The 69,809-nt window shown below is 46.4% G+C and overlaps 4 protein-coding genes across 6 annotated transcripts in view; 2 read left to right on the top strand and 2 right to left on the bottom strand.

Annotated features, from left to right (window-relative positions):
- GTF2E1 (general transcription factor IIE subunit 1) overlaps positions 1–111 on the bottom strand; it is a 57,831-nt gene extending 57,720 nt beyond the window's left edge. For all 3 annotated transcript variants that reach the window (XR_012626745.1, XM_074853430.1, XM_074853417.1), the window contains exon 1: positions 1–111. This exon is cut by the window's left edge and continues 108 nt beyond it. The gene's annotated coding sequence lies outside the window, so the exon portion shown is untranslated.
- Positions 112–230: 119 nt separating this feature from the next.
- Positions 231–11,990, top strand: RABL3 (RAB, member of RAS oncogene family like 3). The gene is made up of 8 exons (XM_074853446.1): positions 231–346; positions 709–800; positions 1,927–2,056; positions 4,977–5,091; positions 6,619–6,769; positions 7,370–7,441; positions 8,509–8,547; positions 11,179–11,990. Exons 1-8 carry the CDS (start codon positions 301–303, stop codon positions 11,242–11,244), a joined length of 711 nt encoding a protein of 236 aa, XP_074709547.1. The 5' UTR covers positions 231–300; the 3' UTR covers positions 11,245–11,990.
- Positions 11,991–23,473: 11,483 nt separating this feature from the next.
- Positions 23,474–50,225, top strand: HGD (homogentisate 1,2-dioxygenase). Its single transcript, XM_074853392.1, has 14 exons — positions 23,474–23,588; positions 29,109–29,180; positions 31,681–31,769; positions 33,501–33,606; positions 38,114–38,173; positions 38,640–38,731; positions 39,878–39,912; positions 41,091–41,170; positions 41,286–41,385; positions 43,666–43,790; positions 44,382–44,486; positions 45,652–45,778; positions 49,063–49,244; positions 49,857–50,225. The coding sequence occupies exons 1-14, from the start codon at positions 23,574–23,576 to the stop codon at positions 49,986–49,988; spliced, it is 1,320 nt and encodes a 439-aa protein (XP_074709493.1). The 5' UTR covers positions 23,474–23,573; the 3' UTR covers positions 49,989–50,225.
- Positions 50,226–53,494: 3,269 nt separating this feature from the next.
- Positions 53,495–55,961, bottom strand: NDUFB4 (NADH:ubiquinone oxidoreductase subunit B4). The gene is made up of 3 exons (XM_074853406.1): positions 55,709–55,961; positions 55,283–55,429; positions 53,495–53,609 (listed from the first exon to the last, which is right to left on the bottom strand). Exons 1-3 carry the CDS (start codon positions 55,907–55,909, stop codon positions 53,550–53,552), a joined length of 408 nt encoding a protein of 135 aa, XP_074709507.1. The 5' UTR covers positions 55,910–55,961; the 3' UTR covers positions 53,495–53,549.
- Between the last annotated feature and the right edge of the window lie 13,848 nt (positions 55,962–69,809).

Genomic DNA, 69,809 nt, shown 5'->3' with positions numbered 1-69,809 from the left:
TTGCCCAATGGCGCTCCTGCTTGATGCGCATGCGCAGCACCACGCCGCTCCGCGCCCGGCACGCGTCCAGCTTGGGGGCTGAGCGGTGAGCGACGGGAAAACAAGCCAATCCTGTCCTCACAGAGCCCCTCCCCTGAGCGTTCCCGCCCTCCCATGAGTTAAACCAGTCAAGAGCGAAAGCGGCGCTGGGAGCGCGAGCAGCCAGCCAATGGGCTGAGCGGAACGGGAGGAGCGTGCGCCGCGATTGGCAGCGCCGGGAGAGGGCGGGTGGTCGCCGGCGTTGTTGCTAGGTAGAGTAAGATGGCGGCTTTGGACAGGGTCAAGGTGCTGGTGTTGGGCGACTCCGGTGAGTGTCCCTCCCCGCTCCCCGGCCCAATACACGCGCGCACAGCGCGGGCGGGCGGGGGGCGTCCCCTTCCTCTCCCTCCCCGCCGTGGAGGCGGGCGGCGGCTCCCCCCGAGGTGGCGGGCAGCGCATGCGCAGTGCGGCGTTCCGGGCCCCTCAGCCCACCCTGCCCGCCTGGAAACCTCCCGGCGGGAGCCCGACCCTGGGGCTCTGCCCCTTGCCTCCCTCCCGCCTTTGCCCCGGCCGTTGGGCGCTGGCCGGTGCCCGTTCCCCGCTGGGGCCGGGACTGCCCGCCCGCTCGTGACCTTTTTACCCGCCCTCCCGTGATCTCCCAGGAGCTGTGTCTTCTGTGTACACTTGCAGGTGTCGGGAAGTCTTCGCTTGTTCACCTCTTGTGCCAAAACCAGGTGCTGGGAAACCCGTCCTGGACAGTGGGCTGCTCAGTGGATGTTCGAGTAGGTGACGCGCCCGACCTCTTGGTAGCCCTAGCTTAAAGTAAAGAGAAGGGCCTTGACCTTTTGTTTTTTCCTTTTCATTACTTACAACCCCAGAAAGAGGTGTGTTTCAGTGTTTTGTTCTGCTGAGGGCTTAATCTTTTGAGGCAAATAGTATTAAATGTGAGCCAAGCACTTGTGTGAGCAAGCTCTGACCTTCCAAGGTTGTGGAAATCACGAGATATTTGTCGTTCCTAGCGCCTCTCCTTACTGCAGTGGCCGCTGGTGCGTTACCAGTCATGGAGCGGCCGGTTGAAGTCAGAAGGCACAGAGCTTAAACCGTGCTTCCCTGAGAAACAGTTAATGCACAGCTAAACTGTTAGCCAAACATACCACGGAAAAACAATTTGCTTGTTTAATTTAAGCGTACTGACCACGACCATAGGGTTGCTTATGTCTGCTCATTGCAGGACCCACAATCAGAGCAGTGAGGATATTAATCTAGCAGTTTTTTGGCCCAACCTACAATAGTTGTGGGATAGTGATAAACGCTTTTTTTCCTCCATCACTCTTTGCCACGTTAGCCTTGAAATGCATTGCCTTGGGAATATATTTCCAAAATTTGGGGAAAGAAACATGGCAGTCCTGTTTGGAGCAAAACTACCTGGCAGATCCAGGGGCAAAAACTGTTGATTGATTGATTAATTCAGTTGAGATGTTAATGAGAATTTGGAAAGGAAAAAGATGTGTTCTGTTAGAATCCGATGTGGTCACCTATGTGAATATTCTTGCAGTGCTACCATGTGGGTTTTAACAACTGTAAGAAGTTCATGATCTTACTTCTGCTTTAGCAACATGTTATTTCTAAGCACATCATGAGGCGTTAGGTTCGTTAATACTGAGGTGGAAAGTATACTCCCTGATGACTCACCAAGTTCCATCTTGTAGAAGAGCTGTGGTATCCAGTGGCCACTGCTTGACTCATTCCATCTCTCTTCTGCTTGAGAGATTTGAAATGGTGTCAGCATGAGAATTTACAAATTTCTACCCAAGTACAATGATCCTTTCAGCTGAATGTGCAAGTGTTGTGTGGATTAACTCCTGTGAGCTGGGGCTGTGGTTATGTATGATGTGAATTTTTCATCAGATCCATGACTACAAAGAAGGGACTCCAGAAGAGAAGACCTACTACATTGAGCTGTGGGATGTTGGAGGTTCAGTGGGTAGTGCCACTAGTGTGAAAAGCACACGAGCAGTATTTTATAACTTGCTGAATGGTAAGTTTGTTTAGTGTAAATCTGGTTTTATCGCTGTTTCTGTTACGAGCTGTCTCTTGGGTTTTGGGGCAGGATTCCTTTAAGTCTGGCTGAGGGCTATATTCTTCTCTTTTCTGATTCCAGTACATTTATACAGGAAAAAACCTGATACAATCCGTAGGGAGAATTTTATGGATTCAGTTTTGAACTGGAAAGCTATTTTTGACAAACCTGTGCAGATAAGCTTCATCAGCCTTTCACTTCAGTCTTGTGCAGCTGGCACAGCAGGGAGTCTTTGAAGTTGCAGTGGTGTCCCTTCCGGCTACACTTGCAGATATAAAGGTTGCCTTCACCTTTCCAGGCCTGATAGACGTGCAGAAATATGATTTATATTTTCTTGTCTGTTCAGTTCCAAAACCTACAGTAGGGAAATAATTATTTGAATTAATATGAACTTCCATAGTTATATCCTACCCTGGCAAATTTGAACTGTTCTCCCATAGAACTGCAATATGCTGATAACCATCTTGCCTCTGCTCAATTTGGCAAATTATTTTTAATAATTGAATCTTGCAACTTGCTGTATATAGAAAGTAGTATTTTATGCCTTCTGTTGAGATACTGACTTAAAGGCCTAGTAGTTCATCTGCACCACTAATAAGAGCAAATAAGAGATTATAAACTTAACACTGCAGGGTTTCAGTTGTTACTTTTTGGCATCCAAGGATAGTTCACTAAAAATAGGTGTATACCAGATTAACAACTGCTCTGAAAAACTGTCTCAGATGTTCTGTTTGACTCTCTTTTCTTGTTCCCAGTCATTTGAGGGCCATTCAGTAATGTGTTAAGGCATACAATAAATATTTCTGCTCTGTGATTACTTAACTAGTTATTTCTTCCTTCTTTCCTAGTAAGAAGACTGTGTATAGGTACCTCTTGCTTATATTGTTAATCAGACTTCTGTAAATAAGGTTTGAGTTGAGTTGTGCCCTCAAAGCAAACTGCTTTGGTGTATGAAAAAAATGGATTTCTTTTTGACACCAAGTCCACAGTATGCAAGTGAGTGTGGGTCAGACTTGGAAGTATCCTAGAACAGCCCATTAGGAGATGACGTCTTGAACTTATGTGTCTAAATTATAATTGGTGATGTTATTAAAATAGAGTTATTTATCTCCACTGCCCAAAAGATATTATTAGGCAGCTCTCATATGAAAACTGTTGACTTGTAGGTAGCCTTGGCTCTGGTTTCTTTCATTAGATTAATTTCTTCATTAGAGCTTGTCTCACAAATTGCCTCTGTTTGACTTGACTCAAGAATAGAAGATGAATGTGTTCCTTCTGCCTGGCTGCTTGTGCTTTCTGGGCTTGCAGTGGTCTGAAAACCTGAGATCAAAAGACAGTTAACGTTTGGTTGTGTCAGCATCTGTGCAGGCTGTCAGGGAGACCTGGTTGTTGACGAGGTTAGGTACAGTTTGCTCTTGGTTTGACCGCAGATCTTCTGCTTTGGTGACCCTGCATCTGGTGTGTGGACTGTGATAGTCTGGGACAGTGACTAGGCAGTAAGGCTGTGGCTTACAGACCTTAATGGGGGAGGAACATTTCCTTGAGTAGTCATTGGCCCTGCCTGCTCTTTTTTGATGTTAACACAGTCTTTTTGTGCTGTTGCAACTAACTGTGTAGGTTTGGGGTGAAACAGATAAAGGAACTGACCAATCAAAAACATAACTGAGGAAGAGTGTCTGGAGGTGGAGTGTGTTTCTCGCAGATTATGCAGCAGTGCCTCTGAATCTGTTGCCGTAGGCCAAGTTATGTTGTATCAGGCTTTTTTTCCCTACACTGGGGGTGGACATGCAGTTGAGTTGCCTTTTTATGCTGTCACTGAGATAAATGCTTTGAAATAAGGCCATGATTGTGATATGCTGGGAACTCTCATAGAAGAGTCTGCACAGTTGTGTGGGGTAGTGGGAAATGTGGAAACGTGGTTTGTTTGTAGTGTGTACAGTGGGTGGCACCTTTCGGAGTTAAAGTGAAAGATTAAATTAATAAGTTTTCTCCACCTGTAGACTGTGAAGTGTGTTGAGAACGAATCCTGATGAAGGTAAGGAGTATAATTCCATTTTGTCCTTGAATTAATGATGGTTTGAAGTCTGGAGGAAGTGGGAACATTCCACAGGTTGCAGAAGGTGTGAATAAATAGAAGAAGTTTTCTAGCAGGGGCTGGTTATTGAGTTAGGAACTGTGGTTATCAGCAGTGGGTGTCTGTTAATAGCACAGCCAGGAAGTTTGGCTGTCTGTTTTTCTATCTCAGAATTTACATTTTAAAGGACCATGGTAATGAAAAATGTGAGCAACTTAATCTTAAATACATGAAATCTTATTAATTGATGTTTCTACCAGCCATTTGGTGGACCGTGAAAGTTTATCAGTCTGTTTCCCCATTGGATACCTCCCCAAGTATGTAGCATTAGTTCTTGAAAATGCAGGAAAACAGTAGTGCTCTCTAAACTCTTTGAAACAAAGAAACAGCCTTTAGACTTCTTAGGTGGTGTGACAAAAAGATAGTTATGTTTGCCAGTTAGATAAAACAGAGAAAGGTTAAATTCTCTGCTGCAGTAATACAGAGTTTCAGTATCATTAGAACTAGACAGAGCAGAAGCAGGGAATGCCTGCAAGCCTCTTGCGGATTAAACCCCGAGGTGGCTGTTTGTTTCCTCCTTTCATGAGATTTTTCTCTTAGCTCTTATCCGATTCGTGATAAGCAGCTTTAAAAAAACTGTTGCAGCCTGATACTTTCAGCTTTATTCACTCACTGTAACTGAACCGGTTATATATCCCTTTCTTCATTCTCAGGTATCTGGGAACCTGCAGATGTCATTTTGGTAAGATAAGAAAAAAAATATATATCATTAAATAGTATCTTGCTGTCTTCTCTTTCATTTAGGGATAATTTTAGTGCATGACTTAACCAACAAGAAATCATCCCAGAATTTGTATCGCTGGTCTTTGGAAGCACTCAACAGAGATGTCGCTCCAACGGGAGTTCTCGTGACAAATGGGTGAGTGAAAACATACGTGCAGGGTTAAGACACAGTAATTCCAAGATGTTATTGAAGTCTTTGTTCATCCCTAAGGCTACTTGAGGTCCACTTGAATTAGATGTGGCTAGACTTTTAAGGAAAAAAGAAAAAAAAGGGGGATATCAAAGAAAATCACTGTTCTTTTTGTTTTACACTTCCAGTCGGGTCATTCTGCCAGTAGATTCCCAAAACATGTGGCAGAGACCTTGCTTTAAGGGCAAAGATGTTTACCACGGCCATCATTTGTCTGAGGCCTCTGTGAGAGTGGCTCCAGTCTGTTCTGAGACCTGCAAAGCCCTCATACAAAAAGTGTCGTGGGATGGCATGTCTCTGTTCCAAAAGGCTTTCCCTCCATGCACCAAGACTGAGGAAGTTCATTTCATTATTTTTTGTTTGGGGTGATGGGAGAATTATTTCAGGAGTGTGGCTAAAAAAGAGCTTAGAAAACTCTGCCTAAACAGCCTGTTCATAATTGGCTTTCCAACATCTTGTCAAGTATGTCCTCCTTTACCTCCGTGTTCCTGTTATACATGTAGTCAAGGAGGTTTTAAGATCATTGATAAACCTCACACATGAGCAGGGAAGCAATAATAAGGGGCAGCTTTTTGTGGGAAGAATATCAGTTGTTCATCTGCCTGTGTTGGTACACAGGTGTTTTTGTAGAAACACGGGAGAAGGGAAAGAGAATTTGCATTGTATAAACTGCAAATATCTCCAGTTTTTCCACATACGGGTTCTTCACAATTGTTTTAATTTTCAAAAGCTTAACTCCTGTCAGAGACAGATACTGAGCCACTAGCAATTGCTTCGTCAAGTTGTTGCTGTTGGTTGTAGAATTACTTTCTAGAAAGCTTGGTTTAGGTAAAAATACAAGTGGTTATCCTAGCTGAGGAGAATGATTGGAGCTTGGATTTGTGATGACAATTTAATTGCAATCTTATTTATTTTATAAAGGCTGTCTTTGATCATTATTCATATCTGAATGAAAGCTTGTTGGAATTCACCTTATGGTGGCTACCTTTACTTGAACATAGACTTAGTAACTTGACACCCCACAGTTGGTACTACAACCCTCTTTGATCTAACGTGGAAAGGGGAAGTGTTTTGCAGTTACAACTGATTTCATTTAAAAGTGTATGTATGTAGGAAGTGTAGATGTTCAGAGACGCCAGCTCCCTGATCTGTCTCTGGTGGCTGCATATGCTTGGTACAATACTAAAATTCCTGTTTCTTTCCTGCTTCTGTGAGCATTTCTTCTGTGGTTCATCTACACTGAGAAGAAATCCAGCTTGTGGTTTCTTTTCTTTCCTTTCAATCCCTGTGCAGTGACTTAGATGCAGAAGCCCTTCCTTAATTTACAGATACAGCACATTCTCACTCAGACAAATAATGACCCTTAATAAATAAATGACCGTTATTTGAAAGGCACAGGGGAGCTGATGGCGCCTCTGTGCCCACTTACGTGACCATCGCTTCATTTAAATTTTTATTTGTTTGCCTCATCAGTGACTATGACCGTGAACAGTTTGCCGATAACCAGATTCCACTGCTGGTGATAGGAACTAAGTTGGATCAGATCCCAGAAACTAAGCGGAATGAAGTTTTGACCAGAACAGCTTTCTTGGCTGAGGATTTCAATGCTGAAGAGATAAATTTGGTTAGTATGCATGTCACCAGTGTTGTTTTTCTTTTAGATGGCAGTGAGTCCGATTTTTTAGTAAGTAAAGATGTTGTGGCAAAAATTGGGCTTTTGGAGATTTTCTCAATAATGCTGGAGTTATGCACGTTTTGATTGGCCATCCCACTTGCTTGATGAAACTATCGTCTTTGTTTCACTAAAGGGAGGTACAGTGGGTATTAGATAAGGTCACTGAAGTTTAGAATTGATGGTTGGGAGTTAAGTTTTCTCTTCCCTCTTCTCAGTTCTGACACAGACTATCTTTGAATGAAACATCAAGATAACTTTACACACATGCACAACCTCATGAGTAGCCTGTACAGATTATTAGCTGACTGTATAGCTGGTGGTAGAGGAAGACGTGGAGCGCATAGAAGGGTGCTTAGAATTCTCTGGTTGATTCACAGAACAGAAGTTGGCCTTTTCTCTCCAATGACTGTGGAGCAGAAATCAGGAGATACACTCTTTTCCCTAGCTGATTGCACATGGGTGTGTCAGGGGAAAGGGTACATTGATTTCCATGTGTATGGCTTCCTTGCGTTGATTTCCTTGCATTGGTTTGTCTTGTGGGTGTTCTAGGATTGCACCAATCCTCGTTACCTGGCTGCAGGTTCATCCAATGCTGTCAAACTAAGCAGGTTTTTTGATAAGGTAAGTCAAATCAATTAAATTATGTTTTGTTGTTTGGTGTATTGAATGCTGTCTGTGATTTGAATGTGGAAAAACAGTTAGCCGCTCCTTTCACGTTCTGCTTTTTGAGTTGGTTCAAGACAGATGTGGGGAGGCCAAAGATTGGTCTGCTTTTGGAAACCTGCAGCTGATCTGCTTGAAGGTTTGATTATTGATCTGCGTAGAGCAATGAAAAAGAACTCGTAATGTACAAAGACACTCTGTGAACACTTTTGGAGTCCTTTGGCAGGCCAGAGGGTTTGCAGCGTGCTAAGGTAGTAATGTGGGGAGTTTCAAGACTATGGTTAGCTCTGCTGATCCTGGTTAAAGCTAACTTTAGGAATTAAGAAATTTGGCATGTTACTCTCCCTTCCTGCGAAAGAGAGCATCAGGACCTACTGTGAAAATGACAGGAGGAATGCTCTGGTTTAAGCATCCCCTGGACAAAGATATAATGGAGCAGATCACCTCCTGTATCAGATCATGCTTTAGAGGAAATTTGGCCTGAATTTTCTTTGGAGGAGGGTGTAGATTGTATGGAGTGATACAAATCACTTTTTGATTCTTAGATTGATGGTACTGCCTCCATAGGTATCCTTCAGCACAGACATCGTTATCAGAGTGCGAGTCAGGCTCAAGCATCACCTATGCCCAGGGGCTACTCAGAACCACTGGGATTGTTACACACCTGCAGAATGAGCTTTTTCTAGTGCTCAGAACCACTGCATTTGCAGGGAAAAATTGGAATAACTGACTCTGATGCAGTAAGGAGACACCCAAACCATCACCTCCATTACTAGAGGGCTATAACTAAATTAGGTGTATAGAAGTTGAGGATAACACAGCTTTACTAAGAATGGCTGGAGGTAGCAACTCCTTCTGTGTGTAATAGAGCGTTGCACTTAAAGCAATAAGCCTGGAGCAGGGGATGTGGGTTTAGACCTTATCGGAGTTAGCCATGAGTTTCAGTGCTCACATGTGAAGTGTTGATTGGAATCTGAAGTTATGCATATGCTGTGCCAGCTAAGATCATTCTCTGGTTTTCCCAGGTCATAGAGAAGAGATACTTCTTAAGAGATGGCAATCAGGTTTGTAATTTTACCTCCTTTTTTGTTTTGTTTCTCCCTGTGTAATGTGAACTGCTGACAAAGTCCTCTTTGAAACAGGGGCTTCGTGCAATTTAAATGATAATCTGTGCTGGTAATTGAGTTTTTTAATCTGTGGGCGCCAGCTGTTTTGGATAGAAAAATGGCTGGCTTTTGTCAGCTGAAGTTATTTGTCCATAATGTGATTGGCAGTGAAATAATTAAGTATGCTAACATAGTAGAAGTTGCAAGAGTGAGGTAAAATGGGCAAATATGATGTCTTTCAGATCTGTCAGTGTCAGGCTGCTTGGTTGCAGATTTAGGCCAGAAATGCTGTCCTGAAGGTCAATGAAAAGGCTCTTTTTGCACAGCTGGAAGTAGCATTTTAATGTCTTGCATGGGTAATTCTCGTAGAACCAGTGGAGCCACAAGGAAAATGACAGTATGATACCAGCTTGTAATTAATTCCTAAATGGCTGAATTAACTGCTTTCAGTACAGTTGGTGAAGAACTAGAAAAATTACTTCCGTGGTTTGAGCAGGCTATTTCAACTTTCTGTGCTCCCCACCTTCCCGTGCACAGCCTACCATGCAGGGAGTAACGAGGTTCCACTTCTCATATCTGTGATGTGCTTGCAAAGTACCATGAATGGCACCATGGAAATAAAATCGAATGTATCATTAGATGTAGCCGTGCTGAAAGCTCCTTAGGGCTAGTGGGGGAAAAAATAGTCACAAACTACAAAATGCTTACGTTCTTTGAGTGGTTTTTTATGCCTTTTAAAAATAAATTTGGTTTTTCCTGTTTCGGTTCTGCATGTTGCCTTTTTTCCTCCCCGCGTTCTAGTGAAAGGAAGTCTCCCTTTCATGGGGATAATAGCTTCATGCAGAAATCTGCTTGTGTGCTAGTTGTATTTGATGCATGATGTAAGATTTTTATTTTTCTTATTTGATCATTTTTAGTGGCTAGCCAGGGATTAACTCTATATTCCTTATGGCCATGTGCCGAAGATTAAAGCCTTCTGATGACTACTTTCATCTGCCTCACTGAAAACAGCTTAAAAGCTTAAACAAATCTTAAGTAGTCATATTTAAAGAGAGAAAGTCCAAATTGGAACTGGAGATTTCATTATAACCTCTTAATGTTGTTATTTGAAATGATCTACTTAATGTAAATCTTACAAATGTGTTTGTGGGTTTTCTACAATAGGTCTCTTCGATCACTCGTGTTTTGAGGTATTTCTATTATAGACTTCTTCAGGATGAAAAGAATGATAAGTTTCAAATTGTTTGTAGCTATGACTTTGATCAGATCTCTGATAAGTAAATAATTGTTACTCTTAATTAGTGACTTTGATATAAAAAATGCTAAAGCAGGTAAGTTTTCACCTGCGGCGTCCTGCTACTTTTTAGTTATTCTGATTGCATTTTTCCTTTTTGAATTCCCAAAGCAGATTTCATGAGATGAACCTCTGTGCAAAATCTGCCTGATTTTTCCCTTAGAGATGATTGCTTTTCAGAGATGAACAAAACAATTCCTGAATTGAATACCTTGCATATCTGTTTGAGTTTGGGGCTTGAAAACCCTAACTAAATTTAAATTGTGTCGGGTTTTAGTGAACTTTTATTTTGGGTAAGCTCTTTAGCTTTCTCAGTTTACCAGTGAAGTGTGTAACCTAAGCAATCTACTTTGTGTTGTAAATTACGTTTTTCATCCCAAAGCCCACGTTCCACTGGGGTGATTGTAGTGCTTGGTTGATGTCTTCCATTTTAATACACTGTATTTCCTCTGTGAGTGTGGAATTGTTTTGGGACAATGTGTTTACTGGGTCTGCTGCTTCTGCTTGCCTATAGTCAGATATCTAAAAGTTACTCTGGACTGTAATCAGATACTTTTATGATGCCAATAGGACAGACATCTTACACAGTAATAGAAAGCAGTGCATCTCTTTCCTGTGGGGGATTCACAGGTGCATTGGATTGCAAATCTGTTTGAAATACCGTTAAGCCGGAGAAGCTTCTGATGGTCTCAAGTAGATTTTCTTTGTAAGCACTCATTGTCACGGTGTAAGCAGTATCTACAGATTGGCTGCAAAAGCAGGAGTGCTAATCCTTTGCATTGTTGCAGCCATTTCTATTCTGATGGTTTTCTTAAAGCTTTCAGCAGTTGATAAAACTGTACTTTCAACTACCAGTGAAGTGCTGCTGTCTCAGGTTAGAAGGCTAGAGTCTCAGCAGCTCTTTAATAGGACTCAGTAATACTATTTTATAGTTTTAAAAATGAATGGAGGAGGAATTCTTGTATGCATTTGGATCTGGGGGGAAATACAGGCTTTGAAATCTGTAATTAACTGATTTAGAATTTGCCCAAGAAATTAAGGCTTTCATTGTAACTCTTGTCAAAAAGCCTTAAGGAGCTCTGTAGAACAAATGAGCCATACTCAAGTTTTGCCTCTTGTTTAATTAATGGTGATCCTCTAGCAGTAAGCTGAAGCATTTTAGCCCTGATTCTGGAGACGACGTGAAAGAGGAAGACGTTGTTGCAGTTGGCTTGGTAACAGGCGCTCCAGTGCGGGCTAGTGGGAGCTCATGCTGATTCTGATGTGACATGATGACTTCTTTTTCCTGTCTCTAGATTCCTGGCTTCTCTGAAAGGAAAAGGTTTGGAGGAGGAACGCTGAAGAGCCTTCATTATGATTGAACAGGAAGAAGTGGAAGATGACTTCTCCGAGTTCCTAACAACATTCCCATTCCGACTGGATGCTTAAAGACAATAATGCTTATGTAAAGCAGAGTAAAATGATAGGATGACCGGGTACACTGCTAAAGCTGCTTTTGCTGGAAAAGACTTGGGGAAGAATTTCCAAAACCTCTAGTCTGAAGCCTAGAGTGCTTCTTGGGACTGCAGGCCGTCTGGATATACGGGAACATTTGGGGAAAGTGTGCAATAAATTGAATGTGTCTCACACTGCTGTGGGAAACTTTATACAGAGCATGTATACGTGACATCTTTGTCTCCATTTTGGAAAACTTATGGACAGTCTTTGCAATGAATTACATTCATCTTACCTCTACAGGAAAGATGACACTGAGTGGGCTTCTCATTTACGGTAAAGCGAACAAAACAAGTGAGCAAGATGTAAGGATGGCTAAGGAATGGTCGGGTAAATAATAGAATGCCTTCATTAAATGAATGGTGGTGTCTCACCTGGAACGCACCCTTCAGCCCTGTTCAAAAGGGATAAAAGAAAGAGGCAAGAGATGAAAAAAAGATTTGAAGCCTTAAAAAGAAAATCATGAGTAGAAAACAAGTGGTATTAATTCTGCTGCTTAAATTAAAATTGTTTACTTTGGAGAGAACGAAGTGAAGCAGGTACTCCTGTTTGTCTTTTCATAATTGAGTGTGGTCTTGTTCTTCGTATTAAATTAAAAGGCAGTGCACTGGAAGCTGATGGAAAAAGTATGTGTTTATACAATGCTTATTTGGAACAAATGTGACATGGTCTTACTGAGCCTGAGGGCTTAGCGGATTCAGAAAATGTGAAATGTAAGAACATCCTCTGCATTAGAATGGATAGAAATTCAAAAGGGATATAAAGCCCTGTAAAAAGTAGGAACTGAACATGATTAGAGGGGAAGTTCTGTAATAGGGATGTTTCCTTTTCATATTTAATACTAAGGATAAAGGAGACTTGACCTGGTCTGATCTACTGTGCAAGCTGCTGTCTTCCTAAATAGCCCAAACTTTGCACAGTTTCTCACCTCCCCAGAATTATATGGAGTGGTAGAAGCCTGATTTATGGCAGTTTCTTCTTTCCCCTCCTTCCTCACAGTCATCTCTAATGGTTAAGCCTCTGGCAAAGGCTAACTAAGAGCTGGAGTTAGATATAAATACAGATTAATAATAAATGGGAATAGAAGAAAGTAAAATGCTGGTGTGAAATTGACAGCAGGCAGAGTTCTGCAGTCTCCAGATTACATCTGCCTGCAGCTCTTCTCTAGCAGCTGCTTGGAAATAAATGGGAAAATGCCTTATTGCCACTAATCAGGCACAAAAATGACAGCTAGGTGCACCAGTCAAACTTATTAAAAATATGGATGCTTTGCTTTTCCTTAGGCCATTTCCAGAAAGGTCTTGGAGCATTTGCAAACATGAGCACAGTAAGTTTTTAGATGCCTGTATGAAATAGGTTATTAGTTTACATTCAGTTTACAACCAGGGCAAATAAGGTCCCGAAATACTCACAGCTGAGAAGCCACGTCTGAGCTATGCAGCTCAGGAGAGCACCAGTGTCTCTCTCTGCTCCTTTAACAATGAAAGCTGGAATTATTTTCTCAAGTGCAGGTGCTGTCTTGGGGTAACCAGATCTGGGCTCCCTCAGGTTACTGAGGAACTGCAGAGCAGAACAAGCAAGTAAGCTAGGGCTATTTGTTCCTTCACCCTATGGTTTCTTTAGGAGAACTGGAAGTGTTGCAGGCTAAGGGGGGCTGTTTAGTTTAAGATGCTGCATGAAGCAATGGTTGCACAGGTCTTTGATTTGGAGGATGCAACTTTCCAAAGTAGCCCTCTTCAATTAATCAAAAAAGGAACATTGCTCAGCATGCTGCAGGGGGGCCTAAACCCTAGTTGCAGCTTACCTGTATTTGTGCATTTCACTCCTCAGGCTCTACAAAAAAGAAACAGAGTCTTTGTATGAGAGATCTTCGTGCTCCAGGAGGAGAGAATGTGTAAGTCCTGTGCATCGGTGGGACTGAAGGTTATGACAAGCAGGATTCAGGAGCAAATCAGAAAGAGGTACTGTTGTGGTAGGAGGGAGAGAAGATAAAGGGAATAGTACTGAGGAAAAGTAGAGCATGTAGGCAAGTGGTAGAAGGTTAGCAGATTGAGAGAGAAGTGTGGTTGAGGCTGTGGCTCCTGCTCTAGGCTCAGCTAAGTCTGCCTGGGCTCACTCATCCAGCTGTGAGCCATAAAACTCCTCCCGGGGTATCTCCATCCGCTCTTGAACTGACCCGTGTGGTCTGACAAGTGGCTTCATGGTCAGTCTCGCTGTCCTACCTGCAAAATGAAGGAGGCCTCCCTGGAGGCACGATTCTGATGTATCTGTTTATCAAACTGTAGTGTTTTCTGTACATTGGGAATTAAAAAGTTCACTCTTTTTTTATTTTAGTCTGGATGTTTAACTTGAAGAAAACAAGGACCAGAGTTGTTCCAAACTGTGTTGTCACAATATTTATTCTGATATCACCACCCTTAACTCTGTCCTGCCATAAACAAATCATTTCACTTCAGTAGTTAGTTTTAATGCACTGAAATCCTTTAGATGGTTGTCATTCTAAAGGGTAAAGGCTAAATTTCTGTGCTGTCTCCAACAATAGCCCTGAAAAATTATTGCAGACCCATCTCACCATGATTGCAGTGTTTTAGCATTTGTGGTCCCAGGTTAGAATAGATTGCTTTGTATAACACCTGTGTGGGTTTTTTGATGTATTTTTACCCACTTTTCTTCTCATATTTCATCAGGGCCGAGTTAAGGCTATTAGCATGTTCAAGTTATTTAAATATAATCCTGAAATTTCATGAGTTTCCCATGCTTGGTGTTTGGAGAATTGCACTGTCCCTGTTTGGCGTTTTTTACATTTACATGAGTGACACACACTGCAGCTCTCTTGAAATATCTCCCTGCAATTTTTGTTTGCAGTGGTAGCTTCTTTTTTCCTAAACATAATGCAGAGACAGAATGAACTGATAATTATAAATTAGGCAAGCCATGGGAATTGGCAGAAGTTGTTGCAGGCACCGTTAACCTGCTGACTAGGTGTAGTGTGGGATTAGGTGCATCTTTCTCTTTATGTTAACAGGGGCTGGTGGTTCCATACACAAGTGCCCCCAGTTTAGCACCATACCTTGGTTGTACCCACGTTGTTGTGTATAGAGCAAGAGTATTTCGCACCTGCTGTGGTGTGTATCAAATGTCAGGATCCAGTGGGCAATGTGGAATGACCATCACAGTTCTTTTTATTGACTTTACTCACAGCCCCATCCCTTCCGTGCTTCTGCTTTACTTCTATATTAAAAGGTCTAAAGATCAGTTTTAAATTGTCATTAAAAAAGAAACAGCTGTGTTAATCTTTCTCACAAATATTCATTGTCCAGCCAGACCCTTTTTGGTTTTTGGATCACAGGCTTGAGTGTAGTGGTTGTCTTATACCTGTGTGCACTACACTTTGTGTAGTGTCATGAATCCAGCATCCTAGCTATTTTAATACAAATAGGTCTCCTGTCCAGAATAAGTATCTTATTCGTTTAGATCTCAGCAGGTAACCACAATTAGGTATAATTTGATCATATATGTTGATGACACTGCATTTATTTTTAAAGGAAGTACTAGCTTCTTGTCAGAACCAGGACTACGTGAGCAGCTGGAGTTAGCTGCATTGCTATTTGCACCTCAGCTGTTTCAGCTGCCCGAAAAAGGTTCACCTCCAAGCTTGGAGCTGTGACACCAGACAACTTTGCTCCTCCTGCTGTGCGTTTCACTTTCTTTTCTCTGCGCACTTCCATGCCCTCTATGACCCTCTTCTGTCTGTCTTGCCTCTGTCCACCCATACCCCCATTCTCTGTTCCTCCAGCTGCCTTTCTCCCAATTTCTATCCCTCTCTCTCCCCATTTCCCATGTCCTACCTGTCCGTGCCCGGCCCCTGCTCCACCCTCTGGTTCCCTCTTTCTTCCCCAGTTTCTCTCTGTTTCTCTTTGTCTCTCTTGCTGTGCCACTGGATTTCTCTCTCTCTCTGTTCACTTCTCTCCACATGTCTCTGTCTCTCTGTTTTCCTACATCTCTTCTTCTCCTTCTGTCTGTCTGTCTGGTGTCTGCCACAGGCACACACATTTCACATTACCCAGCTCCTTTAAACTAGAGCTACTCAGTCTTTCCATGTTATTTCCCAGGCAGAAAAGTATGTCCAAATGCTGTGTGCCAGAGGTGTCAGTGAAGATGGCTCATGCAGGTACATTTGAGATGTGTTAGACTTCCCATACACACACAGGTGAAATGTGTAGCAAATAAGCAATGAGCCTCCCCTCTTCCCAAGGAGCTTAGCAGACCTTTCTTGTTGATTTATGACTGGTTCGATGACTGAAGGGATGGTCGGCAGTATGAATATATCCTAAATATGGAAAATCCTCCAAATCTGCCCTTCTTGATTTCCATGCAGAAAAGTAGGAAACATATGTGTACAGTAACCTTAAATTCTTGAGTACAAATTCTTGTTCTTGTAGCAATGGGATTGCCTGCTCCTTGCAGCAATCTTTAGCAAAACTGCCACTGGCTTTAAGCATGTGAAACCTATCCAGTAATGGGGTTTTGGGTGCAACCTTAATACAAATTTTCATTATTAATAATAATATTTGCAGAGGCAGCTGCAATATGCTCCATCTATCACAAATGAGATATGAACTGCTGTGTCGTAGCCTGCAGTCAATAGATTTTTTGGTGAGGCGTAGTGAAGACGGGGCTTGAATCCTTGTTTCTCAGTTGATAAGGAGGTGACAGACTTTACTGATCAAAAATGTGCTTCTGCTTTTCAGCAAAGGGAGCTTAATCCTTCTATTTCTTTTGTTAGTCAGCTCTTCCCGTTAGAAGTCATGTTCCTGTCTCACTTCCCTTACGAGGACACCGGTTACTTTGATTCCTTTATAGGGTTGAGCAAGTCTGTGTCTTAGTGCACTAGTTTTCTTTGACAAAAAGCCATTATCATTATTGATGAACCTGTTACTGGCTGGCAAGTTACCAGAAAGTGCTCAGAGAAAAAGCTTTCCTTAGGGTGTGCTTTGCTGCAGCACTGTGCGTCAGGTCCTCAGACACCGGTTTTGGAAAAAACATCACATAGATGTCAGGTGGAAGAGGGGAAGGAGAATAAAATCAGTCCCAATTCTCTTTAATTTCAAATGTCCAATCAACAGCAAAAAGCTCTCCTACCTAGTGAGAGTCTGACATGCAGCCAAAAGTATTGTTCTTAGTATTATCCCCTTGTGCTATTGTGGGTTTATTCAACATCTGATCAGTTAAACGGAGAAAATATGTTTCTTTATGGTACACGAGAAGTTAAAGAGTCTTCATCACTAACCATGGGTGCATGAGCAGCGTAAGGACTTCCCAGTTGTGCAGTCAAAGCTGCAATAAACTCTGATTCTCAGGACCCGAATCTAAATGTATCTTGAAATTAGATGTAGTTCTCTAATAGTGAGAGTGATGACGCCCGAAACAGTTAATGGAAGAAAAGCTGATTTGTGATTGTTTGGGGTTTTTCAGGGTAGAATTAGTAGCTTTCTGAAAGATGTGCTTTAGCACAGCTTTGAGGAAAAGTCCCCCAGTGTGTTTGTAAGGAAGTTGGTTTAGATGATCCGAGCTATCTGTGGCAGCAAAGAGACTGTGAAATGTAGCTTTGGCAGTTCAGCTGCTTAGCCAGCTCCTGCTGCAAATATTTTAAGTACAGAAATGTGTTTTCTTTTTCCTGCTTTGGCATTATATCACTGAGATACAACTTGTTGTGTCCCTTGGGCTTATCAATGCACAGAGGCTCTGGTTCCATACCTACTGAAATTGCACAGGGAAATTCCTTCTCAGCATACTGCCATGGACCTCTCTCAGAAAGATGTCAAATACAAGACAAGCTTATAAATAAACACACACTCTCTTTCTTGACTAGATCAACCAAATGAAAGTCTGGGCTGTGTGGGCAATCCAACTTGAAGTTCAGTCTTTTTTTTGACTAGGAGGAGCATGAAGTGAAATAGTGTGTGATTAACCCATGCGCATCTGCGTTCCCTTTGACCTGTAAGTTAACGTTTACAAAGTGGAAATGCACTACTGGCTTTGGGTTAAAGATTTATTAAAGGGCAAGGATGCCCGGTAGCTTTGAAGGCTGGGACTATGGTCAGAGTTTTTATCTTGCTATGATGCCATCCTTTCTTCCTGAGGCTTGTTCTGCTGTGGCTTACGTGGGCTTGATGGGCTGTCCTACCCTTGTTGAATAAAAATCACAGAATTCAGTGACTGTCCAAAATTAGCACCCTCTTTAGCTGTTGCACCAGAGTGGGGAAGGGCAGAACAGGGCAAGGTGACTAAATTTTCTCCTGACTCCTAGGAGTGGTTCTTCTAGCCTGAAGGCAGAAGCACCACTGCAAGGTGAGCAGGTGGCTTCTCCAGCCTCTATTCAGGCAGCATCTGTTTTTTGGCGACAAGGAGTGTGTGCTCTCTGCTGCAGACAACTTCTTTTATGATCTTTCCTGCACAAATAAATGATAATAATTAACCTGTCTGGCATCTGCTGCTGAATGGTCCCAGAAAAATGACAAGGACATATTTCATAAGAGCCACTCTACAAAAAAGTACATGTTATTAGAAGAGCCTTTTTTGCTACAAAGCTGTTGGCCATGATAAAAAAGTATAAATATTGTTGCTTTATTTTCTCATATTATGCTGAAAGGTTCAAAAAAGAGATTAAATCCCCTAGTACTAAGTAATACACTAGCAGATAAAGACTCTAGAGAGCTCCTGTCCCATTTGGCAGTGTGTAAAGGGTTAACAAACAGAGAAGAAATGCAAGCTGGGGAAGCTGACATCACAGAGACAAGGAGTGAATGAATATATTAAATACATACAACAATAAATGCGTTTTAGCTGGACAAAGATGGGCAGGAGAAGAGGTTGGGCCTTTTAGAAACAAGAAAAGCAGTGGGCCATCGCAACAGCCTCATCAGAAAGGATCTATCTCTGTCCGTTGCCTCTTACATATATGGCCGGAACAGAAGAGCTTTACTTTTGGGACTGGACAACCCCTCGCTAGAAGAAGTGATGGTGAGCAGTGATCCACTAGTTGTACACGTCAGAGCAGCCCTGGCAGGCTACAGTCCGTGCTGGCAAGCGCTGTGCTAAGCGTCAAGCAGAAATTTATGAAGGTGTTGGCCCTGTTCTGGGAAGTGTAGACCCTAAGAGACAAGCATTAAGGTAAAGCGATAGGGAAGAATATACAGCCTTGGCTCTGCCACATGGCATGACATACACATTGCCTAGGAAAATGTTAATGGAGAGCATAAGGAAGCAAAGGGGCTACTGTCCTATGTCTCTCCCTTTTCTTCCAGGGACCCAGGTTATTCACCCATGTAGTGCCCCACTACCTGAACTTGCAAGTGATTTGGCAGGAAACTAAAGGCCTTTTAATGCACATGCTATCAGTTTGAGTTATTTGAGTCCCCTTTGTCTATTGGATCAAATACAAGCTGCCTTATCTTCTGTTTCACAGAATCACAGAATCATCTAGATTGGAAAAGACCTTGAAGATCCTCCAGTCCAACCATTAACCTCACACTGACCGTTCTCAACTCCACCAGATCCCTCAGCGCTGGGTCAACCCGACTCTTCAACCCCTCCAGGGATGGGGACTCCACCCCTGCCCTGGGCAGCCCATTCCAACGCCCAACAACCCCTTCTGGAAAGAAATACTATCTAAGAGCCAGTCTGACCCTGCCCTGGTGCAGCTTGAGGCCATTCCCTCTTGTCCTGGCGCTTGTTCCTTGGTTCAAGAGACTCATCCCCCCTCTCTGCACCCTCCTTTCAGGGAGTTGTAGAGGGTGATGAGGTCTCCCCTCAGCCTCCTCTTCTCCAGACTAAACCCCCCCAGTTCCCTCAGCCGCTCCCCATCAGACCTGTGCTCCAGACCCTGCACCAGCTTCATTGCCCTTCTCTGGACACGCTCGAGTCATTCAATGGCCTTTTTGGAGTGAGGGGCCCAAAACTGAACCCAGTCATCGAGGTGCAGCCTCACCAGTGCCGAGTCCAGGGGTAAGATCCCTTCCCTGTCCCTGCTGCCCCGCTATTTCTGATATAAAAGCTCTTTTTCCATTTGAAAAGTTTTTTCCATTCTCCTCCTCATCTTTCATTCACCACTGAGATGCTGAACGCCAGCTGTTGTATTTTCAAGGAACCCCCTTGGTACTTCCTCTCATTCTGCCTCTGACTTACATGAGCTCCTTGCACATTTCTATCATGAAGTCTGTGAGAACAGCTCACATCTAATAGCTGCTGGTATGCAGGTACCATATAGTTGCATATACATCATGTAGTAGCAAATACATGTTTTTTTATGTATCTCTTGGGTCTTGTTGTGTATTTCAGCTGGGATCTCCTTGGAGTAAAGGCCACGTAAAGCCATGCACTGAACAGATGTCATAAACCCAGAAAGATAGCTGAGAAGACACTGAAATGCTCATTCTTCCATGCTTAATTCATTGTGTTTACAAATCATGTTTATGTGATAACAATTCATTGTGTTTCTGAATCATTTTTACATGATAACAAGGACAGTTGCTAAAATATTAATGAAGGACGTCTATACTTAATGTTTCATAAGATCTGTACTTAAGAGCTGCTGCAGCTAACTAAAGAGGTTGTTTAAGCTAAATCACAGACTCACTGAGGTTAGAAGTGACCTCGGGAGATATCTAGTCCAACCCCCCTGCTCAAGCAGGGTCAGCTGGAGCAGGTTGCCCAGGACCATGTCCAGTTGGGTTTTGAATATCTTCACAGCTGGAGAATACACAGCCTCTCTGCGCAGCCTATTCCAGTGTTAGACCACCACTTAATATTCACATTTAAGGGTAAAAAGGAAAGGCCACAAAACTACAAGCCAGTCAGCCGAGAAGGAATGCTCCATCCCTCCAAGATGCTCTGTCGCTTCAAGGCAACTAATCCTGGAAACCATTTCCAGGCCCATGAAGGACATGAAAATGATCAGGAATAATCAGCACAGATTTATAATTTTCTCCTTAAATGGGATGGGCTAAGTCAGAAACACCACACGAGTTAAGAAATCTTCTTTTCTGTATTTCATATAATTTGGAGGTTGATAAATCAGATGTCAGTTTGACAGTATCTCATTAAATAATGTTTTTGCCTGTGTGGAGTGAAAAATCAAGGTCAGGCAAGCTAATAAGCTTTATAACGTTTACATGGCTGTCAAGTGAGTAAAGTGATAATACCTTGTCCTTTCTTAGGAAACAAGAACAAGCAGGAAATAGGTCTACCCGTAATTAAAAAGCAACAGCTTTATTTCTACCTGTCCCACAAGAAAACAAGAGAACAGAGCCTGTAGAGAGGTGTGAGCAAGGTGAAATGTAGGTTCTCAAGGCGGAATGTAAGCTAAAATGTGATGTTATCTCTCCTGCTGCGTGGCTCAGGAGAAGGGGATCTTGGAAACCCTCGAAACTTTGCCACTTTGGTTTGCAAAACTGTAGTCGAACGTATAATTCTTCACTGTCAGAAAATAAGTGAGATGAACTCCTTACTCTTAAATATTGTCTGGTAGGAAAGGAGTCTCAAGGGTAGGTGGCAGGTGCCCGGTACTTTATTTCTTTGGCAATGATGAATCACTGCTCAGGGTGAACTAACATATTTGCAATCTCTGCTTTGAGCTGGAGAATTCCTCACTGCTGGTGTGGTTTTTTCTGGCAAAGCTGGAAGAGGCCAGGGTATGGAGAGAGCCTGCCTGGGCAAATGGGAAGATGGCAAGCAGTAATGGAGACCTAAAGACTTATAACTTGGAGATTACTCCGTCTATATTCTTCTAGAGCCTCCAGGTCTACAGTTCAAGACTTTCAGGTACTGCTGTAATAAAATGATGGAAGTTGTACTCATCCTTAGCCCACCCACACTGTAATGGGGCTAAATTTTGATCTGTTTTTGAGAAAATATTACTTAATATTGTATAACCAGGTTAGCCAAATCTGTTCCTGGTGACTAGGTGATAAAACCATTAGTGTCATGAAATCAAAAGAGCCCAGCTTAGCCCCGGAACTGTCCCTAAGCTGGGGGAGTTGGAGGCAGTTGGTCAAGGTGGCTCTCAAGCAGGCAGAAAGTCCCAGTAGAGTTTAGGAAAGGATGAGACACTTGCTTTCTTAGGTCATCCCTCTACAACATTCTTGCTTGTTGGTTGTGAGGCACCAGCTCCAGTCAGTCCCACCAGTTAATAAGTCTTGCTACGTTCCAGACAAGTCTTCAACTGCAGCTCTCTCTCTCCACTTTCAAGGAATTCCCCCCAACACGTCTCCAGGACTGTATCTGTGCTTGCTTTGTTGCTATTTTCTCAGCGTTTGTCATGGGCAAAACTATGCAAAAATAATGACAGAACCGGCTCAAAACGTCTCAGCCGTGTAGATAAGCAAATGAAGAAACAAAGAAGCAGGTGAGGTGTTTTGGCCTGCCAGGGTTGTGGTGCTTCTACTCTAGGGAGATGAGTGTTGTAGGGGAAGTGGAGATCCTGTGTCCCGTTTTGGGGCTCCCAACACAGGAAAAGACCAACAAACTGCAGCAAGTTCAGCAGTGGCCAACCACGCTGGTTGGGGGCTGGAGCCCACATCCTTCAAGGGACTGGGCTTGTTCAGCCTGAAGAAGAGATGGCTTTGGGAGAACCAGACAGCAGCTTCCAATACCTATGGAGAGGTTACCAAGACAGAGCCTGGCTCTTCACAGCAGTGCACAGTGAGAGGATGTGAGACAACTGTCGTCAGCTGACACAAGGGAAGTTCAAGCTGCATATAAGGAAAAGCTTTTTGACCGTGAGGGCAATCAATCAATGGAACAAGCTGCCCCGTGAGGCTGTGCAATCTCCATCCTTGGAAGTCTTAGGACAAACTGGATAAAGTCCTGAGCAGCCTGGATTGATCTCAGACCTGACCCTGCTTTGAGCTGAAGGTTGGACTAGTGACCTTCTGAAGTCCGTCCTGACCTAAATTATCTTATGATCCTAAGACCAGAGGGGACAGCCAACGAAAACTAGCTCTCCATCTCCCCCTCTGCCATCCATAACCACTGTCTCTTCATACAGCTCATCTTCTCCCATGTAGCAGCCAGACTATTTTGACAAACCTTAGAAGTGGCAGCTCTTGGTGCTCTAACGTCTTACTCAGGGTGGTGTGAGAAGGTGCCAGATTTTAGAGAAGACAAAACGGTTAAGACCTGTCCCTCTCACAGCCCAAGCTCTTGCTGGCTGCTATGGGGGCCACGCGAGCTGGTAACTGCTTTGGGGAGGGAAGGCTTCCAGGATGCTCTGGGAGAGGAGGAGACATTAACTCCAGGGTCACGTTCGAATTTCAGTGTGTGCCTCCTAGAGATTTCCTCCTGGCAGGACTTAGAGTAGAGCGGGTCATGGAAAGGGGAAAAAAAACTTACTTTTTTTTTTTTTTTTTTTTTGAGGAGGAGAGGTGAGAATTCAAAGTAAAAAAATCAAATAAAATCAATTGATTTTTTTTTTCTGCAACTTCTGGAAAGGCAGAGCTACTTTCATTAGTATTCTGTAGCTAAATGCTTGCTGCCACTCCTTCCTCAGCAACAGCTTTCTTGAAAAATATTAATATTTCACAATTTGTAAGTTCCCCTCACTAGCTCTAATCACAGGAATACAAAATCCTCCCCTACTTTTGGTCCCAAAATGCTGTGTAATGTTGCCACACAGTGTTTCACAAATATCGCTACCTGTGCCAGGACAGGCTGTGATCCTTTCTATCCCCAATACAACATGGCTCAGAAGCGTAATGAACAAACATTTGTTACACATTTAGAGGATTGTATATGAAAATTGCTAGGGGTATAATTTATGAAAGAAACTTATAAAACAGTTGCAAAAATGGCTTTTCTTTGTTCTTAAACACCTTGTTCTTTTTTTTCCCCTATGTGTGGGAACTAAGACCCTTTTTTAACATCTAAAGAGGAAAAAGAGCAGTGAGGGAACCCAGTCCCCCTCACCCCCTGTTCATTATCTTCAAATCAATCCCGGGGTTGGTTCTGTGGAGAAGGGCTGGCGTTTGGTTAAACACAGACCGGGCTGAGCAAACAGGTTGAAAACTCCCTTGGACTTTCTCACTTTCAGCACTGTCAGCCTGCCACTGGCCCGGCTCGGTCGACCAGCTAGAAGACTGCTTGGCAGGCTGCTTCGGCCAGATACCTGCTTGGGGTTTGTGTCTGCTCCAGGAGGAGGATGACAGGCTTGCAGGTAAGGGGTTGGGTGCCTGCGACCCACCAGTGCTGGCTGTGGACGCCCCTTCTCAGCTGACACTGATTTTTTTGCATCTGTTTCATTTTAATGTGCCCCTCTTTTATGTTTCAAGGTGTGGTTTTAAAACTCTCTCTTGGGACGAAGGATTTCACTGTGTTTCATCTATAAATAGGCTCTTCTATCCCTCTTCTGCCCCTTTGGAAATCATTCTTGATCAGGCTGTCCCAGTGCAGGATCTCGTCATCACGGGATTTGTCCCTCCCCTACCCTCCACACCCCCCCCTCCTCCCACCCTGGCTGCCAGGGGGGTGTTTCACCCTCAGCCTATGAAATCTGTCTGGCAACATCTGCCCAGATGTTGCAACCCTGGCCACCATCTTCCCTGGCAGCCGAGAGGAGCAGCAGCTCCATTCTGAGCCACCTTCTCAGTAGCCCTCGCAGGGCATGCTGGCAGAGGGGCTCCAGACGTGACCTCCTCCCTGAGCCCCAGTGAGGCATCCCGCTGGAGCTTTCCCTGCCACCATTTGCCAGAGCACAGGGGAGTTTTGGGAGAAGGGCAGGTTGTGGTGGGCTTTTATGGCTCATGCGTAGAGACACAAGACTCACAGCCCTGAATTCTTCAGCACCTCACCTTTGTTGTGGGGGGCCGGCTGCCCTGGGGCCATCGGGGTGTGTGGGTAATGCTGCAGCAGGCAGGAGTGGTGAGGGCTCACCCCACAATCACGGAGGGTCTCAAGAGCTTGTGTAGGACCATCATGTTTCTCCCCAGGCTTCAGGGCTGTCACTGTCACTAAGCCTTTTCCTATCTCTGGATATGCCTGAGATATGTATTTATATGTATGTATGTGCTCCTTTACCACCTTCTGCATGTTCATTATTTTACATAGTGGTGTTACAGGTCTTCTTATTCATCTCTGAAGAGTCCTGTCTCCTCATACAGTAAAATTTTGCCATGCCTCTTCCTGACCTGTCCCGGACACCTTCCAGCTCTCACCATCCTCTTTCAGCAGCAGGGAAGCCTTGCCCCTGTACTACTCTGGATAAGTGGCCAACTGGTTTCTGTCATGGCTGTGACAGCATCTTCCATGTCCATCTTTGACTCATTCCTAGCAGACCCTAACACCTTGTTGGCTGGTGTGACTGCAGGTTGAGCGCAGGTCTACCCAGAGCTGGCCACGGGAACAGGCTGCTCTGCCAGCAACTCCCCTCCAAGATGTCAATATCCATCTGTATCCCATCATCACCTCGCCCACCCCACTGTCTATTGGCATCTTTCCTCCAAAACCATTGCTTCACCCTTCCTCTCCGCTCTTCCTGGCATCTGTTCCTCTTTTCCCTCCTCCACCAAGTGCCCTGACCCACCCTGGAGCTGGGCAGGTCCTTTCAGGAAGGGTCTGACCCTGGATCATCCCCAGCACTTCTGGAGGAGAGGGTTGGCGAGACGTTGGGAAGATGGCAGCTCCTGACAGGGATATTGGCCATGCGGCACCGGGGCAGATCTCCCGTTTGGGTGCTTTGGTTTTACCCCACAAGGAGGCTGTGGAGCCCTGCACAGAGGGTGAAAGACCTGCTCTGCTCCTTGCCCCAAATGCTTGTGTCCCCGTTTCTGATGGTTTGTGTTAGACGCTCTGGAGTTGACTGGACTGAGCTGATACAAAGTGCCCTGCCTTTTGTCTTGAGATGAATGTTGTTTTCCTGTGTCCTGCAGCAGGAGCTGATAGAGAAATGTATTATGCAGCATTTGAAGAAGGGCCTTAATTATTTTGCAGTCTATGTGTTCAGACTTCAAATGCGTTTTTCCCATGCCTGCTGTCTAATCCAGTGAACAAAAGGTTACGGTTTATAGGTCAGAGCACAACACCCATTGCGAGCACTCTGCTTTGCATCCCGGTTATTCCAATCAATGAGCTTTGCTGAATTTTTTATGCTGTGCTGGGCTTTTATCTCTCCCATTTTATTGAAAAATGACAAAACAAAAACCAAAGCGGAGTCAGATGAATTCCTAAGATACCATTTGCATGAAAAGCTACAGGATCTTGAACAAAATAACAACAGTAATTAAAAGCAGAAGTGTAAACAAAGGACCACAGAGAACTTTTTGTTTTACAGAGGAACCACCAGCCCAATTACCAGAATAGTTCCCATCAACCTGCCCGACCTGGAATTACTCCCATCATGGCTAGGAACCGTGGAGGCCAGGCAGGGACCTAGAGTGAGATCGCTTTGGACTAAAAACCTGTTGCCATGCCATGGAAAAGAAGGGTTGGTTTCCATCTGTCTTAGATTTTTTCACCCAGGACGGGTGCCCCGGTGCGGGTGCTGAGCGGGCAGAAAGGTGTCATTTCTCCCGGCTTGGGGCTACCCTGCACAAGGCAAAGTGTGAGGGGGCTCAGAGGGTTGGCAGGGAGAAGGGCTGTGGTGTGCCGTGGAGGTGTTTAAGAGTTGGGTTGACCCAGTGCTGAGGGATCTGGTGGAGTTGAGAACGGTCAGTGTGAGGTTCATGGTTGGACTGGATGATCTTCAAGGTCTTTTCCAACCTACATGATTCTGTGAATCTGTGCCTGGTCTTTGTGCCTCTGGGCCTGACCAACCTGCATCGTCAGGGTCCCTGCGTGGTGCCCCGGAGCCCTGGAGCACGCTGTGTCATGGGGAGCTGGTAGGGCACAGCTAGTTTTGGCAGCCCAAGTAGTGTTTGACACTGACTCCGAAGGGCATGGAGAGGAGAGAAGCCTCTCTGAGCTCTGCCACAGGGAAAGACAAATTAAAACAAGCGAATGAGAAAAGCCACACTGAACTTCCAAGCAAAGCCTTGGAGCCACACTCAGGGTGATAAATCACCGGTAGGACGACGTCTCCCCTCCCGCGGCTGCAGTCCTGCCAATGTCTTTTTTTCAGCCCTTGATGCAGTTACCTGAGGATTAATTTTTTTTTTCTTGGCAAGGAAGAACCTATTTGACCAAACAATGATGCAGCAGCTTCTGCCCCCACTCTCAGGGCAGAGGGCCGATGCCACCCTCTCCCGAACACCGCCTCTTCCCTGAGTCAGCATTCCTGCCCCAGCCCACCCATCCCTCTGCGTGGCTGGGCAATGACCAGCGGCTCTGCAGCCCCCGGTGATGCACAGCCGAGGAAGGCAGGGGCTCTCCGTCGAGTCCAGTGGGAAGCTGCCGACATTGCTTCCCCCCCCAACCGCCCATGCGGGGCCGGGCAAGGTGCTGTGCAGCACCAGCATGGACACAGAGCAGCTGCTGGCACAGGATGCTTGCTGCTGAGTTGGTTTTCTATCCTGCCCCCGTCCTGGCAAGCAGAAGCAAAGGGGCTTTGAGGGATGTGGATGGGAAAGCCAGCTGTGCAGGTTTTTTCACCTGGAGGACAGGGGATGGATTTCTCACCTCTGTGCCTCCTTCCCGCTTTGCCCCAGTGGTGTGGCAGGGGGCTGCTGAGGAGCACACACTGGTTCCCAGATACACAAACCCACCAAGGAACCACAGACTGTCCCCTCCCAGCCCTCCACCAGCTTTAAGTCAAGCATTTTGCAGGTGATGCTCAGCAAAGCAGCCTGCACGTTGCCTTAACCCTCTCCTTGCTGTGCTAATGGCAGAGCCTGCGGGGCCTTGCTGGCTATGCTGCCAGAAAATGAGCATGTCCCCCTCCTCCTCCTCTTCCCCTTTTCCTCCCCTTTTTATCAAGACTGCCCCACAGGGAAATGCTCCCACCACCTTTGCACTGCTGGTAGAAGAGGATGCAGTGCGGAGGTCTCGGTTAATTCTGGAACTGCTGCAGTCCCATCAGATATTGCTGCATTTCCGTTTAAAAGAGGGAAGGAAAAAAAAAAAGAAAGGAAAAAAAAAAAAAGAAGAAAGAAATGCTTCAGTACAATACACTTGCCAAGGCTGCTTAGGTGACCTGCTGCTTTGCATATCAATATGTTTCTTGCAGAACCCAGTGGTGAGCAGGGTCCTAGTGATGTATGTTCATTTGTAAGGAGAGAAATGTCCCCCCGAACCAACTGAAACCAAGATATTTTCAGGTTCAGGCTAAGCAGGGCTTTGAGCCAGCCTGGCTCCCCCAGCAATGGGCTTTCTTACAGGTCACTGAAAGGTGCCTGAGGAAAGCACATGGTTTGTCAGGAGGTTTCAGGTTTGTTTTCTGAGTGTCTGCTACACTGGGGGGGCTGCAGATTGCACAAGGCTGAGAACCCCTGGGGGAAATAATTCAGGCACTATAATAATATAATAAACCAGGTGTTTGTGACTCCACCTTTGTGTCAGAGCTCTGCCTCCCACACCTGCCACTTCCCGGGGTTTCTCAGGGCTGGAACCCTGGGCAGATGGTGGGGCACAGCAGCATTGCAGTGCCGCAGCCACCCCGTTGCAGCAAGCATGTATGTGTCAGCCAAGCGTTTGGGCTCCTGGGCTTTGCCATCCCAGCACCGCTGTGTGAAGGCAGGCGAGTAGCCCGGCTACTCTTGCAGTCAGTAGAGGGGAGCATTAATATTTAACTCTCTCCCCAGGTCATGGAGCTGAACTATCAATTGCTGCCAAAACACGTCTGCGTTCATGCAGAGATCAACAGAGTTGCTTCATGCCTTTCTATAGCATCTGAAAGGACTGTATTTACATTTCTGTCAGTGCAAAGCTAAGGTCTCTGTTATACCTGCTTCCCTTGTGTATCTCAGGTTTACTGTGGGGATTTTCTCAGTGCCACAAATCTGGGAGCTGCATCCTCCGGCGTCCTGTGGCTTTTAGCCGTGCTCAGGGCAGGGCAGGCATGGGAGGGCATGCAGGTCTGTTCCATCCGTGGGTCTCTCTGGTAGACATCGCCCTAGAAAACCAGATTATCACCTGGCAATGGATTAATTCTTGCTTACTACCACGGTGGACAGTTCACACCCAACTGGGTGATACTTATTTAGGGCAAATCAGTAACATAGTTTAAGTCCCAGCTGAGTTTCTCTTCCTCCCTCATCCCAACTACATCCTGACCTTTTTCTTGATGATCATGGGGGTGTATCGCAGGAACCTGGCAACGAAACGGCTCCCAAATTCAATCCCTGAGCATCTGAGGAGTCAGTGCACAAATCTGCAAGGCAGTCTGCAGATTTTGGAACATCCATGATTCAAGCGAATTCCGATTTAACTTGGATGGTGCTAGCACGCCTCCATAATGTTGATGTGCAGTTCTTCCCATACATCACCCTGTTGTTCTGACTGTATATGTGATATTTGGCTTATTTCTCAAGTGCCTTCATGGCGCAGAATGTGGTCAAAATAGACATGCAGATTTAGCAGAAGAGCAAATCCTGTCTGGCTTCCCAGTCCACCACACGGTTAGCTAACGAAGAGAACCCAAGAGCTGTGAAAATGGTCTGTGGCAATACGCAAGCAGAGCACTTGAGAAAGTCTTAATGCGTATATACGGCCCAGAAAAATGCAAGAGGAAGCGATGGATGGGTTGTCTGGATAGATTTTGCTTGTGTTTTCAAAACGCTGATGAGCTGTGTGGTTTATTTTACAGTACATGTCGGGATTTGGAAATGAACATGTTTCGGAGGATCCACGCTGTCCAGGAGCTTTACCAGAGGGACAGGTACTGAGTTTTTTTAAGTGCTTTATTAAAATGACATTGAATGGAGTGGATATCTGTTCCCTGGGCTTCTTTTCATCTTAAAGTGTTTACTTTCTCTCTGCCACCACAAAAGTCTCCAGGAACCTTCTTTATGCAGGACTGGAATAATAAGATGCTGGCAAAACTCAGAATTAAATATTTCCATTCATACTTTCTATTTTTAAGTTACTCACAAGCTTCCAAGTCTCACTGTGAGGGTTAAGACTTGCCTAAATTACCTCTGCTCAACAGCAGATTTTTTTCCCAAAGGAGTCTGCAATGCAAGTGGCTTGGTCACACCGAGAAGGAAGCCATCAGCTCTGGAATAAACTGGAGCAGAAGTTTGAAGCTTGGCAGAGAGACATGCTCACACAGGAGAGGCGGCTTTCAGAATTTCTGTAGGAATTGAAGCCGATGAAGATGGCTTCTAAGCCATTGGCAGGAGAGCAGCTTCTTTGTAGGGAGGCAACATGAATGCCTGAAGTTATAAACTGACAGATTCATTCTTAAAAGTAACTTCTGAACGTGTTTGATGAAAATAAATTATGTCTTAAAGAAAGGAATCATGACTTATGTGATGCTAGCCACGCAGTTGGCAGAGGCAAGAATGAAACCCTGAAGAATTAAAGCTCTCTCCTCTCCTTTGCACTGGTCTCCTTTACACCAGCACACGTTTTGAGGCTGACTGTGCCCTCCCTCTGATCTCCTGTAATCCCTTGGACTCAGATGGTAGCATTTTATGTTCAGTGAATGGCATCCGTTGGTGCTCCTCTTCATCCTCTGTGCAAAGAGGCCAGCAGAATTAAGGTCAAGCAGGGAGCTTCACCCTTCGCTTTCCCTGAGTTTTCTGGATCTCCCCAGTTCTGATGTTTTACACGTTGTATGCCACTGTGGATAGTAACACACAACACAAGGACACGTCAAATGCATATGTATGTCCCCTAGGTCTGCACTGCAGCCTATGGTGTGTCCACAAGAAAGATAAACTGCTGTGCTGGATCAGACTGATGGCTCTGCTGGTGCAGTGTCTTGTTTCTGAGACTGGCTATAGCAGATGGGTGGAGAAAAAATGCAAGAAAGAGGCACCTTAAAACTGGGAGATTGATAGCGGTGGCTGCTGGTCTGAATAAGCAGTGGACTATGGTGGATGCTCCTTGTGATCACCCAGAGCAGCACCGCTTTCCAGAGGAGGACCCCTCCAGCTCCTGGCTGAGGTACTCTCATCTGGACAGAGTTTAGACTCAGTGTCAAAAGAGTTAATAGAAAAATCTGAAAACGAGTTAGACAAAAAAAAAAATCTCCAGTCCCAGGGGTGGATCCTTTCTCCTCTGCAGTATTTATAAGACTGGCATCTGCAGTAGTGCTGGCTAAGATAAAAATGACAAGGGCTATTGATCCCCCTGCTTCACTGCATACCCATGTTGACAAGATGGAGTTTGAAGGCTGGAAACTACGTGCGTTATGAGAGCTTTACCTCTTCCTTCTGCCCACCTGTCAGGGCAGTGCTTGATACCGTATGGATGGCTGATCTGCTCAGCCGCAGCGGGATGACAGGATGCTAAACTAGACCTTGCAGGAGGGAGATGGGATAGCAAATGGTGTATGACTGTCCCACCGGGGTATTTCCTGCAGTTCTTGGATGCCTTTGCTTCTTGCTGATCTCAAACAAATAGATACTGGCCTACTTAGATCAAAATGTTTAGTTTCTGTTCTCTGAAAAAGAGGAATCTGTCCTTCAGTTATGAACTCACAAAGGCTGCTAAACCTCTGCTAGTCGTACCCACAGCTCTGCAAAGGGGTAAGTGCCCACTTTGTACTCCAAGGGAGCACTGTCACTGTGCAGAAGCCCTGCGGAAAAGCAAAGGCTCCCACACAGGTCAGTCTCATTCTTGGCAGCAAACAGCAGCACAGCACTGAAACGCCTGCTCTGGGCACCCCTCCCCTGGGCAGAGGGCAGGAGGAGAAGGGGGCGTTTAGTGAGTAGGAGGGAAGAAGCAAAGGTGCAGGTGCTGTGAGTCTTTATCAGCAATCTGGAAAGCCAGATAGACATGATGCTCTGGGGTAACGCCTCTGTCTCCAAAAAATTTGTGCATATTAACAGTCCGCTTTGCAGTCTCTAAGCACTGGGAATAATCCCCTTTTCCCCGACGCTCCTGTTGCTGATCCCACCAAGCACTGCCCCTTGCAGCTTTCTCTAGCAACGGGCGTGTTGCCTCAATGGCTGTGCCAACTCCTTAGGGCACTTGTGTGGCCTCTTGCATGTGGGAATGGGGTTTGGGGTCTGGCTGGTACCCACGGGGCACCCAGCCTCACAGGAGCAAGAAGATATGACTACCGACCCTGATGCACAGACTCAGGAGCACAGTCCACCCTGTGGCATCCGGGTGCCGGGTGCCCATCACGGTGCTCTGCAGGGGGGGTCCCAAGTTAAATTCCGTGCCACTGCTTCTCACTCCTTATTTTTCCTTCTCCTCCCATTCAGAATAACCCACAAGTCTGCCCGTATGGCCTGTATGCTGAACAGCTCTCAGGCTCTGCCTTCACCTGTCCCCGGCCCACGAACAAGAGAAGGTACCGTGACCCCCGGCAGCGGGTGGGTGATGCAGGGTGCTTGGGGCGAGTGTTGGGGAGCAATGGAGAGGACGCCTCTGTGCCACCAGCGCTTTCTGTGAGCCCAGCCAGATGAAAAACCTCCACTGTGCACTGGGAGAGGGGCAAGGGCAGAAAACCACAGGAGAGGAAGAGGAAAGGCTTCACTGGGGCTAGTAGATTATGAAAATGCTGAGAAAGGTGATATTGGGATGGGAAAGAAAGTGGTTTTCTGAGAAAGGTGAGGAAGGGGAGGGGATGTTCATGGGGGCCAGATGGTCTCAAGTAGGTTGTGTGTGCTGTGTGAAACAGCCTTGGGGTCTCAGCCCTGATACCACTGCAAAAACATCCCTGCTGTGACTGGTGCTAGTAAGCACCTGACGGACAGTGTCAAAGCCAAGCCTCTGAGCAGGACTCTCCTCCTCCTAAGGAATGCTCCTGCATGCTGGCCAGGGCTGGTGAGGTGCTAGATCAGGCTGTACCCATTTTGGGGCTGGCCAGGGGCTCAAACAAGTGTCAGGCACCCAGCACGCTGCTTATCACCCCGTGTTTCCACCAGTGCTGGGAAAAGCTTGTTCCAGCCCTCAGCAAACATCCTGGAGCTCTGTCCCGGTCATCGTGCTCTGTCCATGACCAGATTGAAGAAGATGGGTTTCTCATTTTGCTTCTCCCACGGCAGCTTTTCTGTCCCTGCTGTTGTTCATTCAAATGAAAGGCAAATGCATCATCTGAGCTGCCTCACAGAGCTCTGCTCTCCAGGCTGGAGCCAGCTCGCGATGTGCGTGGGAAAGGGATGAATCATTGTTTGCTGCACGAAGACGTCCTTGATGGAAATTTTCCAGCTCTCAAGGGAGAGCCCCCTCCTCCCCTCTCCCACCCACCCAAACTGCAACCACCTCTGTTAACACATCAAAGGCATTGGCAGCCCTGCCTAGCTCAGGCTTTCCTGATTAACTCTGCTCTCCTGCTTGATTAAAGGCCCAGCTTTGGGCATGGCTGCATCTATGCATGGCGTGCGGATGCCAGTCAGGGCCACCAGAGTAGCAGGGGCTGCAGCCATGGACACAGCAGGCAGCAAGGAAGGAGAGTGATGGTCTCAGGCAGTGATGGAGGCATGAGGGACCTCCTACGGCAGTAGGAAGTGTCATCCCACATAAAACTCTGGTCTTCACTACATGGACTCACTGATGGTCCTATGGGCATGGCCTGTCAGGCATAGGTTGCTACTTTCAGTAATCCCTCCAAATTCAGATACTGGCTGTGACCTGTCTCCTGAAAGCTCCTCTGTACTTTCAGTTAGACACTGCACTCGTCCCTGTCTTGTCTGAGCTGCTTTGTAGCTGTGTTTAAATAGGCTTTTTTTCCACCTCAGAGACTGCTGTATTTCTGCCATAGATAAAGCTGTATCTTTAGGTTTTTAATATACATATATATATCTGTGTGCGTAAATGTAGACATATAATTATATGTAAACACACATATAGACATTTATCTACACGTAACAGCATATATTTGTATTTAGAGCCTATAATAAAAAGCAATCTCTCTGGAAGTCTCTGGCTGTGAGCTGATGTTTGATATTTAATACGCATTTTGGTCCAGTTGACACCAATGTAAATGTTATTCATGCCTTTAGGAGCTCAGTCAGCCAGCAGCCACTCAAAGGGTTTAACCTCTTCCCCAGGCTAATCCAGGTCTTTTCCTTCTTTGTAGCTGGCTGTATCGGATCCTGCCTTCAGTCTGCCACAAACCCTTCAAACCTCTCGAGGAGGGGCACTTGACTCACAACTGGGATGAGGTTGAGCCTGACCCCAACCAGGTAACCATGTTGGAAAGAGCCCTGGGTCCTGCCAGGAGGACAGTCGAAATATTAAGCTAACCAGGGGCACAAAGGCATTGAGATGCAAGAGGTCTGAGGACCTGGGAGCTAAGGAGTCTGGCCCACACAGGGGCTGGGGCCTGACTGCCACCCATTGTTCCCCAACTATAGGTCATCCAAGGAAAGACAGCCCTTGATGCTATGCATGTTGCTTCCCACCTCGATGGATGCTTGTGCTGCTTCCCAGGAGGGCTGTGGTGTCAGGGTTTGGTCTGTGCTCTCTAGCATCTCCCTTGGGGACTCCTGTTGCCCACCTCTCAGACTGCTCTTTTTTCCTCTTCAGTGTCCCCCAGGAAAGGATCATCATGCCCCAGGCCAGCAGCATGTCTCTGTCATCCATCCCCTCCTTCCCTGTGCTTTCAGAGATGCTGCTGGCTGCCAGCCCATTTCTCTGCAGCCCTCCTGGGAAATCAAGCTTCATTCTGGAGAGTCACACAGAGACATGGCATTTGTCTTCTTCTGTTACAGCCTTGCCATCATCTTTAATCATAATTTCTTCCCTGCCAGCCCCAGAACATTTGGCTTTGCTAATCTGAGTCCTGCCATTCTCCTCTCAACACCACCTCACGGTCATCGGTTCTTACTCCTCCCAGGTTTTTCCCTTTGATGCATCATCATTAGCTAATTTCCAGCCTCCTGGCAGCCTCACCATTTGTCTAAATACTTTCCCAGTTCTGCTGGAATATGTTTTCCAGCCACTGACCAAGGAGTGGTGACAGGCTTATATTTACGTGCCTTTGGTGCTCCTTTCCAGATGAAGCTCCAATGACTTCTGTTACCACCTCATACATCCCTGATGCCCTTTCGCTGCCCACTTCTACCATTACACTTATTTATGATTACGGTAATTCCAAAATGCCTGGCTCTCAAGCATCTCGAGCCATTTACGTGTAGTACGTCTTTTACCTAAGGGAACAGCAACGAAGCTCCTGCCCAGTCTCTTGCCACTTTCACTGGCAATCATCAAACCCAGAGGGGTTATTTCCTAGCAGTAAGTGGGAGCTTACCTTCTCATCCTCTCTGAAGCAGAGCCAGAGACCAGGTTCAGTTTGTTGGACAAGCCTGACTCTTACCTGTGATGTTTTGTGTTTCGCCCAGCTCCCTTAAGGAGCTTTCCTGATCGTCGTCCATCTAAAATGGATCACCATCAGAAATAGTGTAGCCAGCAGGGACAGGGAAGTGATCTTGCCCCTGTACTCGGCACTGGTGAGGCCGCACCTCGATGACTGGGTTCAGTTTTGGGCCCCTCACTACAAAAAGGACATTGAATGACTCGAGCGTTTCCAGAGAAGGGCAACGAAGCTGGTGCAGGGTCTGGAGCACAGGTCTGATGGGGAGCGGCTGAGGGAACTGGGGGGGTTTGGTCTGGAGAAGAGGAGGCTGAGGGGAGACCTCATCACCCTCTACAACTCCCTGAAAGGAGGGTGCAGAGAGGGGGGATGAGTCTCTTGAACCAAGTAATAAGCGATAGGACAAGAGGTAATGGCCTCAAATTGTGCCAGGAAAGGTTTAGACTGGATATTAGGAAGCATTTCTTTACAGAACGGGTTGTTAGGCTTTGGAATGGGCTGCCCAGGGACGTGGTGGCGTCCCCATCCCTGGAGGTGTTTAAGAGTAAGGTTGACTTAGAGCTTAGGGATATGCTGTAGTTGGGAACTGTCAGTGTTAGGTCAATGGTTGGACTGGATGATCTTCAAGGTCTTCTCCAACCTAGACGATTCTGTGATTCTGTAAAAGGATGGCAATATGGAGGCACCTTATGCAAAGCCCATTGAAGTCAATGGGAAAAAATATCCTTTAACGTTGTCCGAAGACAACGGCAGAATTATAAAAGGCACAGGGGACAAAACATAGAAGTAGACAAAGGTGATGAAAAAATACTGGGTGGCATCCATGCAAGAAATCCTGAAAGAGAAGAAAGCTCTCCAGCCTGGAACAGAGATGATCAAGGGAAGAGAGATGATTGAGAGTCAGGGAGAAAATGAATAGCAATAACAAATGTCATGTTAAAAAAAAAGAAAAAGCATGAACTGTGGAACTTCTTGCCAGAAGATGTAGGTGTAGTCAGAAAGTGATTGGACAAACCTTGGAGAGATAAAACCTATGAAGTAATAGTAAGCACAGGGATGTCGTGTCTCAGGAGGCTGAAGTATCATACAGCAGGGAAACAACACTAAAAGCTTCCCCATTTTAAGCACCTGGTGCTGGCTGGTGCTGGCTGTCTTGGACCTCTCTTCTGGCTCAGGATGCTCGTTCTTCTCTTCTTGCATTGCTGAAACCTAAATGCAGCAAAGACATGCCAGACAGATGATGTGCAGAGCTGGGCAGTGGCTTTGCAGTTTGCAGGTATTTCAGAGGAAAGCGGCCAGACACCATTTTCAGTTGTGATCAATGGACTGGATGACAAACTGATTTCCTGCTCTCCTTGTCCCACAGGAATGACAACTGTGAAGGTGTCCACAGGGACCAAAGTGAAAGTGAAGCTGTTATGCGGGAACTGCACTATACTTATTACTTCATCTGTAGACTTACTGTCATCTTCCATATTCCTCAGTGAGAAAATTTGCTTCCCTTTAGACCATCTTTATACCTGACATTTAAGTCTCTTCTTTTGCCTGTTCTCCCTCTCTCTCCCCCAAGTCTTCAGGGTCTTCTCCCTTTGTCCCTCTACATGTCCTTTCTGTCAGTATTTCTCAATGATTTCTGTCAACTGGGTCCCAATTCCCAACCCTGAAGGTTAAAACAGTCATTAGAGGAACGGTTCATGTTAAGATGCCACCGCTGTCCTTCACAGCTGCCATGAAGTGAACAGGAGCTGGGGGAGGTCCCACTGCTGAGGGTGGCAGCAGGCTCTGGAGCACCTTCTGACCATGTTTTTTGTTGGCTCTAGTTCATGTCTGGAAGGGTGTCTTGGAAACCAAGGGAAAACATGCTTTAAAGAAGTCCAAAAGCAAAACCTGAGGTTCAGAACTATCTTACTGGCTCATCTGTGAGGTGTCAATACCTCGCAAGGGCCACACCTGATCTACTGGTGGGTGTGTTGTTTGGTGTCTCCATCCAGAATACGCAGCTTCTCCAGCAGCCTCTTCTGCTCTGCCCAGCACCCCAGCAGTGTGACTCTGAGCGGGCGCCGGCACGGAGACGCCCAGGTCTTCCAGGGAGGAAAATGTGCCTCTGCCCAGCAGCAAACAGGATGGGGGGAGGAAGGGACAAGGGATGGATCCAATCGTGGTGACCCAGGGTGGCTGCGAGACTGCGGTGGTGGGATGCCTTTGGAAAGCAAATAGCTTCGGAGAGTAGAGCGGAGAGGGCCAAGCTGTGGGGCCAGGCCTGGGTGCAACTGATTAATTAATGATGAGCCCCTGCTTCGCTCATCTTTACTGACAGATGCACTCGCTGGGCGCAGTTGTCTGTTTCCTCCCAAGGCTGGCTCTCCAGGAGAGCCCGACAAGTCACCTGGGCAACCACATTTTGATTTGCATTTGGAAAACTTCCACGAGGCTTGGGAGAATTTCATATCTTTGTATCCCTTTCAAATATAGCTGAAATTTCACATAGTTCAAGATTTTGGGGAGCGGCAGGCATAGACATAGAGTCCCATAAACTTAGTTTTGTCAGGACACCAGCCTAAAAACTTGTCAAGAACTGCCAGGTTGGGTAGCTAAAAGCAAGAAAATGTTCTCGTGGATGCCCAGAGTCACAGGCACTTTTGTCTGGGGTCAAGTGTATCGATGCAGGGGGATGTATCTGCAGCTGGCCACATGAACATCCTTCTAATTTTGGGTGTTTGTGTTGGTCTGCACTGACTGTCCCCAGTGAGGGGCTCTCAGCCACAGCACTTCATTCCCAAGAGCTGCAAAGACCCTTAATATTATATTAGCAGTAATAAATACTTCGGACTTCTCTGACACTTTCTGCCTGAGGATCTTGACAGGCTTTGCAAGAAGTAATTAGTGCTGCTCGCAGCTCCCACTCACACAGGTAGAGATATTTCTGCTTTGGATGTGGGGAAAATGAGGTGGAGCAAACAGGAGTGTTATGTTTGGGTCATGGAGGGAGTGAATCATCCAGTGCCAAGTGGAGCACAGGGCTGTGAAAATTTGGCTGTGGAAAGCCAGCTCATCTGAATTTCCTTGCTCTCAACAATGTTGTTAGTAATAGAGGAAGAGACAGCTTTTAAATAGGATTTTTTTTTTTTTTTAACCTTGACACTACATAGGCCTGCCAATTATTTTACAAAATTATGATTAAAAAAGAAAAAGGTTCCATAAATCAAAAGAAATCTGTAAACCAAATTAAGCAAGGCAAAGAGGAAAGATGAAGCTACTTCAGCTAGCAGAGTGCAGGGAAGCGGCGGGGTGACAAGGGTCTGCTTTCTTTTGAATAGCCACTGTTTGCGTTATAACCACTGGCATCGCTTTCTTCCTTTTTGTTTGCTGCAATCTAGCTGCGATGGAAACCTTTTGAGATCCCAAAAGCCCCTCGGAGTAAGCTGGACTTTGTGAGCGTAAGTTGGGGGGGGCCAAGGCATCCAGGCATCCTCCACCTCTGCTCCCCCTTGGGGGGTCGCGGGGCACACGGGATGCTCAGCATTAGGCTAACAGCAGCGGGTTTGACACCGCCGGGCTTGCAGGGCATCCGTGGGAGGGGAGAGGATCCCAGATTTCAACCAATGGACCGTGGACTTGATTCTCTTCATTGCCTTTCAAGGAACTCTTCAAAAAACAAGCCCAAATCCCCAGCTCTCCCCAGTCCCTGGGCTGGAAAACACCAGCTTACATGGATTTTTAAGAAACCCTTAATATATTAAAGAAAAGCCCACACGTTTGGCAAAAGGCCGTATGTGGAAAGGCTGGTAGTGGTACAGGAAGCGGGGAGAAGGGGTGAGGCCCAGCAAGAGGGTGGGGTGAGGGGAGGAAAGGGGGCTGACCCCTGCCCCGCTGCTCGCTCCCAATGGTCTGGGTTTCCCGTAGGGACTGCACACCTTGTGCGGCGCCGGTGAGCCCAGAGGACGCAATGGCATCGCGGTCCATATTTTTGTCTGCAACACCTCCATGATCAACAGGTCAGTGACTGCTACGCAGGAGGCTCAGGCTGCCCCGGGCTGGCTGCCCACACACGTACATCTGTCGCTGCTGTGCTTGAGTCCAGCTGCTCCCGGTATCTCTGTCTCTATGTCCCTGTGTTCCTGTGTGCGCAGGCAAAGGTGTTCACAGTGTCCGTGGCATGTGTTTGTGAAGCAGGCTGTGCTCCATGGCCAAGCACTGGGGGAGTGGGTGGGGAGCCACCAAGAGAAGGAGGGAGCTGGACATGGGGATGCAGCAATGTTGGGTCCAGTGTTGGATCCAGGTGCTCTCATCTCAGGAACTGGAGCTACTCCTTGGAGTTCAACATGCACGTAGCCTCTGATGGGCATTGCTACCACCTGCAGTGGCTCATGGGCAAAGTCACAGAATCAGAATCACAGAATTATCAAGGTTGGAAAAGACCTTGAAGATCATCTAGTCCAACCATTAACCTCACACTGACCGTTCTCAACTCCACCAGACCCCTCAGCGCTGGGTCAACCCGACTCTTCAACCCCTCCAGGGATGGGGACTCAACCCCTGCCCTGGGCAGCCCATTCCAACGCCCAGCAACCCCTTCTGCAAAGAAATACTTCCTAAGAGCCAGTCTGACCCTGCCCTGGCGCAGCTTGAGGCCATTCCCTCTTGTCCTGGCACTTGTTCCTTGGTTCAAGAGACTCATCCCCCCTCTCTGCACCCTCCTTTCAGGGAGTTGTAGAGGGCCATGAGGTCTCCCCTCAGCCTCCTCTTCTCCAGACTAACCCCCCCCAGTTCCCTCAGCCGTTCCCCATCAGACCTGTGCTCCAGACCCTGCACCAGCTTTGTTGCCCTTCTCTGGACAAGCTCAAGTAATTCAGTCCCACTCCCCAGTTTACAACACCTGATGCACTCATGGCCACAAAGGCAGGGACCTTGCAGCTGTCGGAGGACATCCTGCTTCCAGGCCGGGCACGTTATACCTCCCTGTCTCCTCTGCACCAGCCATTATATTGCATTCACTGACCTGCAATTAGCATTTGTGATGCCAAAAGGGAGTCTTCTGCCATGTCAATCTCCCAGTTCAAAAATCCCCAGCTGTGGTCATGGTGTATGCAAGTGTCTGGGGCCTACAGCACCTTGACATTGCTGTTCTCTTTTTTCTTTAGATGCCTTTATAATTCAGATGGTGACTTCCTGATTGGTGAGTGGATGCTTTTTGGCTTTTCCTTTCCCCCACAAGGGTCTACCTGAGTTGACACCTGCCTGCCTCTTTGTTCTTCCAGAGCCTTGGGCCCTACAGCCAGGATTTGGAGGAGAGGGTTGGCTTCACCCTCATGCCACCCAGATTTAGTGGTTTGACACCAGCTGGGCTGTTGGGTGGGTTGCACCACTCCTGGGCAGCTGAGAGAGTGCACATCTGTGCCAGACCTCAACTTGTTTTTTGAGCAGTGACCCAGCTTCCTTGGCGTGGTGCTCAGGGATCATTTCCCAGTGCTCCCCACACTGGTATTAGGCACACCACAGGCAGAGGTTTTCTGGAAAACATAAATCTCAGGATTTCCGAACAGCTTACAGCTAGATGCCTTCATTGCTTCAGTCCAAGAGTATTTGGCACAGCAGCTTAGCTGCTGCACTCCGCCAGCCTCAGGCAACCAGACTGCCACGATGAGTGTTGAGGTTGGCACATAAAGTGCATACATGCCGAAAAATATTCTGAGTGGTATCAGAAGTCTGATATTTGCTTGTATCTTTCTTGACCGAGGGACAGAAATGCCTTCGGGTCACCAACAGAAACATTTCTCCCATCAAATAGCTATTAAATTGTTCTCACTCACCTCCCTCGCTATCGTGAAGTAAAAGTGCCAGGGCAGGTTTTGTAAATCTGCTAGCTTTTCAAGTCAAAATGTGAGCTCGCCTGTGCCAGGGTGGTCACGGAAAATTAGTGGATATTAGCTTCTACCCTCGGAAAGCAGGAAGAATTAGTTATTCCCAGACATCTCACACTGCCACAGTCATGACAAGGATGGGTACGTGCACCCTTTTACGTGAAGATCATGAGACAGACAGGGATGGCACCAAATATATCAAGTCCCATTTATTTGGACTGTGAAACAAACCTTATGTCAAGTGACCACGAGGTGATGGATGTCCTAACCTCTCGCAGGTACCTGCTGTGGTGTGGGGTTCTGGAAGCTCTGCCTCCAGTGCGGGCATCTCTGCTGCAAGGCTCTGCATGCGAGAGGGAGCCTGGTCCTGCTGTGAAGCAGGGTCAGAAAGAGCCCACCGTTCTTCCTTGGAGGCTGGGTGCTCTGGGGGGGACAGAGAAGGTGGCAATCACCACATTGCTTTAGCTCCTCTGCCTGCATTTTGCTTCCACAGTGCCCCAGCAAGGGAAACTGCTCATCACAACTGAGTTTGGGAAGATGCTAGTGGAACCCAACGAAATCTGTGTCATCCAGGTAAGGGCTGACTGCGCCTTGCCTCTGGCTCAGAGTCCGACACTGGAGCAAGCCAGCTCCTGTGTTTTGCCAGAAAAGTCCTGAGAGGATCCTAGTATCTTCCTTTATTTTCCAGCAAGGAATGCGTTTCAGTGTGGAGGTGTTTGGAGAGACCAGAGGCTACATCCTAGAGGTGTACGGGGCACACTTCGAGCTGCCTGACCTGGGACCCATCGGTAACAATCTCCTGTCAGACCTACAGTGAATTTCATAGGGACAGGCATAAATTTCAAGCCCCAATCCATCCTTTTATATCTTATGTAATACATCCTCCCATGGACATGCTCCTTTACAAAGATGCTTTCCATCCCAGCACTGTTATACCCCCACATCCCCCCCAAAAAATGTGATGGCCCAGTTGTCCCAAGATTCCCCTGGCACTGAAGGGACCATTTCTCCACCACCCCCTTTTTCACTTTCTCTCTTCCCTTCTGGTCTGGGAGTCCCCATCTGCTGGCTCTGAACCTGTTCCTAGAGAGAACAAAAGAAACTCGAAAGGCCAGTATCCCTGATGCCTCTTACTTACAGATATGCCATAAACTGGAGTGATAGGATAGAATTTACCTGGTAAAAGGAAAGGCAGATTTCAGAGGCAACAGATATTCTTGAAGCCCCATTATAGATTTAATCAAGCAGGTTTTTTTCCCCCCCCACCTCTGATAACAGGCACTTCAGAGGCTTAGAGCCTAGAGTGCCTTAGTGTCAGAAGCTGTTCCCCTTGGAGAATTAGACATCAATAAAATGAGCAGCACAGGACTCAGATCAGCAACACATTCGTGTCTCTGTGTTGTGCTGCCAGGGCAGATCTGCTTTCACTGAGCACAGGTCTAGCTCTCATAAATCACAGATCCTCTCTGCCAGCTGCCTCCTGGTCTGTGCAGTGTCATAGATCGTGAAGGCACAGTCTCTTGCTGCTATGACAAAGATATTGTGAGGGTGCACAGTGTCTGAAGCCCCACCGTCCCTGCTGTGATTTCCCAGCCAGCTTTCTGGAGGTGGTCAGCTCAGGTTATTTCACCTTCCTTATCCCTGGAGTACTTGCCTCCAAACTTGTCTTGCTGAGAAAAACCTCTGGTTGCTGCTACTAAGATTGCCACAGGGAAGGAAGTGAAACTTCCCTTGTAACAGATAAAATAAGTACAAAACTGGTACCAATAGTTCTCTACTTTCAGACCTGTGTTTTGGGGTTGGTTGGTTTTCGTTCTAGGTTGGGTTGTGGTTTTCCCCCCACTAGACTGGACTTGTTTTATACCTTTCAGTGAGATCTAAAAGACTGGCTATGCTTGAACAAACTGGGTATTATCAATCAGTAGCAAGCTTGGCGTGGCCCATCTGCATTCAGGGGCCGTAGTGAAACTGAAGCCGGTCATTCTTGCAATGGGGAACCTACCCAATTTGCAGCTGTTTAGTGGGACCCCAGTCGAGTATCTCTCCTGTATGATGTACTGGACATATATCTTCCCACATTGAGCTTATGGCGATTTTTTAGCGGCCTTCCTTTCAGCCAGCTGAGGTTACCTGCCTTCACCCACTTCTTGCACCCTGTGCCTGCTCCACTTGATTATTGATGTTGTTTTTCAGACACTGTTGGACCGGGGTGGTTTTTTCAGTCTCCAAAAGGCAGGGATCTAGTATAACATTTACTTTCTGGAGCAAAAGAAAATGAGTGCACTTGTCTATAAACCTTTTCAGGAGGTGGTAATTATAAGAGCAACTCTTCTCACCACCTACCTGCCTTCTCCTCAGAGACCAAGATCCTTTGTATTTCAGTCTTACTTTATTCTAGCTTCACTTTTCACTTGAAACAATGACAGCTGGAGAAAAGCACTGACTGTTAAACCTTAGCAGCAGGTAGTAATGTCTGCATTTTTATCCAAGAAATTCAAAACCACTTGGTAACAATACTAATGAGAAGAAGAATACTTCAGCACCCGTATGGTGCTTTACACCTTGAAAATGCACTCCTTACGCTAACCAACCCCTCAGTATGTCCAGAGTCTCTAGGTATCTCTAGCCCTTATTTTATTACTCTTTTTGCAAGCATTCAGAAATGTATTTGGTCCCCTCACGACATGCCTCAACTTCTGCATGGCTAAGTGTCCAACCAGCAGGATGTCCAGGAACATAGAGCAATTCACCTTCTGTTTTTTGCTTAATTCCTAGTTCTTACATGCCTTTAGTTGAGGATGATGTACTAATCTTGTTCAGAAGGCAATTAGGGGAGACCTGTCTTAGTCACGTAAGGGGAGCATGGACTTAAACGCTAGGATGTATTACAATTGCCTACTCATAGAGGAACAAGAAGTACATGACTATTTCTGGTTTCATGGTGGGCCAAGAGGCAGTAAGGTCATTCAAAATGCAGGAGGGCACCCACAAAGCCAGGAAATTGCACCAGCCTCTCATTTTGCTAGCAGGTTGCCCAAAGACCTCTGGCATCTCTCTTTCTTTTGCAGGAGCCAATGGCCTGGCCAACCCGCGTGACTTCTTGGTGCCTGTTGCATGGTATGAGGACCGCCAAGTGCCAGGGGGCTACACCGTGATCAGCAAGTACCAGGGCAAGCTGTTTGCAGCCCAGCAGGTGAGGATGCCCTGGGAGAACAGGTAACACTGAAGCGCAGCAACTGTCAGTGCATGGCTTGGGATATGGAACTCAGTAGCGTGCATGTGGTCTCAGGAGGTCCTGCTGGGTTAAGTGGAGCAGGACTAAGCCCTTGTCGTTCCTCTTCCCAGCTGAGGCTCCTCAGTCTGGAACAAAGTGTTTGTGAAGACTTGGTTGCCTAAAGACTCAGCGATGATCTTTGCCTCACCGTTTCCATATGTTTATAGTGACAGAGTAGAAAAGAGGAGCTGAAGCTGCTGTGAAAAGACAGGGTTTACTTACCAGAGAGCCAATGTTGCAGCTGGCCTTGTTCAAGCACGGCCTGGACATTCGTAAGCCCTTAGAGACCAAACCCCAGGGGGAGGGCTGAGGCTCACCAAATAGAAATGCTAAGGAAAACCACACCCCTGCAATGTTGGGCTGTGCCTAAAGGGCTTCATGCTCCAGGCTGCCAGTGTACCTCTCACCAGCACTAAACCTATTTTTAATTTGGGAAAGAGCAGTGCCCTGCATGTGTGCAGCAGGTTGGAAGACTGTGTATGGTAACCCTCTGTCTCTTTACTTTGGTAGGATTTCTCCCCCTTCAATGTTGTAGCCTGGCACGGGAACTACACGCCGTACAAATACCATCTGGAAAAATTCATGGTCATTAATTCTGTTGCTTTTGACCACGCGGTAAGTTCCAGAGCTGGGCAAGGCAGAGCAATGCTTTGTGGATACCATACCATCCCTCCCCACCCTGAGTTCCAAGGGCTCACCTGTTAAAAAATACGTTGTGTTCTAAGAAACAATATAAAATCTCTTGCACTGCTTTTTCTGGGCCCAAACCAAGCTCTTCTAGAGAAAGACAACCTCCTTTGTGGTACAAAGACATAACTGGAGGTTGATCAGCTTCCTAAACAGCTTTATGCAGCTTAGCATAGAATTTCTGTGCCCTAGAGGAAGGCGGAATACTGAAGCCAACACACACCGTGCAACTCAGCAAAAAGACTTTTGCTTCAAATTCTTGCCTTGATTTATTTCTTGCAATTGCACAGACTCCTTCCCCTGGTTCCTCTGAGCCCAGCACTGAAATTTATTTGAAGAGTTGGCAGCTTTCGTTGCAATAGTTTCTAGATCTCATGGAAAATAACTAAAGCCAAAACTAATGTGAGCAGCTCTTCTAAAAAGGAAACCAGCCCAGTGGGAGAGGTGCCTGCAGCGATGCCATCTCTTGGCGCTGCTTCTGCAAGTGGGTGTGCAAGGAGACTGGAGCATTTCTAGTGAGACAACCAACAGAAAGTATTGTTTAAACTCCAGAAAAACCTGCCAGGAGAAGGATGGTTTTGGGATCAAAGCCCAGAAAATCACTTTACTGGACTGGAGACTTCAAAAATCCTTGAAGCAAGCCACAATTTCTCTGCAATTTGTTCTTCCTGTTTGTAAACTAACAGGGCTGTGAGGCTAAATGCCCCAGCAGGATGTTTCTGTCCTCTGTAACTGGCTAAAGAAGAGGTACGGTTTTGTGGTAGGAAGAGTGCTGGAGTTTGCCCCTGGAATTACAGTACCCAGTCTTGTGGGGCTGTCCCTTCCCTGCATCTGCGCCAAGGGCATCGTGGCCAGGGCGGGGAAGGCTCTCCAAAGCCGCCCAAAAGAAGAAACATCCAGTCCCATCTCTTGTCCCCCAAGTTCAGCATGGGATCGAGATGCACGGTGCTGTCACACAGGGTCACAAATCTCAGGTGGTACAAGCGTTTAGGCAAAGGAGAGGCTGTATCAGTCAGGTTTACCGGCTGGATGACCCGAGCAGACAGCTCTGAGCCCTGCTCTGTTTCATGCTTTTTTGCTTTACTTTTTTCAGGATCCTTCTATCTTCACTGTCCTGACAGCCAAGTCGACCCGTCCTGGCGTGGCAGTCGCTGACTTTGTCATATTCCCCCCACGATGGGGGGTAGCTAACAACACCTTCCGGCCACCATACTACCACCGTATGTCTGCTCTTTGTTGGTTGTGCTTGAGTACAGGACTACAGAAAAAAACCAAGCCTCCATTTATTTCAGAGCACACGCAGGGAAGTAGCAGTCTGATTTGTTGTACTTGGCAGAGTTAGAGTCAGCTTCTTGGAGTCAGTCAGTCCTCCTTGGAAAATGAACAAAACCAAAGATGTTCCTATTTAGAGCATCTCAGGAAAACTCAGAGGTGATGGGCTGGTTGTGTCTGCATAGATGGATGTGTCTGTACCCAAGGGGCTCCCACTGAGACCGGATGCATATTGAACTTGGCATTGCACAAATGCATCAGAAATTGACCTGTCATCCAGCCATGAATTGCTTAATATCTCATTAGAGTACATAGATAGAGAACAAGAGAAAGGAAAATACAATATCACAGGTGGTGAGAAGCACAGAAGGATGTAGAGCTGCCCAAGGCCATCGTAGGGTGAGATCAGAGTCACAGCAAAGGAGTGAATTGGCTCTCCTGAGCCCTTCTTCACCACCTGCACAGTGATGGAGGTACCTCTGGCATTTAAGAAGACAGAGATCAGGAACTGAGCTCCTTCTCAGGCAGAGAGTTGGTTGATGTTTTGGGGATTTGGTTGCCATCCCTAGAGCCAGTTTCTTTTTGGCAGTTTTTTGGTTTCTTCTTGGCAGAGCATGGCCACAAGTTGCATTTAATGGATGCTAGAAATCCAGTTCCCCACATGGGATTGCCCTTCCAGGGTGGGAATGAGGCAACCTGCTCTGTGAGACTGAGGGGGAAAGCTTGCTCATCCTGCACCCCTTCTGTCGACAGCTAAAAGGCCCCATCTCAGAAGCTATCAAGGCCACACTATGGTCACTCTGAAGTGCTGAGAGGCTTTCTGCACACTTACTAACCACAATTTAATAGCTAGTTCCTCCTGCTACTTAGACATATTTCCAAGCGTCTTGGGGGCTGGCAGAATTAGTGGTGCTTTCAAGCACCGTAGGCAGCTGTGCTGCCATCTGAGTAAATCCCACAGGCAAAGTCCCGCCCTGTCATTCTGCTTTCATTCACAATAATGAGTGTGACATGGAAACATGTCATCTGACTGGCTGGGGTAGTGCCAAGTCACCTTATTAGACCCTAAGAGGTGAGACGCACTGCTGGTTAACCACAATTAAGTTGCTGCTCATCAGCAGAGCTGTGCTACCTTTCCACAGATGTGTTGTGAACCGTACAAATATGAAATTGTTCAACCTTGCTTCGTCTGTGGTAAAAGACAGTTGAAGTAACTCTCATTCTCTTGTCCATGTTGTGATCTAAGAGTCCCCACGCAGACAACTACCACAGCTGCTCACTCGACTCCAGTACCTCAGCCATAGGTTTGAGCACTAAATTAGTGATGAGCAGGTCAGTTGTCTACACTAGCCCAGCCATGGAGGGGCAGAGCTTGAGTGGGCAAGGCAGACATCGCAACAGTCAGTTATCAAGACACTGCACACGTTAGCTCCCTCTGAAATCAGTGCCATGATGAGAATCTTGTACCATTAAGAGAGGCATAACAGAACAGAGCAAGTCCAGGGTAGGAGTAGCACAAGTTCTGTGCTGCTGAACTCTCCTCTCTCCAAATATTTTACAAGAGGCCTATTTTGTTTGCCAGCAAGGCCCTGTTGCCTCCTCTTCTCAGATGCAGTGGAAAGCCTGTGTTCAGAGAATTTTAGTGTACTCAGAGTCACGGTTTTCATCCTGCATTAGCTTTGCCCCAAGTATAAATATAGCAAAGGTGGTCCAAAAATATTTCCTCTAGAGACCGCAACAATTTCACATACAAAAGTAGCTGTGCAGCTCATAAATACTGACTTCTCTTGGTCGCCTTTCTACATCCTTGGAGGCTGTGAGTTACTCCCAGAGTCTTTGGACCACAGGTCGAAAAATGTCTGATGCAGGTTTTATACCATGGGCATATGTTGCATCTGTGTCTGAGAGAGAACTTGTGTGATTCTCATGACAGTGGGACCTAATATCTAACAGCCACTAAGGGATTTTAACTTCACAACACCCCGCTTGTAGAAGACAACACTATTTTACCAATAGGGAATGGAGGCATTTGAAAGTTGTTGGGGGGTCGTGTGGGAAATCTGCAAATGAATAAGTAACTGGACTCAGCTCATCTCTTAAGTCCCAGCCTGGTTTCCTACTCACCTGCCCATTCTTCCTAAGTGATATTGTCAGTCCTCTTGCAGACACGTTGGCCATCCAGCTCTTAGGGTCTGTACAGCGGTCCGAATGTGCCAAGCGCAGTACATGGGTGGGTTCAATGAAAAGCCTGCAACAATCCAGTCTGACACGAGACACTGACAACTAGCGATGAAAATTAATGAATGTTTGCATACATATATAGGCCAACTCTGCTTTGAGGTAAATTAGTTTTGCTGTTAAACATTTCAGACCCTGGATTGTACTTAATGAAGACTGAACTAGTGGTTAAAAAGGGCTATATATAACATAGCTACAGAAGCGTGCCCTGGTTTTGCAAAAACTGACCACTAAGCAGAAAGTTGCCATATTGTTCAGTGACATCAGGTCTACCAAGGCTGAAAGCTTGGGACAGCAGTTGTTAGAAGTACTTTCCTTACAGGGAGCATAACTCAGTACTGAACGATTAGATACAGCCATCCTTACCTGTTAGTGGTATATTACTCCATTGGTTTCAGAGGGTCTATGTAAAGTATCCTTCTTCAGAGAAGGACAGAATTTGTCTCCTTGAGAAATAGGTATGTAATGCATGAATCAAAACCATAAGGTACTGAAGCACCTGGCTGAACTGAAGGTGGTAGAAGAATATCGAACAAAATTATTTCATGCTTATAACCTGGGCCAGCAGCCAGGCTCTCTCACCAGGCTGTTGGCCTTCTGTGCCTGTAACACAGGGATGATTATACAGAACTTCCTTTTCAGCACTTTAAGACCTCTAATCCAAGTCTGTAAATATCAGGTTACACCATGCAGTCTGTATGCAGGTGTAGTACTCACACAGCTCGAGGCGGTAGGAAAAGCACAGGTCTACCCATATCAATGCACCTTCATTAGGGAGCTCTGTTTCTGTATCCAGATAACTAAGAGTGGAATAAAACCTGTACAGCTTTACAAGCATCACTTGTAGGATCCTCGATGCCTTCTCATGCTTAGGAACCTCCACTCCACCCACTGCCTGGCCCAGCTTAGCTCCTGGGTTTCAAGAAGCTGAGAGCCCAGCTGCGATGCATCCCAATCACACTGCGTTGCAACCTCTTCTCTATGCCTCCTGCAGGGAACTGCATGAGTGAGTTCATGGGACTCATCAAAGGCCACTACGAAGCAAAGGAGGAAGGTTTCCAGCCTGGAGGGGCCAGCTTGCACAGCATGATGACTCCTCATGGGCCAGATGCTGACTGTTTTGAGAAGGCGAGCAAAGCCAAGCTGGAGCCTGAGAGGGTTGCAGAAGGGACCATGGTAAGGAGCCAAGGGAACCAGTAAGATTTTGAATACAGCATGGCATGTTGTTGCTGTGCCACTCTCAAAGTATGGCCTAGCTTCTTGGTAAGTTGGAAAAGTACTTGGACCAAACTGCTGCAGCATTCACCTCCCTCACTGATCAGCACCCTTCAACTCCCAGGAGCTTCCTCAGAGACGTGTGATACCAGGCAGCTTTGATCATCTGCCCACATAAATTGTTGCCTGAGCAGGAAGCTGGGGATTTTCACGCTGATTAATTTAATTTTTGTCTTAGCCTATGGACAAAGAAGTGAAACCCCTGACTGTCCTTCTTTTCCCGCCCCCTAAAACCTAATGATCATCATCAACAGACCTTGAACTAGAGCACTTGGAACAACCTGGCTTTCCTGGGTATATAGGGAGTCCAAAGTCACTCCTCAGAGCTGGTTAATACCAGCATTGCAATGCCAGCTCTGAAGGGCTTTCTCCCCTTGGGTTGATCAGGCTGGAGGCAGGACTTGGCAGTGCTGCACCATGTATGCAACTCCTGTTAGTGGTAGAGCAGAGCCACCTTGCCTGGATTTAAACTCTCGCTCTCTTGCCCTAACCTACCTTCCCTCTTCCCAACAGGCCTTCATGTTCGAATCATCCCTCAGTCTTGCCGTCACCAAATGGGGCCTCCAGACCTCCAACCACCTGGATAAAAACTACTACAAGTGCTGGGAACCTCTGAAAAGCCATTTCAACCCTAACTGCAAGTAAAGAGAAGTATTTGTTGCTCACAGTACGTGAGTGAAGGCAGGGAAATCCAGCAGACCTACGTGTGGTGGCACAGTCGACTCTGGCAACACAGAGTGCTCCAGCACAGAACGGCATTTCCAGCAGCCACCGAGCCACGAAAATGATCATTCCTATGTAACTTGGGAAATGCACTAAAAAACTCACCATTATTCTTAACTTTCAAGTATCCAATTAAAGCTTTTCTGGTGACATGCTGAAGTACTTGCACGGCTCCCACCACATGTAGTTGGTGTGAATGCTGTACCCTGTGTGGACATGAGATGCCAGCCAGCCCCCACTCACAGGACCTCCTTAAAATACAACCCAGTGTGTCCTTCACGGGGAGAAGCTAGGGTTCAACAAAGCATTTTATGCTGCCTGTAGGGGAAGAGCTTTACAAACAGAGCTGAAGGCTCTACCAGACCTAAGCCTCCTATGAGAGCAGGCCACTTCAACCTGCTGGTTTGTGGAGGGTTGCCAAGGAAAGACTTGATTGTCAGAAAAGTAGACCACCAATTAGAAAAGGTTGGAAAATCCAAAGCACTTCACTGCTAAATGAGGGAAAGCTTCCTTTCCAACCCCACACTCTGGCCATCCTTCAACATCTTGTTTGTCAGCACTTGACAAATTGTCTCCCTAGTTAAGTGCCCATTCGCAGCATAGCGAATGTGAAAGGGCTTGTCTGGCCAGTGCAGGCATTTGTTCCCAGGAAGGTATGTGGAAGAAAACTCAAGTGCAGACAACATCGTGGAGGACCTCAAAATTCACTGGAGTATGCAAGGTGGTGAGTTCCACAGGGTAGAAGCAAAAAGGGAAGCCCCAAGTAGGGTGGGAACCAGGAGCACAGCCCAGGCACCCCAAACCTCAGGCCTGCACTTTAGCACGTACCCACATGAAGCAGTTACTAAGCTTGGTGCCATCAGGATCTGTGTTTCCTACTTCCCAAGAGAAATAATCTTCAATTTTCCAAAAGAGAAGGCAATGTAGAGCTGCAACACCTAATTTCAGTCAGTTACATCCATTCTCGGTTTTGGATCTGTACCAGATCCTTAGGGGAAAAAAAGCATCAGCTTTAAGCAAAGTATTACATTATGAAATCTACATGGGTTTTTTACTCCAAAATAGCCAGCTCAGAAAAGGACATTCAGGAGAATCAATTTGCCAGAGAAGCTGATTTAATCAGACTGATCCAGAGATAAATGAGGTCTAAATGTTTCACAGGCAGAGGAGAAAAGCTTGTTTTCTGTTTGGGACCTCAATTATCATCCAGTGACCTGAAGGTTTGAGTTTCTCTGGCTATAGATTCATCACTGAAGCAGACACGGATGGTAACACGTCAGTCAAGGGTAAAATTCCACAAGGCACATTCACTCTCCTGTCTTCACCCTACATTTCTGAAGGGAAACTCCCCTTTCCCTTCCTCTACGCAACCAACACCACTGCCTCAAACCACCTACCCCACCTTCAGTAGCACAGCACGTTTGCTCCTTGCAAGAAAAGAGCTCGGAGAGCTCTGCAAATAATGAGAGAGAAAAGTAGGGCAGCCTCTCTCCAAGCACCACGCTCAAATCTGCAGGGACGTAGCATCAGACACTCTCGTCTGCAAAGGAAAGGGCTGTGGCAGGTGCTGTGAGCATCAATCCGAGGCTGGCCTAGAAGACTAGAGGCACCGTGCTCATCTACACCCCACCCCAAACCATTTGCTCAGCTGCCCTGAAACAAATACAGCTGCAAGGGAGAATTTACACGTGTGGCAACTCAAGTTCCAATTAGCCAAGGAAATGGGTCCTGGGAGATCAAATTAGTTTGTGGCAGCAGGAAGATAGTTAATTTAGCATGCTCAGGCAAGCAATTATTTCTTTCCCTAAATACCACTTTCTCCATGCATTGATGCCTCTCTGCGCTGACCCGCAGCCATATCTTGTAATATCACTCGTGACAGTCTTTTGAAGCTGTTCTGCAGAGAATAATCTGGGTTTGCTTTAGTTAAGCTAGCAGAACAAGCCACAGACGCAGCTGCAAGAGGATTGCTGGGAGCACACATGGGATTGCAAAAGCAGGCCACGGCCTTGCACAGCTGATGCACACAGCATGAGCGCCAAGCTCCCCACGGCCTGAATGTTTCATGACCCAGACAGGAAAAGCAAATACTGCAACAGGAAAAATTTAAAAAAAAAAAAAATAAAATCAGGAAACACATTTTTACTGTGAGGGTGACCAAGCACTGGCACAGGTTGCCCAGGGAGGCTGTGGAGTCTCCATCCTTGGAGATACCCAAAAGCCACCTGGACGTAGACCTGGACAACTCGCTCCAGGTGGCCTTGCCTGAGCATGGGTTGGACCAGATGACCTCAGGGTCCCTTCCAACCTCAGCTACTCTGTGAGGATGTGAAAAAGCTCAACTGACTCTGCTGGAGAGAAACTGCAAATGGCCCATATTTACATCCTGATCATGCAGGAGAGGGACGTGGTAGAGCTGCTTTTGCTGATTTCCCATAGGCTGGTGTCCCAGCAGGCAGAGGGAAGTTTTCAGCTTTTGCACCAGACCGAGCTTTTGGTATTGAGATCAGCATCTGGGAAAAAACTGCTCCCATACAATGTCTGAAGAATGAGAGCTGTTGCTGGGATCATGATGGCACCTACAGGCCATGTGAAAATTCCAAGTCTGAACTAGAAATCTTTTCCTTGCACTCGCATTTGGGTACTTTGACAGTAACAAATGCAGAACCCCCTATACCAGTTGACCCGGGCAGAAAAGACTTGTGTTCTTGTAACAATAAGCAGAGAAGGCATCTTTGCGGGCACAAGGCTGTTACGCTCGGTGGTTTTTTTTTTATCATGGCCCATTTGCAGGGGTGAAAGGGAATTCTCCTATACTGTAACAGAATCAGCATCAAAAAAAAAAAATCCTCATGTTTTTACTTCTTGTCTCCCACAGGAATCACAGAATTGGTGGAAATGCTACTCACATATAGCATGACAATGTTCAGCTCACTATTTCCAAGGCTGGCACAGTAATTTTATCCAGAAGTTTATTGCAATGAACAAATACATGGTTTAGGCTTATATTTTATTACAGAAAAGAAACATTAACTCAGCTTATTGAGAGCAGTCAGGCAGGCTCCTGAAGTTATTAAGAGTGTATCACAGAACTTGCCTATTATCTGATTAGGGCAAACTACATAGTCAAACTGACACCAGGAAGAAACGCCTAGTAGACAAGCAGTAGTTCTGTAGGAAACTGCTTTGGGCTTCCTTAACATTTTAGCCTGCTACTAATTTTGAACTTCAGCAGTAACTTCCACAGTTTAAAAGGAGCCTCTGTATGTAGACCAGAAGAGTACACTGGTTGAGTGCAGGGCACCATCTCTGTATCTATCTTGTTAAGACATAAAGACCCTGCATTTTTGCACTTTCCATAATTGCTAAAGATGCAAGACAACCAACAAGCAACTAAGATTTATTCTTATGAAGGAAAAACGTCAGCGCACAATTTATCTTATTTTATTTATATGCCATGAACAGCACTGCAATTCCAGGAACTTACAACACACTCAATGGTCGCTTGTATTTACCCTCTTGGATAAGCTTCTCTTTACGATCCTGCAGAAGAGAGAGAACATTCATCATTATCCTATTGGAGAAGAAGTTTCACTCAACCTGTGATAAAAGTAAAGCAGCTCTAGTATTTCAACATGGACTACAGGAAGATAGCACCACGTATGATCTTAAGGGTCTTTTCCAACCTAAACGATTCTGTAAGCACAAACTCTGGTAACAGCTGTTGTGGTTAAAAAGTAAAAAAGAACAAGGCATTTAGCTTCACCTACCAGCTAGGGAAGATGCGCTCAGATTGACCTCTCTGCCCATCTAGCCACCCTCACAGACCAGCAGAGACCAATTCCTGTGATGTATTTTTCACCAAACTAGTTGCATCACTTAATTTATACATGTAGTTTCTACCTCCTCCTTCTGGCTGAAAATAATCCATTTTACAGATCTAATTACGGAAAAACTTAGTGACTTGCCTATATGTGCCCGTGTTCACTTTCAGCTCTTTTGTATCTCACTCTGCAGTCACATACCTTTCTTGTTACACTACACGGACACTGCAGATACTGCCCAGATTCCTTCTGCTGGATAAAACCAGGAGACTTGCTTAAGATTCAGCAATTTATTTCTTGCTTACCCAGAAACACAACACTCCTCAGAGAAAAGTATAATAGATACAGTGCTTTATATACTACCAGATAACCAAGAAAAATCCCCAAACATCAGTAAAGGAGCTGGAATAAAGGAAAACAGACTGTCCTAGAGACTACTTTAAAGACTTCAGCTTAAATATTCTCAGGCACAGGTTTATTTTCAAGCACTCGCATGCTAAGTCACACTAGGTGGCCAAACCCAAGTGTAGCCTCACGAACAAAACCAAACCAGCATGACAAAATACTGCAGAGATGCTGAAGTCTCAAAAACATTTATATTAACATGCTCTGCATGTTTCCCAAAACCTGTATTTTTGGTTCATCCTAGGAAACAACATCCTCTACAAATATTCTGTTCATTTTAACTGATGTTTGTGCTTCTCTGTTTATGCCTTGATCTAAAGATGCTATTATTGTGCAAAACAGGGAAATAAAAGCGTTTTACAATAGCCACAAATTCACTAGTAAAAACAGCCACTGTCTGCCAGTCACCTAGCATCTTCTTATGTATGTATATAATCAAGTTTTTTCAGAATGATCTACCATTGCTCCGATGCTGATGCCTACAATTCCGGAATTAGAACAGAAGCAAGATAAACCTTCCAAAATCTTAAACATCCAGCTGAGATCAGACGCTGCAATCAGCATAAGTACTCCTCCCCATCTGCTTCATGAAATTAGAGAAATGGTCAAGCACATCACAGAGACATTGCTAGGCCTGTCATCCATTAAGCTCCCTATTTATTTTAGAAAGTGCAGTTACTGCATGTCAACAGCTGAAAATAGTCTCTTATGATTAGTTTACACTGTCAGTGCCACCAAGAGCTTTATGATAGCAAACTATCCTGCTCAGGGAAACTGTGACTGGCTGTACCCAAGGGTACAATACAGTGCTCTCAGCACAACAGGACCTGGCAACCAGTTATGAGGCTTTGAGATCACAGGCTCTGCATCACCCTTCCTTCCCTCATTACTTTAACGGTGCAAGAGAATCCCACCAATTAAGTCTCCAGGCAAATCTACATTTTACAGTTCGGTGTTTACCTGGTTCAGTGTCGTCAACTGACTTACCCTGTCAGCTTTTAAGACAGCAATCCAGAAGACGATAGGGCCTATCGCATAAAGAGCTCCTAGAAAGGACGTCTTCGGTGTCGGGCGGAAAGTCGGGTAGACGTTCTGTGTCCTAGCATAGGACCAGCGGACCAAGGCAGGATCTTCCTGGGTTGGAAAGAAAATCGCAGTGAGGCCCCAGCGGCCTTGCAACGGCCCCTCAACTCAGCGCGGGCCCGTCTGCCCCCGCCGCTGGGCTGCGGCCTACAAAGGCCCGGGAGCCTCCCGGCCCAGCCGGGAAGGGCGTCAAGGTCACGGGGAGAGCAGGGCCAAGGCAGGGCAGCGCCCCGCCGGCACGGCCCCAGGCCCGGGCCCCGCTCCGGGACGCCGGGTGAGGCAGACAAACCCCTCGCCCCAACCCCAGGCCCCCCCTCCCTCCCCACTCACGATGACGGCCGGAGGGTTGGGGTTGTTGAGCTGCAGCTGATACTGCCGCTTGAGGCGGGCGCGGAGAGCCAAGCGTTCGGCCTCGGCACGGCGCTTCTCCGACGACAGGTCGTAGGTGTTGGGGTCGAGCTCGGCCGGCAGCGAGACGTAGCGGTTGGGCCGGTACGCCTCGGCGGCGGTGGGAGGCGGCCCCGCCGCCATCTTGGGGACCCGGCGCCGCCACGCTCTGCCCACGCGCAGCCGCGGGAGGAGCCCCGCCCCGCGCCGGGCGCGCGCCGCCGCCGCGCCCCCTGCCGGCCCGCCAGAGTCCTCCCCGCCCTGAGGGGGGAGCGGGAGGGTAGGGGGGGCTGATGCTTGGCTGAGGGGTGGTCACCTGAAGGGAGGGTTGGACCCTTGCTGACAACAGTCCCGGCAGGTTCAATGGCCTGTCCCCTTCCCCCTGAAAAGAAAAGGGCCTCCCGGGCAGAGCTGAGGAGTGAGGGGGATTGTGCTGCCGAGTTTGTTGTGTGCTCCGGGAGTAACGGGGCGGCCATCGCTGCGCTCCCTGTCGCAGCCCTAGACCATGCACGTTTGCCTCACTACAAAAAGGCCATTGAATGACTCGAGTGTGTCCAGAGAAGGGCAACGAAGCTGGTGCAGGGTCTGGAGCACAGGTCTGATGGGGAGCGGCTGAGGGAACTGGGGGGGTTTAGTCTGGAGAAGAGGAGGCTGAGGGGAGACCTCATGGCCCTCTACAACTCCCTGAAAGGAGGGTGCAGAGAGGGGGGATGAGTCTCTTGACCCAAGGAACAAGTGCCAGGACAAGAGGGAATGGCCTCAAGCTGCGCCAGGGCAGGGTTAGACTGGCTCTTAGGAAGTATTTCTTTGCAGAAGGGGTTGTTGAGCGTTGGAATGGGCTGCCCAGGGCAGGGGGGGAGTCTCTATCCCTGGAGGGGTTGAAGAGTCGGGTTGACCCAGCGCTGAGGGATCTGGTGGAGTTGGGAACGGTCAGTGTGAGGTTAATGGTTGGACTGGAGGATCTTCAAGGTCTTTTCCAACCTTGATGATTCTGTGATTTCAACAAAATACTATTACATAAGTGGTGTGTCGCAGGTCAGCTGGAAGTTGCAAAATCCTGCTGTTTATTGACTTTCAGCTTCAGATTGTCTCTTTGATTCTTCAATCAAGGCCAGGCTGGTTGGATAAGCTGCCAGATAACCTTTAGGATTATCATGTGGTGACTCACCACCCTGATGAACTTTAACTGACAGGTTCACAAATTACCCTCTGCTGATGAACACGAGGCGAAGAAAGCAAGCTCTTTAGGAAGGTTCTGTCTTGTTGGTATTAAGAGCTTTCTTCTCCAGAGATGTGAAAAACAGATGCAAGTTGTCTTTCTGGAAACAAAGTTGCCAGTAAACAAGTTTTCTGCTGTTTTTTCTTCTTTCGGTATACAAAGCAATGATAGCAGTTACGCTGATTGGAACCAAGTAAGTTAATGGCTGTGTATAGATAGTTATGGCCTCATTTACACTGGGGTAACTCTACAGACTCAGGTAATGTTGGATGGGAGATTACAGTTTGCTCCTAAGCACACACAAAATAATATTGCTGACTTTATTTAAGATGTTGTGCTTTGGCACCACAGTAATAGAGCAGAAGCTCTGCCTCGCATCTTATGATTTCACCCTTATTTTATCTAAGCACTTGGAAAATAGATGATCTCCTCTTGGTCTGAGCAGCTCATTAGGAGCTGGGGCTTTGCAGCTTGCTTCCAGCAGGATGAAATATAAGTTGGATATTTCTGCAGTTTGTGTACCTTGAGCACAGCCCCCCAGCAGCAGGTAGTTTTTCCTCTCTCTAGTACAAGTCTGCAGTCCTCTCAGAAACTCTCTCCCGGTGTTTCTTCAGCTTTTCCACCTTTGTTTTCTTCACAAACATGCAGCTGCAAATCCAAGTGAAAACCAAGCTGCTTCATTCGGAGTCAGCTCCCAAGGAAGTACTTACATGCCCTGTTGCTTTGTTTCCCAGGGCTTTCAGCTTGGGACAGTGGCTTCTGTTGCACCAAACAATTTACTCCCTTTACCTTCCCACTTTGTGACCATCAGCTTTAGTGAGCTCCGAGTCTCCAGCACCACGATTGTCTCTCTCCATAACCGGCATGTGGCGAGCCACTTTAGCAGCACGGTAGGTATGCCAGCAGCACTGCCATGTGGCACTCCTGTGGTACTTTCATCTCTGAGGGTTCCCAGAGACTTGGCAGCCTGTCTTTCCCTGCCCATGCATGGCCTACTTCTTTAAAAGCTGTTCCTCCCTGCTCTCTCTTATTTCTTAATAAATGACACATGCAGCCTTGAAACAGAGATTCCTGGCAGGAACAGGGGTGTGCAGGTTGCATTAACATACTGGGAAGGGATAGCTGCTCTGTGGAAAATGGCGGGTGGGTTTCCCCTCTTTGCTGCATCACGGAGTAGAACAGAAAACTCTTGTCCCTGCACATCTTCCAAAGGACTCCAAAACTGCCAGGTGCTTTCCCCCCAATCTGCTGGCTCCTGAGGTCTGTCTGTTATGGTGTGGGACAGTTCCTATGGGCAGGAGCAAAGATGGTCTTGTGGTGAAGTCACTTGGCAAAGGCAGTGGGTTCAGCTCCCAGCCCTGTTGCAGACTCTTTGTGATTTTATCTGTGCAGGTCCAAGCTGTGCCTTCTCCCTCTCCCCAGAGCTCACAGCTGTGAGTGTGCATGCTTGGCATGCAAACAGTGCTGAATTTAATTCTACTGGGAGAAAAACAGAAGGTGCAAAGCTACATTTCCATTAACAGCGTAATGTACTGTATTAGAAAATCGCGCAGCCAGCCACTATGCTGAAAACACCTTTGCATTTCATCTCTAATCACTAACTTATCCTCTCTCCCAAAGGATCAAGTTCCCCACAGGGACTCTTTTCTGAGAGATGTCACTTGTTTTATGGAGTAAGAAAATAACTAAATCCCTTCCAGAGAAGTGTATTCTCTGACATTCAAGCCTGTGCATTGCAATTTGTTGTTTTTACTCCTCCAGAGGTGATTTTGGGCATTTTCTTCACTTCATAACAGCCACGTCTCTTAACTTTAAAACGCTGTCCTTCAGCAAAAGCCTGAGATTCTGGTAGTAAGTGTCTAAACCTGGCATAAAGCGATATAGGACGAAGACAGAAATACTGCAGTCAAAGCACTTGACTGAAATCAGTGATTGTTTTTTTTTTTCCTGCTGACAGGAACTGCTGCACACAGTGAGAAATGCTGCGGTGACAAACTGGACTCCTGTGCAGACTTCCTGCGTCATCTGCTCCTTCTGGGCCACCCTATGGCAGACTGAACTGCTGCTACTGCAAACCACCTTTGAAACAAAAGACTGTGAGAATGAACGAGACCCTTCTTGTCCCTGCTTTTGCCAGCCAGATCATGAATCTTGTTTGACTCTCCTCCTGACTGCTAGTGTTGACCTAAGACAAGCAGCAGGAATATAAAACAGGCACTAGTGAGAGTGGGGCCACTCTCAGTAGGGCAACACAGGCTTGAACTAGAATATGCTGGTCATAAAACCACGTCCTTGTGGGCTCAAACACCAAGACTCAAAAGGTAAGACCCCAAGTGTTTTTCTTCTTTTTAATCAGGACTGATTATTGTTGAATGTTTGAGGTTGGCAGTATTGAGACAAATTGACAGTTCTCATATGAAAATGCCTTTGAAGTTTACATCATCTGTTTTCTTTGTGGTCAGCAGTAACCAAAATGGAAAAACCAGTCAAGAAAATCAATCTTTGTCCAGAACCCTGTGGAGGGTTGACCTTGACTGGCTGCCAGATGCCCATCCAGCTGTTCTCTCACTCCTCTTCCTCAAAAGACAAGGGGGAGAAAATGACATGGAAAAGCTCATGGGTTGAGATAAGTAGTTATTAAGAAAAGCAAAAGCTGCAAACAGAAGCAAAACAAAAAGAGGAAATAATTCACTACGTCCCATCAGCAGTCAGATGTCCAGCTACTTTTTGGGAAGCAGGGCCTCAGTATGTGTAGCAGTTGCTTGGGAAGACAAACGACATCACCACAAGTGTCTTCCCATCATCCTCCTTTCCCTCAGCTTTTTATTTCTGAGCATGATGTCATCTGGTATGGGATATCCCTTTGGTTTGGGTCAGCTGTCCCGGTTATTTCCCCTCCCAACTTCTTGCCCATCTCCAGCCTACAGACCTTTGAAGTCAGTGATGGGGCATTGGAGAGAAAGCCTTGATGCTGTGCAAGCACTGCTCAGCAATAGCCAAAACACTGGTGTGTTACCAGTGCTGTTTTAGGCACAGATGCAAGGCATGGCAGCAGACGGGCTGCTGTGAAGAAGGTTAACTCCATCCCAGCCGGGCACAGTTACAAAGCCATCTTGAATACTGTCCTACAAACCGCTGAATTTCTGAGAGCATTCTCATCCCAATTAGTCTGAAATCAGACACACTTCTATGACAGACTCTTTAGCTGAAGCTGCAAATAACTTCCAACTCCAGTTTAAAGATACTGACCTTCAGTTTAGACCTGTGTGATTTTGTTGGTGACTTTTCCATCATGCTCCAAAATATACACAGACTGGATTTGTTTGACTATACACAAAGTCACATCTTTTCAGAGTGGCCAGGCTAAGTGACTGTGTGCTTCAAGTGAATGAAAGAAAAATTAACCTAAAACGCAGACCTGTCTACCTATCTCCGAGGTGTTCATGCAGGACACTTTCAGAAGAGAGAGGTTAAATGTGATGTCATTTTGAAAAACACTTGTGTCTGTCAAACTTGTGGTGAGCGCTTGCGGTTGCCCTGTTTGCATCAGTTGTCAGGCTGGGTCAACATGTTGCTGGGCTCTGTTTTGAATTCTCACTGACCTTTTGCAAAGAAAGCAAGCTGGAAAACAGGGAAGAAGCTGACAAGATCACTCATATCACAAGAAGGTTCCTGAACAGAGGTCCCTTACTTCTAATTCCCACCTGTAATGGGCAAGAAGGGTCATTTGGCTCCTGTTGCTGTTCCATACAAATGAATGAATACTGATGTGTGTGCTCTGGCCTTTTTCTGAGGGGAACTGGTATCAGACATCCGTCTGCATGGATACAGCCATGGTAAAAAGCTTAGTAGGTGTGGAAGGGGAGCAGCATAAAAGGTATTAGGACACAGCATAGTTTATCTGAGCTCAGAACAAGTGTGTCAAATTGCAGCACATAGCCATGTTAATAAGTTGTCCAGATAAATGTAATTCATTCTGCATTAAGAACTGAAGTCCCCAGTATCTTTATCTCAGTTGTTTAAAGGAAGCCTGGCACAAAAAGGAAGGAGTTAACATGGTTACAGGAATTATGAATAGTTCAATCGCTATTACAGCCAACAGGCCACCCATAAATGTGTATCAAATGTTGAGCTCAGCAGGAGTTAGTTACAAAACTAGGACACTTAATGAGTCATAAAGTGCCAGGAATAATGAGAGACAGCATTAAACAAACCATTTCTGCCTCTCCTGGGCTTGTCCAGAGACAGTGACAAGAAGCCCTCTGCTGTTTCAGCTTTTCCTGCTGAAATAAAATTTTTGACTCACACTGAATTATAGCTGCAGTTGAGCTGCCTGAGCTGGGGAGCTGGTGCCGCCTGGAAGGCTCTGGTTGGAGACGGAGAAGCTGGCAGTAAACATCTCCACTCCTTTGCAGGTCATTGATTGTAGCATTTCATAATATAATTTTCTTAGCTCCCCTTCTGCTTCCAGCTCCTCGCAGGAGAGGCTATTAATAGTCATGTAATGTTGAAGAGTGGGAGAGGAAGAGGTCTTAGAATAAAGTATGGTGGCAATTAGAAAGCTGAATGCCTGAAGTTAGGTTCTGTTACTGGCTAAGTGTTAGAAGTGCTTAACTAGCCAAGAGGTAATGCTGTTCCTAGGCATCCCCTCATGATGGCTGTCAGGAACCAGAGTACACCAGCAAGCTGTCATTGCCCTGACCAGCATCCTCTAGACCCTGCATCACCTGCTGGCCCAGGAGCAGCATTGAAGCTCAGTCCCTTGGCCTAAGCTCTTGCCTAAGCTGTGCCAAGTGTGTGTTGTGTCTAGCCTTGGACCGCAGTGGTTCGAGTTCCCGACTTGACCTCAGACTTCCTTGTCACTTTGGCCTTGCCTGGACATCACTGGGCTGTGGCTGATGGTGGTTATGGCCACTAGACCTGCCCTGAGCACCTTGTTTGGTTTGCAGCTTGCTTGCCCCATGGAGCAGCCCAGTCTTGCCATCCCTGGACTGCACTCACTCATGGAGCAGTGCTCAATCTCGTGACCGTCAGGAGTGTATGTGGCACCAAGGGTGGGCTCATACTGATGCCAGTGAAAATTCAAAAAGCAGTTGCTAATGAGAGTCAGGGAGAGGAAACTCAAGCGTTGCAGGAAATGTCTCACGCAGGGTAAAGGGAGGGATCTTTTCTGGCCTGCTGCTCCTGACACAAATCACCACCAGCAGCTGACGTTTCTTTTTTCCGCATTTCTCCCCAGGTGTTTTGCTCTGCCCACAAAAGAAAGGACACATCTGCCTTGTTCAGTTTGAGCGTCGAAAAAGTAGCGGTGCCTGCTGTCTGCCTCTGACACGATGGAGGGAGTTTCGGATGGTGAGTCCTCCTACCCTAAAAGGCCCTGAGAGGCTGTGAGCCATCCCCTGGAGATCCTGTCTTTCCCCACAGGCTGTGGAAAGAGTCTAGTTTAGCCCAGATACTTCCCACCCCCCAGTATCCAATGTGTGACAGAGTGCCATGACTCAGGGCCAAATGTTACACAGCCTTTATTGTACCTGGAGGATGCTCCTGTAAGTTCCCCAGACCCACGGGTGAAACCCTGGACTTGCTGACAGCCCTATGAAAAATGGCTCTGGCCCACAAAGCCATCAGATTCCCTGCAACACCTTACCTGAAGTTACCTCATGGGTTTAGCTGGATTTCCTTTCACAAACAAAATCAGTGTGAGGAAAAGGCTACTGTCCGAAGATCCAACCAAGAGGGGCCAGTGAGACTTTAATCCCCAACAGATATGGCTGCTCCTGCTCCTCAAGACAGAAGTTGGTTTGGTGTCAGGGACTTTGCATGTCCCAGGGGGGTCCACTCATTGTCCTCTTGGAGGCTTCCATGATCTTGGAGGAAGCCTCATTTTGTGGCATCATCCAGACCAAAACTTCTCCACAGCCCAAAATTAATTTTTAATTGGAAAAGTAGCAGGACTTTACAGACAATAACTCTTTAAGAAGTCACAAATTTCTCCTTTGTACGGGAACACACTCAAGCCCTGTGTGGGGAAACAAACCCAGCCTTGAAGGAGAGGCAGCTCCACTGTACAGCTATGTAGAAAAAGTTACTCACTTCATTTTGCTTTATATATTTTGTTAGAAGTCTGTAGCTTAAATTTTAAAGCAAGTCTTTGGGAACACACTGTGAAGCAGGCCATCAGTATGAATAAAATATGTTAGCAGGGACATGTTGAATTTAGTGTGACTGTGGCAATCTCTGTATCGCAGTGGGGAAGTACTTAGTTGTGGCAATGCAGAGTGGTTTTTTTTGCTCAAGTAAAAGACAGAATACAAATGAGGCTGTTGCTGCAGAATGCCAGCTAGTGGGAAAGATATACAGTGTCCAGCCTGGGTATGTCAACGTTTAGAAGAAAACCGATGGCAATACTAAAGCCTTAAACTTCTGACCTATAGAGATAGAATGGCAGAGCAGTGCTTTCCATGGGCTCTTGTTATCATTGTATAAATCAGGAACATTAACTAAGCAAGAAATATCCCTTAGTATTGCAGAACCCTGTATCCATCAGGTTTCATCTGCCTGGGGGAGACTGGGTAAGGCAGCTGCCAAGGTTAAAAATTGCCTCCTAAGTTAATGTCTCCGTACTTCTCTAGATAACCTCTTGGCAGAGAGGTTTGCTCTTTGGATAAACCACTTCTGTTTACAGTGGCATGTCCCCCTAATCCAGCCAGTGTAATTGTCATTTGCAACCCCTAAATGAAAGATTTCTACCTCTGGTGTGATCCTTGCAGGGCCCTTTAGACTGATTCCCCCGCTCTCCTACTGCCCCTCACACACATCTTCTTCCCCTCTACTCATCTGCAGATGTTTTGCCCTACCCAACCCTCTTCTCCCACACTCTTACCACTGCTGAAGGTCTTTTTACTCCCTGACCTACTTTGACTTCCCCTGCCTCCTTCACCTGCTGCTCAGTCTTCTCCCTGCTCTCTCCTGACCATGTCTCACTTTCTTCCAGGTATCTTCACAAGAAGATCCAGTCATGGTGACAGCCACTTGCACAATGCTTAGCAGATGGCAACTGCCAACTCTGTGGTACTCTGCTCCTTGTTTCCTCTCGTCTCCTCTGTGTCAAGCAGCATGTACACAGCACACTGGGAGCAGGAGTGTTCATGTTCTTCCTACTTTGCTTTCATTTACTTTTGAGTCTTCCTGTGGCCCGAAGCCAAGGGAAGTGCAAGCAGCCATCATATTGCTTGGTGATTCTCCTCAGCACATGAGGGCTGATCAAATTCAGTTTCTGCAACCAGCCTTTTAGTTTCACAGACCAATGTCATAGTGAAGGCCATGGAGAAGGACCCATCCACGTCTGTACAAATGCCTCGCATGGTTAATCCTTCCTTTCTTTGTGTGTCGTACTGTCAGGAGTGAGTTTGTCTTTGCTCAGGCACAGGTGTGGTATCCCCACCTTCTGTTGCTGTGTTGGTCTTGCTGCAAGCAGCTCCAGAGAAGCAGCTCCCTCTTTCTCATGACATGGTCCACCAGGCACTGTGTGATCACAAACTGAATGAGCCCAAGGCAAATGGCAAAGCCTAATGCTGTTTTGTCTGTATCGGTCTTTCAGTTTATCAGTCTATATTGGTCTTTTGTTGGACCCATTAATAGGGCGGTTGCATTTCTCCATTAATTTCCCTGGGGACCGAACACATCCCATCAGCTGAAGGAACAAGGGCAGTGACTCACCCCTCAACCTGCCTAATTCTTTCCAGGATAGTCTGTCCCACCAAGGATTGAGAATGTCTGGGATATACCCACAGGAGAAGCTAATATGCCAAAATCTCTTTGTCTCAAATCCAAATGAAAATTTGAAATATGATAAATCACTCTGCACCATAGTCACCAAAGTCAAAGTGCTTTTTCTTTACGTTGTATAACTCCTCCCCAGCACAGAGCAAGACCCCATTTCCCATCCCTTTGCTTTGCCCTGTGGGACTCCATCAACTCCTTGACCATTCCTTGTTTTACTTCACTGTAGAAAGAGCTTGGACAAAGCGGGAAAACTGAGCCCCTAAACTTAAAATTCTCCTGCCTATTTTTTAAGACCAGTGAAATTAAAAAGCTGAAACCTTTGTTTCCTTGTTCTTAGATATAGTTTCTGCAGAGGGGTCACAGGGATGAGATCTGCTCCTGACAGCAATGCTGCCCTTTTGTCAGGCAATGATAGAAAAGGTCTTTCTGGGCTGCAGAGCAGTCTCAGAGCAGAATTACCTCTATCTGTACCCTCCCACCTCTGATAGTAGTCAAGCAAATCGCTTCAGTTGACAGCTTATAGATTTTTATCATATTTTCTCACAGCACAATCTCTTCCAAATAACAGCATCTCTATTTTGTCTGACGACCTATATTGCATCTGGCACCAGCTTTCTCAAACATTGGGAAACCTGTCCAGCAGCTACATCTAGATTTGTGAAAAGATTTGGGACAAATTCTTCTGACTTGCTGATCACGTAGCATACTGCTTGTACAGACTTCTTAGACGCCCCGTGCATGATGCACAGGTACACAACTGCAGGATGTGATACTGTGGTGAGAGGTCTCTTCCCTGGGACCTCTTGGAGGGAGAAGCTGTCACTCTGTGCATTATCTTGACCTTGTTCTGAAGCAAAGGTGCAAAAGTATTTCTTGGTCCTAGGGTCTAGACAGCCACAGCTTTGATCAGCACTGAGTTTAAGCTGTTTCCTACAGAGGGTACTGGCCTTTGCCCATGACCCTAAGGAGACCTTGGGGCACAGCATGCAGCCCAGCTTCTTGCAGGGGGATGTCCCTAGCAGCTTAGGGCTGATGATGTTGTTAGCATTGGTTTGTCCTTGCCTGATACCTTATTCTTGGAGGAAGGGAAAAGTCAGAGATTGGGTGAGATCTCCCTTGGACAGAACGTTAGTTCATTAGATATTTTGAGGTGACTTCTTCTGACAAAGGATTACTTTCTTGCTTGAGAGTTGCTTGTTTGCACTCTGTGGCTGTGAAGGACCAGGATGTGACAAGGAAAAGGTGGTCATTAGTCCAGGGACAGGAGAAGTGAATCACCAGCTCCACAGCTGGAATTGCCCTTGCGACACTGCTTGACACTCTCCTGCTTTTATGGCCTGGTGCTGTCTCAGGAATGGAGGTCTTTGGATCCACTCCAGGACTTCTGAAGAAATCATCAGTCTTTCCTAGCAGTGAGAGGTGGCACTGAAAGCATAGTGGGTTAATGATGATGATGATAAAAATACCAATAAAAACAGTCTGACAAAATTTCCCCCAACAACGGCTTTCACAGATTTTCTGTTTTGATGCAACATTTATGTTTTGTTTGGCAGAAACAGAAGCACCGTCTCTTCCTTCTATTAAAAAAATATTTTTGCTTGTTTAGTTTTCACCTCCTTTTCTCCTCCTTATATCAGTTGCTAAGGCAAACAGAGGAGTAAACAAGAGGCAAAAGTGAGAGGGATAAAGGGGAAGAAAACGATTCAGGTTTTGTTATTTTGAATAAATTTTTTCAATCAAAACCAGAAATATCATCATGATAAAAATATGAGAAAACTCCTTTCAGCAAAAGCTCTCAGTTCTCCATGCTTCCTCAAATCAATTCCTGCTGTATTATGTGGCCCTGAGTGTAACAAAGGCAGACTAGCATGAGGCATCCAGAAAATTTTGGCTCCTGACAACATCCCTGGTTCAGTTTTAGAACTGCAGAAAAGCAACGTTAAACAGCAAATCCTATTTATTTTCTTAACAATTATCCACAACTGGTCCTTCACTTTACAAAGCAACTTTAGGTTGCTCCTTTCCACACTAGTGATCAAAGCCTTCTGAGACTCTACAGATGCTGGTCTGGAAAGTGTGCTGCAGTCTGGCCAGATCTGCTGGAGCACGCTTGAGTCCTGCTCCGAGAGGACTATTATTGATGTCAAACTTCAGCTGCCTTTCCTGAGATGAAATCTGTGAAGCTCTGCAGAAAGCAGGAGGTGAATAGCAGTGACACAGCAAAACTGTTTCCTAGAAAAAGATCTTTTCTACAAGGGTTCACACTGCCCTGCAGATACCAAGAGAGTCAAAACAAGCTCTGTATTCCTATAGGTGGTATCAAACATCTTGCAGCAAAACTATTGTTCTTTATTAAGCTTTATTGTACTTTATTAATTAAGAATACTTTTCCATTAGGTAGTCAACAATTATGCACAGCTGAATGGGGAAGGGGATTTGAGCAATGCAGTTCCAAACTAGTAAAACAGTGGAAGGGTTCAAAAAGGAAAGGATCTCTGATCTAATTCAAAACTTAATATATGTTTTCAAGACGTGTCCTAGCTGCAGCAGTAAAAGTAATAAAGATCAGTAGTAATTCTGACCAGTATCCTGGGTTTCAGCCCAAAGAAAAATTCCTAGAGGGAAAAAATAAAAGTTTGTAATAGAAGCACTGGCCAGGCTGGAGCTGTGGTCAGTAATGTTTCTTTACATCTTCATTCTTAACCCTGAGCTGCTTTCTGTGGGTGAATATAGCTGCTGCCAAAATACTAATTACTTTAAAGAAGCTGCAGTGCCATCTCTTTCAGAGGAACTTCCTATTGTTTCTGTGTACAGTGTTAAAATAAGCATCTTGTTCAGAAAATAATATTGGGGTTGCAATTAGAGCTCCTCCAGCTGCTGTTTAACTTTCCCAAAGTAAACAACGTAGGGGAAAAATGAAAATACAAGAGCCTTACTTACACAGAGCCCTCTCTTCACTGTAGGCAACACTGAATACTGAAGATCTCAAGCTGAGCTAAGACAGAGCTCTGGAGATCCATCTTGAGGGGGTCCCTGGCAGAGGGCTCTGGTGGATGTTGGTGGCAAATGGGGGCTGGCGTCTCATTGGGAGTGCAGTGAAGGACTCTTCACCAGAAAGGACAAGCTGGTGCAAAAAGGCACAAAAGAGGAAGGACAAAAGCAATCTCCCTCTGCTTGGAACTAATGCCTGTCATAAAGATGCAATGCATGGGAGGGCTGGAAAGAGAAGAAAATACACTGCCAGGCCACAGTCTTGGTGGATAATTAAATGTCAAAACACCTTGCCATCTGATGATGGGGTCAGAACTCATTCTTAGGGCTGCTTTGAGAGGCCCATGCACAACAGGCCATGCTACGAAGGGGTGAGTAGGAGTTCTGTACCGTTCCTTCGAGGCAGAAGAGCTCTAGACAGGGCAGGGCTCTGCAGCCTGGCTGCCTGCTGCGGAATGCTAAGAGGCTTTGTACGTGATGAGGGATTTACCATCAGCCTACACGATGGGCTTTGCCTGTGATGTGCAGTCCAGCCCATGACCCCCATCGCCATTATCAGTGGGACAGTCAGGTCCGGAGATGTCTGTTGCTATTACCCATTGTTTAATTGGTGACTGATGAGCATTTACAGTGATGGCTGTCCACCTTCTTTGTGGGGAGTGCTCATTTCTCCTTCACCACTGCCAGCTGCAGCCTAGTGGGTTGTGTCTAACAGCAAGCAATGGGAGGCCTGATTTTGCTCTTGGCTCTCTTGCTGACCTTGGGCAATCTCTCCCCCTGCCTACTTCAGTTTCCCTGCCTGGTAATAATATTTTTTATCAATTTTTGTTGATGGTTTGGGGAATTATAAGCAGACCACATCCTATATGCTGGAACTTCTTAATGGAGATTGCGTGTTCGGTCGTCCAAGGAACCCAGGAGTACATCTGGACTGTCATGGTTGCTACATAATCATCTTGAGGCTTGACTCTACTGTCACAAGGGAGACATAGCCCAACATCTAAGAGCTGAAGCAAAAATTTATCCGTGGGAAGCTCAGTAAAGTATCCCCTCTGGTCACTGCGAAAGGACCATTAGAGCAGATCCTCCCAGGCTAAAATTCTGGGTAGAAAGAGAATTTGACATCTGAGTTATCTAAGTGCTTAGTGCATGAGGTCAGGAGGCAGTCCAGCTTTTTCTGAGTTCCTAATTCAGAAGCTTTGCCTAGGGATGTTTCAGATCACTCATGTTATCTAATGTTTGGAAATACATATAGAGGCATTTATAGCACCAGACATCTTCACCCAAGATTAATGCCGTGGGACCGCAGTGCTGCCAGAACAGAGTCCCTCAGTACCATCTATATTGTGCCATTGGCAGAGAAGACTAAGAGCCAGTTGGCAACTGGAGGATATAGGTTTAAAAGGGGACAGAACAAATGTTTTTAGTTGCCTCACGTTGAGCAGGAGATACTGAAGAAATCACGGGTCACATCACAGGGGTTTTTACCGTGATGGTGATGAGGGGTTCTCATTGCTACTGCTTCTGGTGGTGGGACTGCAGCTCCCAGGCTGGAGATCAAACATGGAGGAGTAGTCGTGGCTGTATCACATCTGCCCACCGTGTCCTTGGGGCCCTGCCTTGGGCTTTTGCAGTGCTTCCCACAGTTTTAGTGCCCAAATTTTGTGCGTCCTTTGGGAGGAACTCCACCAGTCTCCTGGGAAGGCACCCTTCGGCCATGTTGTGCTCCTCTTTGCTGGTGATAATTGCCTTTACCTTTCTAAGTCTCCAGGGCTGGCTGCCCGGCAGCTTCACGGCCTCGGAGGCAGCTGGTGCATGTAGAGAGACAACTTGTCAGGGAGAGAGGACAAAAACAGATGTTTAAGAGATCCATAAAAGACCTGCTGGTGCCTGATGGTGAGCCTTCATGAAATGCTGATTTATATACATTTCTGCTTATATAAAGCAGATCCTTTCAATCACCTGGTATTTTTAGTAGTCTGGTAATTTATATGGGAATCCAATCTTGGTTGCTTGGGAAAACTGTATGTCCTGAGTCACAGCTTGCAG

Source organism: Strix uralensis, chromosome 2, assembly GCF_047716275.1.
Source record: "Strix uralensis isolate ZFMK-TIS-50842 chromosome 2, bStrUra1, whole genome shotgun sequence".
NCBI lineage: Eukaryota > Metazoa > Chordata > Aves > Strigiformes > Strigidae > Strix > Strix uralensis.
This window is presented reverse-complemented; position numbering and strand designations above follow the sequence as displayed.

Coding starts and splice junctions, on each gene's coding strand:
- RABL3 (XM_074853446.1), top strand. CDS start 301: ATGGCGGCTTTGGACAGGGTCAAGGTGCTGGTGTTGGGCGACTCCG. Junction 5,092..6,618: donor GGAGTTCTCGTGACAAATGG/GTGAGTGAAAAC, acceptor TTGCCTCATCAG/TGACTATGACCGTGAACAGT. Junction 6,770..7,369: donor ATGCTGAAGAGATAAATTTG/GTTAGTATGCAT, acceptor TGGGTGTTCTAG/GATTGCACCAATCCTCGTTA.
- HGD (XM_074853392.1), top strand. Junction 44,487..45,651: donor CTGTTGCTTTTGACCACGCG/GTAAGTTCCAGA, acceptor TACTTTTTTCAG/GATCCTTCTATCTTCACTGT. Junction 49,245..49,856: donor GGGTTGCAGAAGGGACCATG/GTAAGGAGCCAA, acceptor TCTTCCCAACAG/GCCTTCATGTTCGAATCATC.
- NDUFB4 (XM_074853406.1), bottom strand. CDS start 55,909: ATGGCGGCGGGGCCGCCTCCCACCGCCGCCGAGGCGTACCGGCCCAAC. Junction 55,430..55,708: donor CCAACCCTCCGGCCGTCATC/GTGAGTGGGGAG, acceptor TTTCCAACCCAG/GAAGATCCTGCCTTGGTCCG. Junction 53,610..55,282: donor CTGTCTTAAAAGCTGACAGG/GTAAGTCAGTTG, acceptor TCTCTTCTGCAG/GATCGTAAAGAGAAGCTTAT.